Consider the following 70,845-nt stretch of genomic DNA (forward strand, 5'->3'; position numbering starts at 1 on the left):
CAAAAGCCTGCTTGACTTCATCTAGGAAGGCAGCATTTCTCTTTGAGTTTGGAGTAGAATCCAGAACCAATTCTGGCTACATTTTGTCTGACTCCCATGCTCTTCCCTGCTATGGCTGCCGCCCTTAGCATGGACCCACTTGCCGGCCTTCCTGTCCCACCACCCTGATTCCACCACCTGCTCGCTTCTGCCCACAGCAGCAGGGCCAGGAGCTGACAGAGGTTCAAGACCAAATGCCAGGTCCTTTACTTTGGTCACAATAACCCCATGGAGTGCTACAGGCTGTGGGCACAGTGACTAGAAAGCTGCCCAGCAGAAAAGGACCTGGGGATGCTGATCGACAGAGACTGAACACGAGGCAGCAGTGTGGCCAGGTGGGCAAGAAGGCCAATGGCACCCTGGCTTGTATCAGAAAGAGTGTGACCAGCAAAACCAGGGCAGTGATTCTTCCCCCGTACTAGGCACTGACGGGGCTGCACCTCGAATGCTGCGTCCAGTTCTGGGGCCTTCAATTCAAGAAGGAGGTTGAGGTGCTGGAGCAGGTCTGGAAAAGGGCAACGAAGCTGGTGAAGGATCTGGAGCGCAATTCTGATGAGGGGCAGCTGAGGGAACTGGGGTTGTTTAGCCTGGAGAAGAGGAGGCTCAGGGGTGGGGGGACCTTATTGCTCTCTAAACTCCCTGAAAGGAGGTTGTAGCCAGGTGGGGGTCGGCCTCTTCTCCCAGGCAACAAGCAACAGGATGAGAGCACATAGTCTTAAGCTGTGTCAGGGGAGGTTCAGGTTGGACATTAGGAAGAATGTCTTCACAGTAACAGTGAGTAGACATTGGGGTGGGCTGCCTAGGGAGGTGGTGGAGTCACCGACCCTGGAGCTGTTTAAGGAAAGACTGGACGTGGCACACGGAGACATGGTCTAGTTGACAAGGTGGTGTTCGGTCATCGTTCGTTCTCGATGATCTCAGAGGTCTTTTCCAACCTAATTGACTCTGTGATTCTGTGATTCAGAGCGGGGCAGTCCCGCGGTGACGGGGCTGCCCGAGGTCCGGTGTGGCCCGGCCCGGCCCCGCTCCCGGGCCTCCCGTTGTCCCCGCGGCCGGCAGGGGGTGCGCGCGGCGGGCGGGCGCGGCGCTCTGTCTCCACCGGCGCCGCCGGTCCGTCCGCTCCGCGCGCGGCCCCGCCCCCCGCGCTCACACCACCCGCCCGCCCGGCGCTGCGTCAGCCCGGCAAGATGGAGACCGCCGAGGAAGGTACCGCGATCGCTCGATGTCGCGACCCCCCGGGCGGGGGCTCTGCCGGGGCAGCGTCCCTCCAAGGGCGGAGGGTCGGGGCAGGGAGGGCGTCGCTGGGCCCGCTGGGCGGGCGGGGGGCTGTCAGCGCCCGGGGGGGTTTCCGCGTCCCGGGGCTGCAGGTGCCCGGGCTCCGCTCCCCGCTGGCCGGGCCCGCGGGGTTCGAGCCGGGCCGGGCCGGGCCAGGGGGACCAGTGCATGAGGCGGCGCGCGCGTCGCCCCTTACATAACACCGGGGATCGCGGGGGGAGGGAAGGGGAGGCGGTGCTGTGGGAACACCGGGAGCGGGGCTGGGTTGGGCCGCACCGGGGCACCTGGACATCGGGGGCCGCCGGAGGCTGCGGCTTTGCTCGGGGAAAGTGGGGGCTCGGGGACGTAAAGCGGCGGTAGGCGGGGTGCGCACGCTGGGGCGGGAAGAGCACTGCCCCGAGCCCCCTCCGGGCCGCCGAGCCTGTCCCACCCTGCCTGTAACCCAGCGGAGCTTAAATGTACGCTCTCGGCTGCATAGTGATAGCAGCTGCTGCTCCTTGTGCAAGGTTAACTTTGTTGTGTGTGCTGGAAAATCTGTTCGAAAAAATTGAAATATGCGGGAGCTGGCGTGTTTCTCTGTCTCTTTTACGGTAGACTGATACATAGTAAGTTCTTCTTAAAAAAGAAGCTGTCAAAGAGATGTTTTTTGGGGGGTTGGGGTGGTTTTTTTTTGGATGTGCAGTTTCTATTTTTAAGGGGTTTTCCACTTTTAAGGGCTTTACTTGAGATCAAATGTGGATATGTTTTGTCAGCACTTTTGCTCTGCTCGGATAATCACAGAAATCGTTAGGGTTGGAAGAGACCTCTGGAAATAATCTACTTCAAGTCCCCTGCCAAGGCAGGGTCACCTAGAGCAGGTTACAGAGGAACACCTCCAGGTGCGTCTTGAATGTCTCCAGAGAGGGAGAGGGAGTACAATGAGGGACTACTTAGTTCAGGATGATACTGGAGAACTTCCATAAAGCAGGACCTCATATTGTAGCACAAACCAAAATAAATAAAGGATGTGTGTTGTGCTGTGTTTATTGCAGTATTAGAGCTTTGTTTGTCATCTTAAGCAATAGGGACAAACACATATTGCAGTAGCAAGGCAGTTCCAAGGAAAGCGTTTTGTGTCTTGGCTTTTGTTGCTTTGGCATCATTTTGAATGTAGCTTTTTGTCTGGTGTCACTTGATTTTCCAGCTTGAGAGGATTAAAAAGAAAAAAAAAAAGGTAGAAAAACATGAAACGCTGGATGGAATAAGACAGCACCTTTGTAGTAATGTCCCTTGGAATGTGCTGTAGACATCTTTAATACTCATGAACACTGATGGTTTATCAAAATATTAGTGGCTTTAAAATCTAATATTTAAAACTGCTTGCTGGAACTCTGTAGGGCAATAGTCACACTGATGTAATTAACAAAGTGAAACTGATCCCTTGGCCAGAAAACTTGGATTTCTTCAATCTGGGAAGTGGATACTGAGAAACAACCAGCCGATTTTCCACCACTCCAGCAGTTGGTAAATCTGTCTCGGTGGACTTAATTCAAACAGCATAGTTGATAATTTGTTGGAGGCTGTTACCAGTGGTAGACTTTGATCATACCTGACTTAAGTAGGTGAACAGCAAGACCAGGAAGAGAAAGAAAAGGGGGTTGTTAGTTACATCTTAAGGCATTGTCTTCTTTAACTAAACCTTTGTGTTAAACTCTACAGTTAGAATTTGGGTTTTTCTGAGGTTTTTTTATGTATAAACACACATATATATGCAGGCTTAGATATTATATTGTGGTCTTACCAATGTTACCTTCAAAAGCTCTGTGTAGTAGTGTGAAAGTAACTCGTCTATATACTCACTTTCCATAAATACCACTAGAATGTTACAACTTCTTCTACAGTTTCAAACCTCAGTTCCCGCTATTAGACCTTCATGACGCTTGCCAGAACACCAAAGAGGCTTCCCAAGGTTAGAAAGCTTTAAACACCACCAGCAGCAGCAAACACTGTGTTAGTGCCTTACGGAAGAGAAAATCCATGCTCCAATATTGTGTACCTGAGCTTCTGCTGCACGGTGTCAAATGGACTTACCTAGCTATTGATAGTCTGATAACAGTGTTATGGTCATTGTGGTACTGATGGGTTTCATGTTTGACTGAATTGTCTTGTGAAGTTAGCAAACTGATCTGGATGGTGAGAGCTCAGATAAGAGAGGCAGTTTAGGGTCATAATGATCAGACCTAACTGGGAGCTACTTCACCTCAGGATGAATCTAAGAGTTGCTTCTCTGTAGCGCTCGAAAGCACCAGATACCGTGTTTTGCTGATGAGAGGTAATTCTGATTCTTTCTAATTAAATCAATTTGTTGCTATATAAAATAATTTTCACTTTTCGGTATTGCAGTGTTGAAATTCAGAGAGGTGATAGGCACAGACTCATTCTCAGGGGGAACAGGAAGGAACTGTATTATTCAAGGTCATTTTTTCCAAGACACGTGCATGAAGAACAGGATGCAAAGTGTGTGTACACATAGAAAAATAGTGACTATTGCACGGTGGAATTCCCTCTGAACACAGCAGAGGTCATAAGGTGCATAGCTTTACATGTTGACCCTCAGTGGGGTTTACTGATTTGAAGCTATCAGCTGCTTAACAGCCCAGACCAATACATTCATCATATTTTAATTTGGATTTATAAAACAAGTAGAAATATCTAGAAATTCTCATAGCCTTTGAAAAAATAAAATTTAGGTTTAACTGACAAAGGCAATCCTTTCTCAAATACAGAATTCGTTTGCTTTCAGTAATGCAAATTATGTTTTTTTCCCCAACAGTTTTCAGAATAAGTGAACAGTTGGCTGTGAGAGTCAACAGGCCATTAATGAGCAGATTCAGAGAGCAATGGGCATCTTTCAGGGAACAGTGTGCTTTTAACTTGCTTTCATACCAGAGAGTATCCTTAAAGCATTGGTTTCACGTTCTGTCTCCTGTGATGGTCGTAGCGCTGCTCGTCTGACCCCTTTGTAAGGCCAATCTAGTGTACAAAGTTGTCAACTTGCTGTAATGGAACAGCTCTGTTGGAAAGAATGCTGGAGGAGGTGGGCATGCCACAGCGAGTGGGTAGAGCCTGCCTGTCAGCTGAAGAGACCTGTCCTGTGCAGCCATCTGGAATTGCTCTCTGTGGTAAAAGAATCATTTGTTAGGTGAAGTAGTAGTTCTGGTCGTTCTTATCAGCAGAGAAACCAGGGACTCTTGATGTTTGCAGTGATAAGTCGTTGCTCAGTAAGGCTGTGACAGAAGTGCTCTTTCTGTCTCTTTGTGGCATCACTGATGTGATATTGAATACCTTTCTGTTAGTTGTAGGTTTTTGTGCTGCATGAATGAATTAAATCAAATATCACTTTTATAGATAGGTAATTGTTTGGGGATTTTTCCTTTTGAATCACTTGAATTCTTATGCTTTATGTGTAGAAACTGTTCTAATACTGTGTAAACTATGTTGATGGTCATATTGTGACCTCTTTATTAGAAAAAATAATTTAATTTTTGTATCTTTTGGAACTTTATGTAGAAAAGCATAAACTTTTGAAGATTTCGACCAAGAACAAAGATAGGTGACTTAGACTTGAAATTGCATATTTGCAATATTCCTACATGAGTACTTTCAGTTGGTATTTTTCTGACTATGATCTCTGGTATGTATGTGTTATACTCTTGCAGGTTTGCGGGATGATGGTTGATACAGAAATAATTAACAAAAGAGAAAATCCTAAGCTCACATATTCTATAAAAATGGGCATTTTATGTTCATTTCCTGAATAGAAATAAAAGGAGGAGTAAAGGGAAGATACCATGAATCTATCAATAAGCAGATGAAATACTTGATTTTTATTTCTATTTAATCATGTGGCTGACTGAATGGTATTAAAATAGACATCTGTTCTTTAGAGGGAGGGATTTATGCTCACTTCTTTGTCCACAAAACATCTTGCAACCTTTAGTTGTAAAAAAAACCCATCAAAAATAGGGAATAAAGAAGTGCAGGACCTATTGAAATGTTACAGTAATTATGAAATAGAAAATGTCTTTTCTCTCATGACTAGACAGTAGACTGCTAAATGGTTGGCTTTATTCAACTTGGGTAGCAAACTCACAAAATACCTATGTCATTATGATGGGTTTTTTTCCTTTTAATCAAGAGCACCAAAGAAACATCCATGTTAGGTTCAGTAGTAGCAAATGACTTGTATAAGTCATTGTTGGACATTATTAAATCTCTTCTGCTAAGCCTATGTTTAACTTGTTCAAAATTCAGATTGAACTTTTCCATTTCCAAGTCTCCACTTTCAGGAAGATTATCCTTAACAGTTTGTATGTTGTTTTAGCAGTAACTTTTTAGGCAAAAAACACCTGTAGTTTAACTGTGTCTATTCTCTAGAAATCTTGAAAATATTGTAAGACGTGTCTTGAGTTTTTATAACGTGATCAAGCAGGTAACATTCTTGTTGCTTTTTCTGTTCATCTCTTGATCTTTGTCTTGCATCCGATGAAATCTGTCTTTCATCCTCTTTCAGTTTATTCTGGCTTCATTTTGCTACATGGCAAAATTTCTAGAATGTAATTGTATAATTTGTCTTGTACATTTGAGTTCTTTAAGCAGTAGTGTAATAAGCTTTTTGTCCTTGTCAGCAGATATATGCAGAGTCTGTCGGTCTGAAGGAACACCTGAGAAACCCCTCTATCATCCATGTGTGTGTACTGGCAGTATTAAATTTATTCATCAGGAATGGTGAGTTCTGTGCCTGTAGCTTTCTTAACTTTTTTTTTTTTCCAATTAAAATACAATAACATGTTTCTAAAAACACTACCTGCAGAGTCTTTAGGTTAACTAGTAAGAAAAATCCAATTTTCAATGGAAATGTGTTAGGGCTTTTGATGTTTTTTACATAATGATTCATTACAATTCACAAAAAATTATTAATTATATATGGAAAGAAACTAGTGATAATCATTGTGTTTGGGACTACAGTTCTGATCATATGTCAACTTTATGAAAACTGAGCAGAAAAATTAGTATGTTGGGTGGGTGTCCATGCCAGGATACCTGCTTTGATCAATAATGTACTTAAAGAATTTACTTTATCAATTATGTAAATGATGTATGTCAGCTTACCTTTTTTTACTTTTTAAAACTTGCTTGATGGCCTAAATGGATTTAATGAACATGCTAATTTAAGTCCTGCTTGACAGTACCAATATCCTGACTTATGTTTGAAAACAGAATTGGTGTTTTCCTTAGTGAAGGGATAGGGCAGAAAGATATATAACGTGTTAATATGATCACTTTTTATTGCAGCTTAGTTCAGTGGCTTAAACACAGCAGAAAAGAATACTGTGAATTATGTAAGCACAGATTTGCTTTCACACCAAGTAAGTATGTTTTACTGCTCCTATTTTTTCAGAATTTCTTTTTCTTTTAGTATGTATGAAGTGATTACTTTTTCATTCAGCATGATAGATCCAAACTTGTGTTTTAACTTCTATATTCTTGTTTGAATTGCAGTTCTTATGCATATTATTGCAGACTGTGTGAAATGTTTAAATAATGGATAATTTGGTTCTTTCATAATCTTGTGTGAGACATAAAAGAAGTATTATTCTGTACCTTTTCTGACAGCCTCAGTCCCATTCTTTTGTTGCCAGCATTACAGAGTATGGCATGTTTTCAGCTTCATTGATAAATTTGAGTGTTTGCAAGCCTGAATGGTAAAGTGAAACCACAGCAAAATTTGCTTTTGAACACCAGTTTTCAGCTACCTTTGAATGATCTACCTGCAGCACTACCACTTGACTTCTGTCAGTTTCAGGTCAAATGACGTTGACAGATAATGCAAAGTATGATTATTCCTCTTACCTTTCAGTCAAGATACGGTAACTACCCAGTATTACATTGCCTTTTATGTTAGATACAACTAAATAGGTTAGGCAACTTATGATAGACAATTACTGTATCTTTACATAGTTCCCAGAGGCTTCTTAATTACATTTTAACTGATTGTAGTAGAAATAGGTGAGGTCCTTTGGCTTGGTGGCAGGCTAGGCTTGTTATTTAGTATTGCCAACTTACTGCCTGTTGAGCAGGTAGTGGGTTTTATGCTACATTTTTCTCTTTACTTGTGCTGATTTATTCCTTACAACTGCTGAACTCAGTTCTTCATGTTGAAGATAAGTAATTTATTTTTTTTTTAAACTGATGAGTATCCTCACTGTAGAAGCTGTCTCGAGTTGGGAAGGATGATGGTTTGACTGTTTCAAGTGTGTACTACAATAAAAATCAAAGCTCCTTTTCAGGGTAGCTGGTCACTCATCCCATCTCCTGCTTCTCTCTCATCTTTTTTTATGGTTTTGTGGTTTTTGTTTTTTGGTTTTTTCCCTACTAGTTTTGTACTTTGGTAGAGAAAACTGAGGCTAGGGTGGTTTGGTTCATGTATCTTCTTTTCCAAAAATCCCATGGTCTACCATCCTTCTATATGTCGAAACTCAATATTTTGCATTTCTGCCAACAATTAATTAAACACATTAGACCAGCAGTGAAATGTACAATGTTAAGTCTGTCTTATGAGGATAATAGCATATTTTATGTTGAAATGCTTCAGGTTATTATTTTTAAATACTACAGAGACCTGTATAAGGAATGTAAGACAGAGATCATCTGGTTGAAGGTTTTATTTGTTAAACATTTTTATAAAGGTATTACATTGGTTCTTTCTGGAAGCTTTGCAAATTAAGAGTGATCCCCAGTTATTAGCCATTTTCAAAATTGCATTCTGCTACCAGGTTCTCTACAGAATTTAGTGTGCAAGACCAGAAAATGGCATTTCGGTGATTTATTAGTTGTTAAGAAGAAAGAAGACTTTCTAGTTTTGTATAGAAAAACCAAAACAAACCACAAAGGTGTATAGTGTTTTCCTTGGGATATAGGAAAAAAGCAGAAGAGACATTCTAATGAAATACACTTTATACGCGTGTTGCTATTGATAAGAGGAAGCTTAGTCACTGCCCTTATCAACGGAGGTGTTCCTGCAGAAGCTAATCCTTGACTGACACAACTGTTAGCAGCACAGCCTGTAATGTAATTGTAGGTTACAGACATGAGAAAACATAGTTGAGTTACTGTGGCTTAACAAGTTACCATTTGTCATAGGAGCTTTGACGTTGGTAGTAAGTGAACCTCTTTCTTCCTCATGCGATAGAGTACTTCCTCCACATTCAGCCTCTAGGAAAGGTCTCCTTATCCTCCTGTCACACACTTGCCACTGCCCTGACTGAGCAGCCTGAGCTGATAATGTGTTCTTCTTGGCTTTCCATGTTGCAGTGTGCTTTTTTTCATACCAGGCTGCACACAGTGGTAGCAATATGTCAGGTCCTCTGCACAGATTCCTCCTGCCCTCTCCACCCAGGGTGTCTTGTTTCATTGTTTCCTTGCACCTAAGGCTTGTGCAGTTACAGTTTCCTTAGTTTGTCTTACCCCTTTCTTTGAAACTTAATACGGCTTTCCAGTCTGGAAGCTGGATCTGCCTGTGGGAGCTGGGAAAGAGTCACAGGTGCTGGAGAGATTGATAAGGCAGAAAGGGGATTGATGTATATGCCAGTCAGAGCAAGCAGAGTTGGATCTGGCCTATAACCATGCCAGGTGTAATACACTTTCAGATAAGTTAATTCACCATGGGATGTGGTCAAACAAATGCATGTATGTAGTTAATATCTGTGCTTCAACAGACAGGCACTAAGTTGAGAATAATAGTGCAGGAATAGCAGCAACTCCTCTCTTATTGAGCTTGGTTTGCTTGTTAAGGCTGTTGTTGTCATTCTGTCAAAAATGATCCCTTGCTAAGTGTAACTTTTAGTGTATGAAGTATTCATAAGCTATTTCTAGTGCATTTATTCTTTAAGTTGTGTAACATCTTGTGATTTCTTTAGTACCTGAACTGCTAGTTTAGTTACTGTTTGGAAGGAAGGAAAGAGGAGAAGGTTCAACTTGCATCTTGGCAGGACTACAAAGGAATGGATTTTTCTTTTGAATAATAGCATCATTCTCGAAATGTGTTTAGTCATGTAGGCAAATGACTTGATTTTCAAATGAATGTTTTAACGCAAAGTTTTTTATGTTTTAAATTTAATTCCTTTTCTGCAGTTCTTCAACTTATGAATTAATACAACTATTAAAAATAAAAAAAAGCTTTGGACATTTTTTAATTATGTCAAGGTGCTTGTTCATTTTTAAATCTTAAGTTTTCTTTCTGAGTTTTTAAAGGGCAACTGCTGTGTATTCTTTCCCTCCCTGCATGTGCTGTCCGTTGTCATGTGCAAGGATGCACTTTTATTGATGTCACACTAAGCATTCATAAGCACTGACCCATGAAAGAAGGTGCAGCTGTATTTCCCAAGAAAATACACTTTTCAAAACTTCTCCTTTCTGTAGAAGGTAACCTTAGCATAAATATTGTCAAAAACACAAATATGGAAGCAGACTAACCTGATCTTTGGCTGGAGATTGGGATGGGTTCATTTCTCTGCTTCCTGTGCAGCTTCATTGCTGGTAAGTGATTGATACAATGTCACAAGCTTAGTTAATACAAAGATTGTAAAAATGAAGTAAGTCCTATGGGCAGGGTGTTCTTTCATTTATGAATTGTTATACTCTGACATAAGCTTTTGATTTGTGCATGCAAAGTTACTAATTGAAGGCTTGAATGCACTAGGACCTCACTATTTTTATTGTTCCAGTCCTGGTTTGTTACTGTTCTTCCTTTCTTGTTGTTTGCTGCCTTTGTTCACCTGTAGCTGTTAATATGAAAATTTGTTGGATCAGGAACACAAATGATTCATGGTTCCTGTGAATCATTTGGATTGATTGAGCTCCTAAGCTAGCCTATAGCACATTCAGATTCTCCACATTCTTCTTAGGGTTGGGGTTTTTTCAATTAACTCATTAATTTTCAATTAATCCAAGCCTTGATATTTTCTGATCATCTTAAAACCTTCCAGATGAGACTAGCATAGCTATCTTAATGGGAAAGACTTCATGGTTCGTAAATTTTAAGGTAAAGAAAAAGGAGTATCACTGCGACATAATTCAATATTCAATTATATATTCGTATTTGTAAGCAACTTGTGCAAAAAACATCACTTAGTAATTGCATGTTTTCGTAGGAACACTTCGAAACTTTTTGATCTTCAATTTTTTTCTTAATCCTTAAGAAGCTTTGTAATTATGCTGAGTGACCCATTTTGTTGGGTTTATCCATTATCATGTAATTAGGATTTTATTGAAGGATATAATGGGCAGATTTTTTTACCTGTTCATTTTGGCAAACTTTAACACAGTAGTCCATAGCTTCAGCTTTTCTGGAAAGTCTAATTTGGAAAAACAAACTTCTGAAACAAAGTACTTCATTCCGGCACAGAATTCAGTGTGTCTTCTGCCAGTTCCAGAGTGCAGAATATATGCACAGTGGAAATTTATATGAATCAATTTGTGTGTTTGTTAGACCTGTGGCTTGCATGAGAAGGGGTGGAGTTTTTCTCCTTTTACCTTAGCAATCCAGAGCAAAGTCTGCATGTGTCTGAAGGGTGTAAAACACACAAACAGAATAGTTTGGGTTGGAAGGGTCTCTTGAAGATTATCTAGTCCACCTTAAAGAATAACTCACAAGCCCTGTTTTACCAAACCCGTGCTTTAACCCATGAGCTATTAAATAAATGATTCTTACTTATGAGTTATATGGTGTTTTTTCATGGTCAGTGCTCAAGAATGACTGTGGTGGCATATAAATTGCTTGCAAGTGTAATAGGAAATAGAAAATCTATGGGTAAGAGAACTGCAAGTGTGGAGATTCTGTGAAGCAGGCTAAATGGCAGTTTCTAAAGGTAACCATGTGTTTTTTCTACCTCATTTGTGTCAGTGCAATAGCAGATTTTTGTGATGCTATCTGCTTTGGAGAAATAAAATCAATATTTGTATTCCTGGAAAAGTTAGGCTTACAGGAGGGGAAGGAAGGGTGGAACAAAACCCCACCTACTGAAAGTAGGCAGATACCCAAATTTAGTATTCACAACTTCAATAACAGCTGCATAGGTGCTACCTGAGTATCCAAAAAGCTTTCTAGTAGTTTTTCTGTGGTCTGTACAGTTCAAAGAAGTTGAACTAGACCTATGAAAAACTCAGCCAAAGTCTGTTTGAATTTCGTGCTGTAATAAAAAAACCTCTATTGTTTTAATTGGTCTCTAGTAGAAAGATTTTTATTTGGAGAAACTCTGGTAAATAATGCAGGAAATTGGTTTCCCAAACTGAGTTAGGAAAGATTAGTGGGATAGGAATTAAGGGATGGAGGAAGGGTGAGGAGGACAAGTTGAAAGGGAGTGAAGAGGATGTATGCTGTGGGTCAAAGTCTCAGGCCTCAAAGTAGTAGTGTGGAGTGGATAAAAGGAATGTGGAGAGAAAATGGCAGTAGATGACAGATACAAGTGGGGGGATTAGCTATGAAAATCACTGACAGCAGGCTTCAGTGCTGCAGTGTGCTTGCACACCAGAGTTCCTGTCATGCTAGGAATTCTTGCGTTTCACCCACCAGAATGTTGTAGGACGTAGAAGGGCTTTATCTTATCATCATAGTCTAAAGCTTCTAGTGGTAGAAGCTTTATATATTTTGAGGTGTGATGCACAGGAAAAACATTCTTCCCCATCAAATTGTTAAAATGTGGGTGATATAGCTTGTTTTCTGAGTAGTAGCTACATGGTGCTTTTATTTGAATGCTCAATTGTAATCCTAGAGCCATTAGAAAAGTGAGTATGTAGAACTGCTAACATTTATAGCCACTTTAACTTTACTGAGTTAGGATGACCATCCTTTTTTACAAGTGTGAGTGATCAGTAATTCCTGAAAGAGGCTTTTTTTTTTTAAATTTCAAGCCCAAGTTAATGTTTTCCATGTAGTCCTTGTTGCAGTTCCAAAGGGTTGATCAAAATACATTTTTTGAAAATCAAAAAGATTTCAAAGTATCTGGTTAGTTGTCTTGATTGGTACCATAAATATGTAACAGATACACTGTAAGTAAATATTCTTTTCCACCCTTAACAAAGGTTTCTTGTCTCCTCTGACAGATATTTTCCAGAATGTTTGTTCAGTGTGAACTGAAAGATCATTAGTAAGAGTTCAGTTGGCATTTTCTATGGTACCAAATTGTGCACTAAATCTGTTTCAGTAACAAGAAAATTGTAAATTGGTAGACAGTGTCAAAATATGTTTGTGTCCTGCTTTCTATTTCCTGCTAAGTTGTCACAGGTACACTTCCCTAGTGTTATATTTTTAGTCCTTTCTTTCATGAATCCCAGTTCCTTGCCAGCTACCTGGTGAATAAGGAGCTTTGAAATTTAAAACCAGTTATTATTTGTCTAAGGGTTACTCTTTTATTGTTACTTTGTGTCAAATACAATCCACATCTTGTTGAAATGCACCACTCTCCCCGTTCTTTGAGTACTTCTACCAGTTGATACTGCTTTTCTCTGTTCTTGAGTTCTCTTTACAATACAGAAACTTAGGGGTAGCCCTGGAGAGAAAAGAAGAATTTCTTTCTCCTGTAGAGGCTTCTTCACTGAGACTAGTAAAAGGATGATTAGGAATGTAGGAAAAGAGGATGCAGGTAGATAGCAGAAAGCAGTATTTCTTAGACTCTTAAAGGATTGCCCATGAGAGGGAAGGAAAACTTTTTTTCTATTTGTTCTTATAAAAATCGAGTTTCCATATGTAGTTAGAAGTTTATGAGGTTTTAAAAAATAGTCCATTATGTTAAAGTCTTCAAGCACAGGTGTTTCCAACATAACAGACATCCAGGCAGCAATGTCTGTGCAACTCCCAACTGTAGTTTATCTTTTTTTTATTCAGATCTGTTACTGATAGTGTGCATTACCAATTCTTGGTATACATATGTGTGTAGAAACTAAGAAAATGTAATTAAATTGTTAGGTGTTTTCTAATTGTTTGCAAAAGAAGAAACCTCATCACTGTTTTTCTTGGCTTTCAAGTAGGGATGGGCTTATGCAATATATAAGTGTTGAATTTAAAAAGTCAAGACAATTTACTATTATTAAAATATCTATACAGCATGAGAGATTTGCATTTTGCTCTGTAATAGGAATGTTCTTAGAAGAAATCTTGCATGGTATGAAATAGATACCTGTTGAAAGTAAAAGTCATTATGTGTAAATTTCAATCTATGTAGATACTTAATCAGCTCCCTTCAGTTTTCCTCTCTGTGTTCTGCTTTTATTTTGCAGGGGTTTTTTTGTGTGTGTGCTGTTGGATAGCAAATGGAATCTAAATTATCTAGCACAAACAAATGGACAGCTTGCAAAATTGCAAATTGCTCTTGTTCCTTGTGCTCTTTCCATGAACTAAGTTTATAAATAATAGACAGAGGTATCTTTGAAGTAGTGTTGGGTGGGAGGGCTACTGCATTTAGAATCTGCTTTTTCATAAGCTTATTTTGAGGTAGTCGGAGTTTACAGCTGATAAATGGAGCTATTAAGAAAACTTTTCTTAAGTCAAAAACTAGCATGGAGTTTATTAATTTTCCCATTCCAGTAAACTGTAACAAATATGAAATTATTTTGTTTTTCATATGGAGTAATCTCTTGAGAATCTGTAAAATATGCTTATTCCTCTGGTAAGCTTTTGTCAGATACAAATACTTTGTAGTTGGCAGCACTTTTACATAAATGCTTCCTTAAAGGACAAATGGTTTCATAAGTGCCTTTTCTACACAGTTTATTCCCCAGATATGCCTTCACGGCTTCCAATCCAAGACATCTTTGCTGGACTGGTTACAAGTATTGGCACAGCAATACGATACTGGTTTCATTATACACTTGTGGCCTTTGCATGGTTGGGAGTAGTACCTCTTACTGCATGTAAGTATTAATTTTTTGTACATAATACTCTTGTATACAGGGAAATAGACCACTTTCTGCAACAAAGTTTTGTGAGACCATTATTGGTATATAAAAAAAAAAAAATCGAAGACATTATTTCACTTATTTTCACTCAGTTCTACCTATTTGACTCTTAAGCCAGTAATGCAATGCAGGAAGGTGTTAAGGCACAGGAAAAAATGCATGAAAGGGCTATTAAATGTCTTATTCCAATAAAATGCCTCTTTTCAAGTATCTTTAAAATCTACATGGAAGTTTTTATTTGATGCCAATTATTAATAATAGGATAGAAGAATTGTCCTGTTCTTTCTAACCATCTATAAATGAAAGTGCAGTATTTATCTTTTTCTATGAAAAGTAAAATTTCTTAGCCCAATTACTTAATAAAACTCTTAAAAAATATAAACAAAGTCATTAAGTAGTAAAGGAATTTAACAGAAAGGAGAGTGCACATTTAAATTACTGTAGTATCCATTTTGAAATTCACTTTCCAAATATGGATGGAAGGAGAACTATTGATGTTTCAACAAGCTAAAAATATAGAGAAGATGGAGAAAGGTAAAAGGGATATAGTGTCCAGTAAAGGAAATGGTTGAAAGTGCATCTTTACAAACCATAATATACCCATTGAACAAAAGAGCAGGGAGTAGATGCATCTCCCCAGACAGCTTCTCAGTATTTTCTATGCTTTTATTTGTAGCTGGCACAGGCTTAGTTTGAGAACAGCACAATACTGGCATCACCTAATTTTCTGAAGCAGACTATATAGCCTGATAGCCTACTTCTTAATTTTATGTGACCAAAGAATCATGATAAAAAGCTGACATTAACTAGCATCAAGTATTAATCCATAAAACAGTTATTTAGAACAGATAATGAAATGGTGATGATTCTTGCTGTATGATGTAATACCAGAGGGTTATACAGGTTCAAAATATGATTGAACAAATTAAGGGGGGGAAAAAAGTCCACCATGGGTTAATTAGCAATGAGATATTATGGCACAGGAACTGAGCTGCTTTGCATGAATCATATGAGAATGTACTGAGGAAGTATCGCTGCAAGTATCTTTAACCTGTTTCCATATTCTTCCTTAGACTTCCCTTAGTGTGACCATACTGGAGACAGGTCTAGATGAATCTTGGGTCTAACCTAGTATAGCAATTCTTACACTTTGAATACACACTTTTCAAGAATATGCAGCTAAAATAAATACAGCTTTGTTCCACTGCTTGTATCTGGTCTTGGGTTCTGTTCATTCTCTGAAAGTTGACATTTTCTGCTTTGCCATAAATTTAGTTGGACATGAGGTGAAACAAGGGTACCTGTGATCCAAATGAGGCTATAACCAAAATCAAATTTATACCAAGCTTCTGTTTATTCATGCAGGTCGTATCTACAAGTGCTTGTTTACTGGCTCTGTGAGCTCACTACTGACACTGCCATTAGATATTCTGTCAACGTAAGTACCTAAACAGTTTGATGCAAAGAACTGTTTTTGTCAGATTGCCCTGAAAATGGTTGCTTTGGAACTTGGTGTCCCTTTCTTCCAGTTATGCTTGTTACCTTCTGCCATCTTACCTGAGCAACTGCCTGTTAGTTACCCTTTGCATAATGAAGTGTATGGCCAACAGCATTACAGTAGAAATCATTTCACTTTGAAGTTCCCTTATTCAGGATTTTTGGAGCTTGAAAGCTCACTTTACAAAGTGGGCCCTGGGTAATGGAGATTTGTATTTGATGTAAAGAAAACTTATGCTGCAAAATTACGCATAATTAAAAACATTTATGTTCTACAGTTTCAATCAGATGCCACGTAGTAGAATAGTAATAAGTGTGTTGCTAATAGTGTCACATTCTGTTTTCTTTATTGCATTTTTATACTTTGAATTTAATTTTATCCATTCTAAGTCTCTTACACGATAGGGATTATTTTTTTATCGGTTTTTCTTCTAGCTGATACTTGGATTTTTAGTGCTTCAGTGACCATCTGCTGTTACATATTGTCTTTGTCCTTTTAAAATCAATTTTACTTAAATAATCAGTAAACACCAAACAATAGAATTTCAGGCCGGTTCTTATTTTTTCGTTATCTTAAACATGAAGAACTGAAACTCAGTTCAAGTAGAGTTAGTTGCACATCAAGCAAATTTTGATTGAGTGTTCTATGCGGTTCAGCTAAGTCATCTCAGTTGAGCTATTTGATTTGAGATCTCAGGTCATGTTACATTTAATTTTTACTAGTGGAGAAAGACATGCGTGCTTTGGTCTAATAAGAGTATTTTTCCTGTTATGTCTGTGGTGTAGATTCTGTTTTTATTTTTCTGAGAAGAATCTGAAACAAATGAACTTGAGCACCTCTTCTTTTGTCTGTTACAGGCTAGAGAAAAAAATAAAGGCCTCAAGTATTTGTCAGATTTTAATGGCCTGTGAAATTGTGCTTTGACATTTATTTCTTTGACAGAGGCAATTACAGTAGCCTCTTTTCATTGTGAATTTCACGTCCCCATAGTATTCACTGTGCTGTGCAGGCACAAATGTGTGGCTGCAAGGAGAACCAGACTGATGCTTCTTTGGGCATGGCGGAGCACTAGTGTGGCATGTTTCTTACTTATTGTTAAAGAGTATACTGTAGTTTTCTGAGCAAATTCTCTGTAGTCAAGTAGTTCAAGGGTGGAAATAAGTGGGAGGAGGTACCTGAAATTAGGGATGAGGATTGCTTAAGATAGTTTAAGTACTTCTCATTGCATGAAACCCTAGTTTCAGTTGGCTGGCTGAACTTTGTTTTGCTGCTGCTTTACAGTTATGACCTGATAGATTAGGGTTTTTAAAGTATAAAGATGATATGTGGGGTAAAATACTACCTGAAATGTAGAAAAGTTGAAGGGAAACCCTGCAGTTCCATTTTTCTGGTTAGGGTAGCTCAGCAGATAAAACGCTTCAGTGGACTGGATATAATGCACCTAGCTATTTAAAAAATCCTTTTACTGTATCAAACCATTTACCTAGCGACTATTCTCACTATTTAGTACCTTTGCTATTCTTAAAGATTGGTTTTCCTGAGCTACTCTTTAAAATTTTCTTCATATTTGGTCAGATCCTGTTTTGCAAGAATATTTACTACAGTATTAATTTCACAAACCAAACCAGAGGGAAATAAAACCTTTTCCAAATTAGTGTGTATCCTGGCACTTTAAACCATTTGTACACAGGTACATACAGCCTTCCTAAAATAAGCCTTCTTTGAACAGATTTTTTAAAATTAAATTAAAATTATGTCTAGATACTTTCTTCACCTAGACACATAAATAAATTCAGGTTTTTGCACAAATGCCAGTTTATTTGTTAATTTGGACTAGTAGGATCTGTTTGTGATGGTAAACAATGACTGAGTTTAGTTTTACTAGCAAAATATTTTTGTCATTAATGCTTTTTTCTTTTCTTTAACAGGGAGAACTTACTGGCTGACTGTTTGCAGGGCTGTTTTGTGGTAACATGCACTCTATGTGCATTTATCAGCCTTGTTTGGTTACGTGAACAGATCGTCCATGGAGGAGCACCACAGTGGTTGGAACAAAATCAACAACAGCCACTCAATGGTGTTGGTCAACAAAATGAGGTAAAACTTAACTGCTCAGTAGTTCATGATAAATTTAGAAAATGTGATTTTGTGATTTAATAAATTACCAGAACCCAGTGATGTTGTTTTACTGGATGGTATCTTTATTTGTTTGTTAGCAGAAGTTGAACATGTGTTTCTGTATAAACATAGTGACACGACTGTTATGTTTTTGAAGTTGTTTGTTTTGTATAACATTGTTTATGGTCTTATGTCTCTATCTTCACCCTTTTTTTAGGATAATTTTGTACATATAAGACTGAATTCTCAGGCATAGTCAATGAAGAATCAGCTTGCTTTTATTTTGTCTTTTTCTTAAGTATTTCAGTAGTTTGTGAGTTAACAACTCACTCTTCTCAAACCATTTGGAAGTTTTGTTGAAACCGCTGAAGTTGGAGATTCTCTGCTCTCCCCTCAGCCCCAACACACACATGCACCTCTTTAGTTCTTACAGGAACCTCTTGATGGGAGAAGAGATGATATAAGCAATACGTGCATAGGAAGGAAGTAATTCTAAATTTTGTTTTCTTTTAATAAATGTCAGGTTTTTTAAAGACAGAGGCAGAAATTCTCATTTTGGTGAGTGGCTCGCTTGGCCTCAAATTATCACCTTCCAAATATAATGATAGTTTTCATAAGATGAAGAGAGTTCCCCTCTATTGAGCACTGATGAGACCATATCTGAAGTGCTGTATCCAATTCCAGGCTCCCCTGATACAAGAGAGCCATGGACATACTGGAGTGAGTGCAGTGAAGACCCAACAAAAATTGTGAAAGGACTGCAGCATCTGACATATGATGAGGGGCTGAGAGAGTTGGAATTGTTCAGCCTGGAGATGAGAAGGCTCAGGGACCTTACTAGTCTATCAGTATAAATGCCTGATGGGAGGGTGTAAAGAGGACAGAGTTGTTTTGGTAGTATTGAGTGACAGGACATTAGGCAGTAGGCTCAAATTCAAATACAGGAAATTCCATTCAGACAAAAAAAAAAAGTAGGTTTTTAACTGTGATCAACTGCAGGAAAAAGTTAGTCAAAGAGGTTGTTAAGTTTCCACCCTGAAGTTACTCAAAAGCCAAGAAGAAACAGCACTGCTCAGCCTGCTGTAGCTGACCCTGCTTTCAGTGTGTTGACTACATGATCTGTAGAGGTCCTTTCCTACCTCAGCTACTCTGTGAAGAAATGTGAATGTTTCTTTTCCTGTTTTTAAAGGTTTAGTGGTCCCAAATGTAATGCTTGTCTAAGACCTATATTATTGATGTTTATTAATACTATTCGGTTTCATATACATACAGGATAAAAGTATGGAGAGAGGATGATGAGTTTAACGGAATACTAAATCCTGTTTCTGCAGGCTCAGGCTGTTGTAAATGGAGGTGTTGAAAATGCTGTGCTTGACCAACCTGCTAACCCAGCTGCTGAGAATGTAGTTGTAGGAGAGAACCCTGAAATTCAAGAAGAACAAGTAGATGAAGAGGAGGAGGATAATGAAGATGAAGAAGATGCTGTAGTAGAAGATGCAGCAGATGCAAACAATGGAGCACAAGGTAACAGGTGACTCAAAACAGTAATGTTCTAGTTCTTATTAAATATAATTAGACCCTTGAATATAGAACTATCATAAGGAAGCTGTGTAAATTCCCACTCTTGCAAATTTCAAGTGCTAAAGCATTTTCTTGCTGAAAAGCTAGGAGCAGTTATAAGATGAATATTATGCACTCAAGTCTTTTTGTTCATTTAAAACATATCATGGAGTGGTTACATGTTATTTTGAGTGAGTCTAACAGCTGTAAAAATGGCCATTGTCTCCTCAGATGACATGAACTGGAATGCTTTGGAATGGGATCGAGCAGCAGAAGAGCTTACTTGGGAGCGAGTGAGTAAGAATAATTTTCTTGAATTTAATAATTCAGACTCATACTTGAAATTATTTGTAATGCTGTGTTAAAATGCATTTGGATATCATTCCCTCAGTAAGAGCCCTTAGTTACCTAGAAAAGTTATTATACTATAAACAAAATGTTATTATGTTACTTGTTAACTATCAAAAAAGGCATTTCTTTGATTTCAAATGTAGCAGCAGCTTAAAACATGTTTTAGCACAGACTTTTCTGAAGCCTTCAACTTGGCCAGGTTTAGAAATTAACTGCAGCTTGTTTTGAAGATGCTGGGCCAGATTAGGAATGCACAGGTGTTGTATTATGTATTGTTTAATACTTCATTTTTGTATTTGTGGAAACGATAGACTAAAGGAGTGAAATGGAAATTTTGGTTAATTTGCAAAAAACAAATATGTTTCTTTAAAAATGATGAAGCATTTTAATGTAACATGGCTTCTGTTTTGTTTATGGGTCACAAATTCCGTAATTAAAGCATGAGATGCATGTGCACTGTAGTCATAGAGTAGACTCAAGAACTAGGTTTGTGTGACTGGTTTAGAAGTAGCCAACATCTGAGTTCAAAGCTCACCACATGCAGCAAAATCTGCTTGAAGGTAGATACAGCAGCTTCATGATACTTACTAGTGTCACCACTAGTGTCACCTGAGGCAGAAGACATAAAACTACTCACTGTATTCCTAGGCTGTGGTATAGTTGTTGCCTCAACTGCAGAGTAGGATAAATACAGTTTTCATCACAAGTGACAGGTCTTGATCTTTGTTTTGTATCTACTGAAAGCTTCTTAATGTGTTTTAAGAAATATTTCATGATAAAGGACTTACGTAAATTCAGGTACCTGAATCATTCTATGGTTTATTTCAAGATGAAAGTGTTACATTTCTGATCCCAATTTATGCGCTGGGAAGTGTTGATGTACTCCTAATTGAAAATATTCTGTTGCCTCTCCAGGAATATAGAAATCAGTTTCCACATATTCTCATAACCATTTCCAGTATTATGTGCTGACATAGGCAATAGATGTGTGTTTGGCATTTAGTATCAAAATTGGGGTAGGCTTTTTTCTCTTATTTCATCTTGTGAAAACAGCATGCAGGTTGTCTGAATTTTCAAAAATATTTGCATCTTGGTTTACTTGTAAAATATGTGCAGCGCTCATATCTTGGAACTTAGTGCAAAATCCTCATACAAAAAAAGGGCCTTGAACCTGGAACTTGACAGCAGTAATTGTGGAGTAGGAGTGTCTGGATTGAAATAGTAAGATACCCTTGAAGTGGGGGGGAAAGGAGATTTCTTTTTTTTTTAATAGATGCTTTGGTTTTGGCTATTCTGTGGATGCTTCCCAAAGCAGCTGTGCAGAGTGATGAAGGATTTGTTTCCTGTTTTCCCAAGCCGTAGAACAACTCTGTTCTAAACTTAAAAAAATATAGTGTAGCAAATGTTCCCATTACTAGTTGCTTTTATACATAAAAAGTAAAATATTAACTTACTTTTCTCAGTGCAACATAAACTGACACTTTGCAACAAGGAAGCAACAAAAAATTTACTTTTGTGTTTTAATACTGAGTTGATTAAACATGTATTTAAATAGCAGTTCAATCACTAAAATATTTTGTAAATACAAAACCTTTGTCAGAGTTTTCAAAGTCTTGGAGAGAAGTAGCCTATAAATTATTTGATTCTGTATTTGCTTTGAAGTATTTAAATACATGTGTGTTAAGATGTTCCACATGTATATCACTGCCTTTGATCAACTGAGTTTGCTGTGTTGAATGAGAACTTAGTTTCTGTCTTTAAGAATTTGTGTCCTGGTTCTGTTGGTTGAGCAATAAAAAAAGCTTTTTACTGTATTGGACATTAAAGGTTGATATGAAAGAGGCTTGTTTTAGATGCGGGTTGCTTAATGTTTCTAATGAGTGAGTAAAATAAACTTTCTTATCTTCACAGATGCTTGGACTTGATGGATCTCTGGTTTTTTTAGTAAGTGCAATCCTGCATTTCAAGAATTTCTATAGAAGGCTTTTATAGTATCTTTTTATTTTTTTAAAGTACATCATTGTATTTGAGGTCCCTATTTTCATATCATATATTTCTTTAAAGAGGGTTTCATATGGTGTCATGATCGAGCAAACGGGGTTTTTAGGAGTTTCACAGAGTAGAGTTGCGAGTGTAATTTTTAAAAGACATAGATAACTTTGGATCACATACTCCACTGTAAATAAAAGCTAGACCCTTTTAAAGCATACTTTGAAAATACTTACCTGTTCTAACCTTACGTTTTGCTCTTTATGTTACAGTTAAAATAGTGTTCTCATTTAGATGTCTTTTATTTGCCCTAGTACCACCAGATTACCACGAGTGAATTTATAGTGTAGACTAAATTTTAAAATATAAGATCTTCAGTTATGTTTCTTGACTTTGTTTTTTCATCAAAGTCTCATAACTTTAATGGCTTAGGTTTACAATTATGTTATCAGTGATTGACCATAAAATTAATATCAAAAGAAGTAAAACTCCAGTGTGCTTATGGGTTAGGTCACATCTTAGCTAAAAGTAATATTAAAGAAATAGAGACATGCTGTCATTTCTAGAGTCAGAGCTGCCAGTTTTGTCAATGCATTTGTTGTGATAAAGACATGTATGAAACAAATATCTACACACATTTCATGTAATTCTTTTTAAAGGTGGAACTGTATTGATTTTAAAATAAAAGCTTATTTTTACAAAGTAAGAGTTTTGAAGCAAATGTAAGTGTGCATATCTAGGCAAATGTCCATGAATGTAAACAAGTGCTTTCATAGTCTGTCCTGCATGTTTTAGTCTTTCTATTAGAGCAAATTTCTTGGCTCTAACAGGAGATATGTAAGTTCTGATAATAATAGGCAGTTGAAATAAGTTTAGATATAAAAGTCAAGTCACTTATTTAAGTGCCTGATACTTATGTACTGTTTCCTTGTCATCTTCCTTCTTCTTTCTCCAATACTCCTTGCAGGAACATGTCTTTTGGGTGGTGTCTCTAAATACATTGTTCATACTCGTGTTTGGTAAGTATCATTTGCTCTTAGGTTTTAAAAAGATCCTTTGTGAAATGTAATGCAGGTTAATTTTAAGGCTGTTCTCTCAGAATAAATGAAGATGTGACGTCTAAAAATGGAACTGGGAATATGAATAATAAATATTTATTGTTTTCTAGCTTTTTAATTTTAAATTTCTTTAAGTGAATAGGTTTAAAATAGGAAATGTACTAAAAAATTAACTATGTCAACCAAAGCACAGAAAATAATATTTGTTTGTAATACTGTTAAATTAAAGGAGAAATCTCATGGAATTTAATTTATGAGCAAATGCAATACTTTGAGAAATGGCTAGGATATATTCTTCTCCTTATAGTTTTCACTAGATATAGTTACATCAAGAATCCATTTTTGGTGCTCAGTATTGCGAGGGAGGGAGGTGCACAAGAATGTAGCTGACTGTAGAGTTGTCAAATACGCTTCCATTTTGTGTCCGAAATTGCTACAGGACAACTTTCCTTAGTTCATACAACTTAGACTGACTTACGTTTTAGAAAATAATAAATTCTAATCAGTGGTACATTTTACTCCATTTTCCTTGCTCCTTCCTGTAGATGCTGAAGCTGAACTGTAACTTTAAATCTTTGCAAGACTCTTTCTATTTCTAGTACAAGATAGGAATATTTTTGTGTTCTGATTCCATGTATAGTTAGTGCTAGGAAAATTTCTTAGACATAAACTTCTCGCAGGTTTAAAAAAAAGTTAAAAGTGCCCAAACTGTAGGTATATACTTCTCAGTCATTTGAACCCTAAAAGGGTAAAATACCTGCCTTATTGATGTAAGCTCCTCTTGAGAATTTCTGAAATTTCTCTGCTTTTGGATTATGGTACTCAAACTCATTAGTGTTGTTAATTTGACACAACTGTGTGTAGAAGCAGCATCATTTTAGTGACAAGATGGGGCATTTTATACACTTGAAGAGATACCAGATAAAAATGCCACAAAATTTTACTTGCTCTGAATGATCAGTTTAGAAAGGAATTTATGTTTCTTTGGGTATTTTCAGTAGTCTTTCTTGGCAGAAGGGTTTGAGGTTGAAGAACTGAAGTCATACTGTAGATAAGAAATTTTTGCTGGCAAAGTAAAGCTCACCACACTGAACCAGTGATTTGAGCATCTAGATACTGAAACGAATCACCAGATCAAAAGAAAAGAAAAATGAGTGTCTTGTATGTTTAATTCACAAGAAACTATAACTGTTCTAATAAGAGTTGGAAAATACTTGAGTTATTTCTTTCTGAGAATTATTCTATTTTGATCTGTAGTTATCAGAAGTTAATTGAGGTTTTTTAGCTGCTATAAAATGTAGGCTTTTTTAGTAAGTAGATAATAACCATGAAACTTCTAAATCACAGATTAAGATGCAATAATAAGTGTGTAATAACTAATGGGGTTGTCATATAGATGTGTTTTCAGTAGCTCTAAGTGTGCTTTGCCAAGTGGGAAGCTAACAAATAGAGAAGGGAATGACTTTCCCAAGCAAGCTGCAGGTCTGGGAATTTAATATGTGCCTCTCAAGCCTATTTTTAGTATCTTTCCCATTAAGTAATACTGCTTGATTTACAACTGCCAAATCTCTGGTTATTTGTAATTACAGTACTGGTGAGTTCAAATGTCACAGGGGGTACTTTCTAGAAGATAGAAGAAAGCATTTGGAACCTTAATTACTGGTCCAGAAATTCTCCTTGGACAAATTAATTCATTTCAACTTAATTAATATTTTCTGTAGCTCATGTTAGTACTCACAGAGGAGTTTGTACTGCTTTATGCTTTTTGCTGTAAAGGGATCTATGAGAAATTCACTTTTAAATCAAGTTATTTAAAAAACAAGCTGTGCACTGTATTCTCTTAAAACACTGTCAAAAATGCAACTTTTAAGTCATTAGTCTGATATAGGAGTTGTGAGTGTGATCTTTTTCATCTCAGTTTTCTTTCACTTGTTCTTACTGACTGGGGAGAGCTCAACTCTTCCCTTTATCTTTTTACCTTATTTATCTTTTTTATCTTAACTTATTATGTTACTCTTCCCAGTAACTGCTTATTTCTCAAAAATGTTCTGATCATTGATTAGGGTAATACATGTCCTACTAAATCTTCTCCTGGTAGATTTTTGTTGTTGTTCTTGTTTGCTTTTTTTTTGTTTTTTTTTTTACATATTTGTTGTATGGAAATGAGGATGAGAGAGAAAATCATCAGACTTTTCATTTAAGGGAACATTTAGTCTACAGTAGTTCTCAGAGTGAAGATAAAAGGTGAAAGTACAAGATTACCATCACTGCAGCCCCTTTCCTTTATGTTGTTTCCCTCTACTCCTGAAAAAAAAATAGGCGTTGAATTCTGTAGTCATTCATAGCTTGGTTAGAAGACTACAAAGTGAGCTAAAACAACAACTTGATTTTGTTTCAAATACACAAGTGTCTAAAAATGGGGAAAGTGTTCTGGTTTTTAACGCATTCCCCCGGAAACCTCAGAATTGTCAAGAGAGTTCTCAGGAATTATGACAGTTCTCAGTACATTAATTCAAAGTAAAAGTTGCTCCTCATCCCTTCACTGGAGTGTCATCTTTCTCTGTTTCCTCTTCCCTTTGTAGGGCTTGCATTTTTCACAGTATTCTTAAGAACTAAAGCATTGGAACTGAAGCCTTGCTAAAGCAAGTCCCATCTGACCATGGAGATGTAAAATGGCTGCTTAAGTCTTTTAGTGCGTGGGATAGAATGAATATGCAGAACAGGTTCCTACAGCAGTCTGAGACAGATACCAACCTAGTGCATGAGACAGAGAAATTGAATTAATTTATGCACTGCAAGAGGAAGAAGGAAAAGACTGTCCTCTAATTCTGTGTAGTTTTATATTGTTTTTAGTCTTTCCATGTGAATTCTGATATGATTTTCAGTGTTTGTAAAATTATAAAAACCTAACACTTGCAAATATTTGCACAGAAAGTAATTTTTTTTAGGTGTTTTCATAAAGCTAGATGAGAAGTAGAATTATTACCATGTTACAATACACATCCTGCAAATAAGGCTCCATTTAGCAGTTTTCATGGCCTTTTTTTCTTCTTTCTGCTTACATTATACAGCATTTTGTCCATACCATATTGGTCACTTCTCCATTGTTGGCCTGGGCTTTGAGGAATATGTGAGTACTGTCCTTAATTTTCAAAATGAAAAAAACCTGCCACTGTTTATTTAATCACAATATTCTTGTAGCATTTTTCAACTGTTATTTGCAAAAGTAACTTGGACTATGTCTCATTTTCAGTCCTTAAATTATCAGTCCTTTTTGAATCTATGATTAAAAATGTTACTCATTCTTTCCCACTTCTTCCATTATTTACGTTTAAAGTGAGGTTTCCTACTTTACAAAAAATGCATAGGTATTGGGGGTTTTTAACAGCCTCTTCTTCCTTGTGTACATTTTTAATTTGTGTACTGAGTAATTTTCATAGTGGATGATAATAGGTAGGGAAAGCGAGGGGGTAGAGTGAGGTAGTGTAAGGTGACACTTCTTGTTTCATATGTTTATGAAACAAATATGTAAAAACTAGAGAAACTTGTCATTCTTAATGAATATTTTAAAAGTGAAATTTATCTTGATTACATAAAAGAGAGATGTAATCTTTTAAGAGACTGGTAAACTTTCCCCTTTTTCCCTCTTCCCTCCAGGTTCAAGCATCTCACTTCGAAGGCCTGATTACAACTATAGTCGGATATGTTCTGCTAGCAGTGACTCTAATTGTTTGTCATGTATCCTTTTGTCAGTAGTTACCTGGTTCAGATTTACATGTAAATGATTTTTCTGGCTGTGTTTTGAGGAGGCACAGACATGATGCAGGTGCAATTAATTTAACATTTTGCTCTGCTCTTTTGGTGAAATTAGAAGAAAAAAGTGTAATACACATCCAGCTTTTCTTAGAAAAGATGAGAATTTGTTTCAGACTGCATGGAAAAGAAAGTTACTATTTAAAGTAGGTCTTCAGTTTTGAAACTTGCTTATTCATGGCAGATGTTTTCAAAGGAAACAGTTTATTTCTTGAGAAAACTTTTGGATGCTTAATTTAAGAAGTGTGGTGTTATTATTATTTATTTATTTATGTTAGGTACATGTTTGGGGGTGTTACCTAGCACACCAGATCGTGACTTCCGGCGTCACAGCCAATTTTGAAAATACAACTCTGATAAATTATATACTTCCTATTTCACTTTTGTCTTTTATAAAATTTCCTGTTGCTAAAAGCCACGTGATACAGTGTTTCATATTAATTAGGCTGTTATAAAATATTTTTCAGTATTATTTTCTTGACAAAAGTATTCAGGGCTTGGCAGCACTTGTTAAGTTCCAGCGATCACGTCGTTTATTAGGAGTTTGCTATATTGTTGTCAAGGTAATCCTAATTTATTTTCTGTGGGGAAAAAAACCTCTCAATTTGAGCTTACATTATCATTTTCTTAGCAACTTTTGCTAAACTAGTGAGATGTTCTTTTCTCTATTTTCCTAAAGGTTTCCTTGTTAGTGGTGGTTGAAATTGGTGTGTTTCCTCTCATCTGTGGCTGGTGGCTGGATATATGTTCCTTGGTAAGAACAGAAGTAAATGGGATAATACCGTTTTTATAACACTGTTTATATTTGAAGCAAAAAAAAAAACGTTCTGATGAGAAGAGAGTTGTTAAATATGAGTTTGACAACACTCTTCTGTTTTTATAAACATCATTTCCACAGGGAAAGGGATTTTTAGGTACTGCCTAATGTTAATTTTGTTTTTCTTTATGTTCCTAAATACAAATTAACATGCTGTTACTAAAATAATAAGAATATAATCCTTTTTACTGCAGTTACAAGACCACTGTGGTAATTAGCTTACTTGCAGGCAAACTTGTGCAATGAATAAATACCTTTATGTAGCCACCTTGTGTGAAATGGTAATGATTTCATATTTTAGGTTATCCAGTCCCTTTTTGTTTTGAACAAGATACATGGTGTGTTTGCTTGGAATTGAGAAGGACAGTCAGTTTTTCTGTCCTGAAAAAAAAATGAGTGCTTAATTTCAAATGGAGAAAAATAATTTCTTGCAGCCTTAATAGAAGTAGAATTTTACTTAAGGGAGTAAGTATTTGCTTCCATGACACTACCACTTTGTTTGAACTGATTTATAACTTATGTAGGGTCTGTTAGAGTTGACTTCTTTCTTCTTTCTGTCAGAAGAAATAAATTGATCAGAAATTGATCTTTTTTTACTGTTCTTATTGTAAATTTCCTTTTTTTTCTCTAATTAAATGCTATAGTTAGTTATTTGTTAACACCAGGCAGACATTTAAATTTGTTTGGTACTATATAGGAACTAGGGTAAACAAAATGAGTAATTCTGGATGTTTGCCAAACTTCATTCATATTTGTTTACTACTTACCTTCTAGGAGATGTTTGATGCCACTCTGAAAGACAGAGAATTGAGCTTTCAGTCTGCTCCAGGTACCACAATGTTTCTGCACTGGTTAGTTGGAATGGTTTATGTCTTCTATTTTGCATCCTTCATTCTTTTACTGAGAGAGGTAAGTCTGTAAGAACAAGATTGATATGTAGCATATTTAGAGGCTTGCATGTTGAACAGTTAAATCTGTCACGTGTGGGTATTGTTGCTACTGTGTTTTGTGTGTATATTGATTTTCAACCTTTGGTTAAAAGGGTCATGTTGGTACTTTACTGCAGTGGAAAATTATGATTTAAAGTATATTTTGCTTAGAGATTTTTAGTTTACAAAGAGTCCTTAAACCTGGGCGTTGCCTTCAAATTAATCTAAATATGTTGTAATTGTTTAAGATTGATCAGTACTTGAAATTTAAACTTGTATTTGGTTATTTCTTTTCTTCTCTATGATGATACTTCCTTTGTTCTATTTCTGTGCCACTTGGTTGAATCTTATTCAACAAATATCCCTATTGTGTTAAAACTTATTTGCTGCAGCAGTGTTATTCAAAATGAAAAACAAAGGATTTTCAAGAATTTCTCTTTGTATATTGTTTTCTTTTTCCTACTTTAGGTATTGAGACCTGGTGTCCTATGGTTTCTCAGGAATTTGAATGATCCAGACTTCAATCCCGTGCAGGAAATGATTCACTTGCCCATCTATAGACATCTCAGGAGGTTTATCTTATCAGTGGTAAGGACTTTTGTCAAGATTTCTTTATTTGGAAAGAAAATTTCCTATGTTGGCTCCCATATACGGTACTGTGTATTTAAGGAAAAAAGACTTTCACCATGAAGGTGAATTGATACTGGAACAGGTTGCCAACAGAATCTACATCTTTTGATACTCAAAACTGAACTGGATAAAGTTCTGAGCAACCTGATGTAACTGGGTCTGCTCCGAGCAGAGTTCTGAGGGATTAGGGAGGGTTGATTGAACTCTAAAGGTCCCTTACAAAACAAATCTGTCTGTGATATCTTCTCCTTATGCAAAATCACAGAAAATGTTTGTATATTCAGACAACAAATGTTTATTATCATGGTATTGTAAGTCATGTAACGCTTTCCTGATGCCTTCAGTTATTGTGTGTCTAGCTCAGCTAAAATAGTGCAGCAGGGGAAAGTAACTTTCAAGTTTTATTTTACATTGGATTCTGCTGATCTAGCCAATGGTGTCTGTTTCCAGATTATCATTGTAAGATATTGAAAGCAATGAAAATTTTTTCCCCTCTGCTTGTTTGGTTGAAGTTTGCCAAGCATGCAGTAAAGAAAGGGTCTCAGGCCATCTTTGACATATATATCACATCAACTGTGAAAACTGACACACCAGAAACATTCTTTGATGTACTGTACACCGGAGGTGCTTGGAGCAGTGAAAGCTCAGAGAGAGAGTTTCTGTTTAAGAACCCTTCAGTACGTGAGAGGAGCTGACCTGTCCACCTTTCAGAGCATTTTCTTCTTGGATAATCATAATTTTTCATCTGCCTAAAACTTCATGTCACAGCAGGTGGCCCAAATACAAGCAAAGATCTGCTTGTTACTAATGATCTGAGATATGTTCTCACACTGTGTTGGAACAGACAGTTACTTGAACTTCACCTTTTGATTTGCTTAGCTAATGAATTCAGAACTTCTACTAGCCTCATATTAGAATATGAGACCCAGAACGGTAATTGTTTACACTTTTCATTTCAAAGAATAAGTCACACCTTTCACCTTTTGTTTATTTTTCAATATTTTTAAGAAATGTCTTGTGTAGAACATTAAATATTAATTTTCAAGAAGAAGGAGATTCGATTTTTCTGTTCTACATAGTTAAACACGTATTTTTAATTTTTTTTACATTTTTAGTCTCTAGTGGTGCATTTATATGAAATGTAAGAATGTGTTTAAAATGTACCTAATTTTTCATCTGGTTCCTTAAGGAAATGTGATTTATAAAAGTGCATGGTCTTCATGCACCTGATCTCACCTACTTAAGTTTTGGTCTTTCAGTCAACTTAAAATGTGAGAAAATAGAAACTGAAACATCTTTTGATGCTTCAACGAGTTGCTTGAAAAGTCAGCTGCTTAGAAAAGAGAGGAATACAAAATTAGTAATCCTTGTGTTGGGGAACAGCGAAGAAAGAAGAACTGTCTGACATTGCTCTGTCAGCAGGCCAGTCAGTGCTTATTCAGTCACAGTCCTCTTTGGCGAGAGCATTGTAGCGTATGGGCAAATGTTCTTCTGCACTTTGAATTAGCAGCTGAAACAGTGGTGCCAATACAGGCCTGTTGGCTACAGCTGGACAGTGCTTGCATGACATCAAGGCAGGCCTTTTCTCTTTCCTGCTCTGCCCCACTCCCTCACCCCTCCAGTGAATAAGCTGTGGTTCCAGGGTATACCTGGAATAGTTGACCCAAACTGACCAAAGGAATATCATATGACATCGTGCTCAGCAGTAAAAGCTGTGGGAAAGGAGGAAGGGGAGGGATTCATGGTTATGGTGTTTATCTTCATGAGTTCCCAGGAACTTGCTAATTGCCTGTCTACTGGTGAGAAATAGAGACTGAATTCCTCTTATTGTTTTGCTTGTGGGCACAGCTTTTGCTTTCTCTATTAAACAGTCATTATCTCAGTCCTGCCTTCCTTCTGTTTTGCCTTCCCTTTCAGCAGGAAAGGGCAATGAGCAAGCAACTGAGTAGGTATTGGGCTGTTAGCCAGGACTAACCCACTACACAGGGAACATGTCACAGAGATGGGTGGGGAGCTAGATTTGGTTGTTTCTACTATGTGGAGTAACTTGTTTACTTTCTTGTTGCAGATTGTCTTTGGATCAATTGTACTGTTAATGCTCTGGCTTCCTATACGCATTATTAAATATCTCCTGCCTAACTTTCTCCCATATAACGTTATGCTCTACAGGTAAGCATTTATTTTTTAAAAGTTGTGTTTCTTCAGTCTTCCTATAACTAGAAGTAGTGTATTTGTGCTCTTTGAGCATTAATGGGACTTTTTTTTGCTATGTTATTTTGTTTTCATATAATCTAATCTTCATTGTTCTAGGGAAGTTAAAAGGTAAAGGACATGGCTACATCATACAGTGAAAAGCTACTAACAAAAATAAAAGGCATTTTGAATTACTTCCATAATGATAACTCTTTGGGGTTTTATGTCCTCAAAACGCTTACCGTTTCAACTTTTTGATAGTGAAGTTGCTTTCATGTTTGTTTTTTTTAACACGCTCATTCCTGATTATCATTACTACAGGAATGAAAGAATATCTGTAACTGGATTTGTTTTTAATGATAGCAGGATTTTTCTGCTTCTAAATAATAATTGAAACAGTGATGATAGAAGCAAATAAAAGAGCAAATTGTATTCTCAGATATAATCTTTCTCAATGTTTTTTCTTAAATTTCTTATACACCTAAATGCCTAAATACTCATGAACACCTAATCTCTGCCTAGGGTAGTATATAAGGAAAAATGTCTGCAAAAAACTAAGAATTCTTCCTGTTGGCATCCAGTATATTTTTGTATTGTGGTGCTGTTAATATGATTCAGTGTAAAAGATTGCTATCAGAATGTTCCTTATGTTTGACTTTCTATTCTTCCCATTGTTTCTAGTGATGCTCCAGTAAGTGAACTTTCCTTAGAGCTCCTTTTGCTTCAGGTGGTGCTTCCAGCTTTGCTAGAGCAAGGACATACAAGACAGTGGTTGAAAGGTCTTGTACGAGCATGGACTGTTACTGCTGGATACTTGCTGTAAGTACAGAGATCCAGAATCAACTACAACCATGTGCCAGTTTGGCCTTCAAACATGAAAGCACCCTGCTTTCAGGAAAGTTATCCCAACAGGTAGCTTTAATAGCTCTTTTACAGATAACGATGTGATGGAAAACTTCTATAGTGATTTCTTCTAATCAGTATTTGTACCTACTTCTGGACTTGTCTTTGACAAGTAATTCTTTTAGTACACTATTACAGTATTTGCTTAGTGAAAAAAGTCTGTAGAAGTATGACTAATATCTTGTTAACTTTCTATTACATGAAAAGAATAAAGAGATAAGTGTCAGCAGGGCATTTCCATGAGTCATGTAAAATTCACGTGCACTTCTTGCACTTCTTACTATAAGAAGGAAAAAAATAAAGAAAAATTATTTAGAACATTAAGCTGAAAAAGTGAACAACTTTAAATTGGGGATTTTAAAGTTAAAAGCTCAGTCTCTAAAAAAGGAGAAAGGAGAAAACTGTATCTTCATCAGATAAAGTGGACTATTATACTGCCAGGCAGAGTTCTAGCACTTGAAATTATTTTTTAGTTCATCTGTTGTTTGCCAAATTAGTCAAGAAAAAAATAAAGTTGATTTTCTTTTTTCCTGTATACCTTTTGGTTTTACTTCAAAGTATATTGGCATTCTCCCACTATGTCTTGCTGATTGTTGCACTACTAGGATCAAGGTTTATTCTTTGCGAAATTATGTCTGAGAAACTGAGTGAATGAATGAAAGACTTTTTTCTTCACTCCAATCCAAAATATTTATTTTAGCTTTTCATAAAGAAACTCTCCTCACCCCCTGTTTTCTTTGCATTTTGCAGGGTTTGGTTTTTTTCTATTAATTTTTCCAGATTTTGATGGTGTTTAAGTATGATGCAACAAGAGAATTTTGGAGACAATGATTAAAAATGGCTTTTCTTTCTCCACTGTTGCAGCTTATTAGAACAGTTGTGAATTATCTCTTCAGCAATTTTAGCTGAGCAAAGATGAAAATCTTCTTCTCTGTTTTTCTCAAAAAGCAATGTGCTGTGAAAATGTTTTCACTGCTAATAGCATATCTGTGCACATCTCACTCTGCTAAAGCTGAGGAAAATTAACTTCTAAATGTTCATATTGGGTTTGGGTCTTTTTTAATCGGATTCAAATTTTGCTAATGATATATGTGGGAAACATCAACAGAAAGTTTTTTAAATAGATTGACTCTTTTAGGATTGATGTTCTTAGAAAGTTGTGACCAGGTTTTGAGCCATTTAGAATCTTTTTGAAAGACTCTGCCTGCCTCTGTACTTTTGAAAGCTACTTTTGTAGCAATGCTCTGCTGTTCTTGTACAGTTTAGTTTCGAAGGCAATTGTTTCCAATAGAGCTTAGTAACAGTAAAATAAAAGCTGTCAGTAGAGCTGTGTGCTTTCATGAACTGAAATAGCAATGCAATTTTCCTTTCATAAACACAGCCACTGCAATACCAGGTGATGTTTTTAAAGCAATCAAACAGATAAGTGATCTTTTCTTGTCACTGTATTCCAACTGTTCTAATCTGCATCCCCTGGCATTTTCCTTCTAAATTCTGTATGATGACATCGAGTACATTATCAGAAAAAGGCTTATTTTACTTTATGAAAATCCTGTATAAGTTTTGTACAGCTTGTACACATTCTGAGTAGGCCTATGTTTCTATAAGTTCCTCATTCGTATCAAACAGGACAAAACTGAAATTTTGATTGTTACAGGGATCTTCATTCTTACTTACTTGGTGACCAGGAAGAGAATGAAAACAATGCAAATCAGCAACCTAACAACCAGCATGCTCGCAATAATAATGCCATTCCAGTTGTGGGAGAAGGTCTTCATGCAGCCCATCAAGCCATACTTCAACAAGGAGGACCTGTGGGTTTCCAGCCTTATCGTAGGCCTTTAAAATTCCCACTCAGGGTAGGTATATCAAACACATAAAGAGGATAGAAAATGAAATTGGAAGAATATGGTGAGTATTTTTTTTGTAAGAAAGACTTGGCCCATGTTATCAGAAGTCAATGGTGGGTCATGTTGTGTTTTGTATGGTTTGTATCTTTCTAAAAAGTAGACTTACAGTTATTCTCACATAAAGCTTTTTTCAGCTTGCAATTTTTATGATTTTACTTATAGATCCCATATATGTTGTCTATTATCTGTTAGTTTGCATCTTGTTTTCTTCATGATTAGTAATGGAGAGAAATACAATAAACCCCCATCAAACAGGTAGTTCGGGAGTGCCTCTAACAAGGCATGGCTTTCGAGGGGGCATACTTTGGTCTTGTAGCTGAAGTGTATTTTAAACTATTTGGCTTTACTAAGAAATTAAATGGAGAATTTCTGTTTCATTTGCATCTATATTAAACATAGAAGTGTTATAATACTTAAAAGTTCTAAATCCCTAAAATTAGAAAGGAAATGTTTTTGGCAAATACTTAAATTTTTAGAATAATATACAGGTCAAACTAGATAATTATTTTGTTGTTACTGGAACTCCGAATTAATCAAATATAAACTTCCAACACAGCTCACTTACTGTGAGAATGGAAGCAATGGCCAACATCATGACACTGTGGTAGTGCTTCTGAAGTTTCCTTCCTTTATACCCAAAAGTCTCATCAAGGAAAATATATGTTGCAGATTTAACTTTCTCACAGTTGTCTGTTAGGATAAGGTGTTAGCTTTCCCATAGTAGACTTGCTTGTTGTGTGTCTTTGATGATTAATGAAGCAGAGCCACATAGCACATGGTGCTTGAGACATATTTAAAGAAGTCAAGTACATGATAATTCTCCGATAAGATGTAAACCTGACTAAGGAGCGACCAGCTTCACTGTCATCTTCTGGTCACATAAACCTGAGGACATCTGGAAGAACTTTCACAGGAAGGTTTTTCATAGAAAACCGCTGTCTTGCTCATCTGGCATACAGAGCTAGAAACCTTTCAGGATTAATTGAGAGTTGTGCTGGTCAGTGCAGAAATGAAGAGATGATTTTTTAATGTAACCTAATGGAGAACTTCAGTCATTCTGGATTCAAATGTTAATTTTTACTCTTGGGACAGCTGATGCAAACTCTTAGAAAGAAATGCACAACACTGTAGGTGCTCTGCATGTACTGTGGGTAGGTTTCTCACTGCTGATTTATTTATACAGTAAATATCAGTTGATATTTGAATATTTTAGTTCTGCTGCCTTTCTAGGATGATGTATCTTTTATGTGGATTTTTTTTGCTTTGGTTAAGTAACTTTCTTATAAACTTTTTCTCCTTTTTGTTTTTTCCCTCTTTCAGATATTTCTTTTGATTGTTTTCATGTGCATAACATTACTGATTGCTAGTCTTATCTGCCTTACCTTACCAGGTGAGTCTATTCCTGTAAAACTGTGATTAAAAGCAACTCTGCATGTTGCTGTGCTCAGCAATGGCAGATGTTTTGAAACCATTGTTTAAAGTTAAAAGGAGAAAACGTGGAAAATTGTCTCATTTTTAATGTTACATCATCAAGTTGTAATAATCTAAAAACCTAAATTATTGTGATAGTACTTGTATTTTAGTGACAGAAATTGCCATTCCCATTGTTTTCTTGTAGAATAATTTTCCTTTAACGACATAGCTCCAAGTGCTAAGACAATCTCATTAGTATTGAGAGAAAAAAGGAATTTAAACTCTTGCACCTGCTTTACTGTTCAGAGAAGGAAAATATGTCATTTGTTACCAGGTCTTCTAGTTTCTTTACTTAAATATTCTGAAGGTGTCATTATTGAGTCCTGCAAGGAGCAGAGAGTTGATGATCGTTATGGGTCCCTTCCAACTTCAGATATTCTGACCTTGACAGGTCACTAGGAGATTTTGGGAAGTGGCATGTATATCACTTTAAAAATGTATGAATAAGTACTTTAATCAAATCAAAAGGACAAGACATGTAAACTCATTTGAATTTTATAACCTGGCTGCTGTAATACCATGTGATTTATACCTCCTTGTATTAATGATGCTAAAGTCAATAATGTATTGAGATCAGAGTTACAAATTTTGTGATTATTTTAATAGTAGTACATAAAATAGTTCCTCTGAAATACTGGTAAATGGAGACACTATTAAGAAATTAATAGTAGCAAATGAGTCTCCCATTTTTGTCATAAAGCTTCAGAAGCCTCATCAATAAGTCTTAAAACATTATGTGAGGCAGTGAAATAATCCAAATATAGCTCATACGATTTAAATTCAAGCTTATGCACTAATGCCTTTGCAGTTCTGAAGATTAGTGTTTAGGCTCTGAATAGTGCTGTATTCAGTGCTTTGTTTTGCTGTAGTTCGGCTCACATTGCTGTCATAACGAAATTTTAGGGGGGAAAAATTTCTACATACGTATTTGGCATAATTCCTGAAACTATTTACATAATGCTTCACACATTTCTGCATTATGGATATAGTACCAAAATACTGTTTTATGATTAACAATATTTGTGCATTCATATTTAACAATAAATTTGATAATCCTTCCCTAATACATCAGAAAGCATTACTCTATTTAACAGTGCTTGTGTTTTCAGTGTTTGCTGGCCGATGGTTAATGTCATTTTGGACGGGGACTGCCAAAATCCATGAACTGTACACAGCTGCTTGTGGTCTTTATGTCTGTTGGCTAACTATCCGAGCAGTGACAGTACTGGTTGCCTGGATGCCACAAGGTCGGAGAGTGATTTTTCAGAAGGTCAGAGAATGGTCTCTCATGGTGAGTCTCAAGAAAAATTTCTACTGAGTGATTGAAAAAGTAGGTAATGAAACTTGTTGTTTCATTTTTGCTTACAAATTTTGCTCTATAATGTTCCCTGCATTTTTCTTTTCAGATGATTTCAAAGCTTTTGCAGCTTCCCTTCCTGTTGCACAGGCTAACTATTTTTGAAAGCCATTTAGCTCAATGTTAAGCAATCAGTGTAAATAAGTGTGTGTGTATATATATGTTTATATATATGTGTATATTTTTCTGTTTTCCTTTAAAAGGAAGTATGTGGCATTATATTATTCCGAATGTTATGTGTTCTCAGAGACATTTACATGTTCACATATACCTTGAAGCTTAATTATTTTTTGTTTAGTAGTATGACATTATCAAATGGAAAAAAAAAAACTAGTAAAGCTGATAGATGATGATAAACGTCTCTACAAAGTTGCTTGATGCGTATTTTCAGAAAGATCTTCATAATTTTTCGAATCTTATGTTGTTCAGCTTAATATTTTTTAAAGAAAATATCTATTATTAGGAGGAGTTCTGATTCTCACCATGAAAGGAAATTTATACCCCAAATTTTTATCTTGGTTTTGATTTTAAGGATTTCTATTGTACATTTCTCGCCTAAGCGAAGTATAGTTAGTTTAAACATTCATAGCATAAATGATTTCTTGTTATGGACATGTTTATGTGCTTATTGAACTATTACAGACAGAAGAGCAGTGTGTGTGTATTTCATGTACTACCACATCTCCCAGATATCCGTCATTTTGATTTAGGAAATCCTAAGCTTCTTTAAGAAAATTCAGAGCCAAAATACAGTGCTTTACTTGTTCTTTGTCCTTTCTTCTTATCATGCTAATTAAGTCAGATTAGTTTTATATGATGCACATAAAGTAAGAGAATTCTAGAATAAAAAAAGATTCAAGCATGGTATTCTGCGTTTTTCATTTTTAAGTCAAATATTCCATAATGACTGAATTTTTAATGTTTGGTTTTCTCTGGAGAAAAAAAAATGGCAGTTTTGGAAAAATTGTTCTCCGGTTTTCCAACATACTAGAATATGTGATACGATGAAGTGCCATTGGGTGGTGTTCCCTACTGATAACAGTCAAAGGTTATTTTATGCTTTAGAACTATATGGACACTAGTAGGCACAGTCATGGGGGTTTTTTTGGAGGGGGTATGGAATAGGACCCAATCTTGAAAAATTACATTGCAAAACTACGTATGTAATAAAAATTATTTCTAGGTCTGTGTAGGTTTGGGGTTTTTCTGCCAGAGCTATGTGTTTATGTAGCTTATGTTACATTTTAATCTTAAACAAAGAATCCTCTGGTAATATATTAATTAAATGTCTTGGGGCTTTTTAGATAATGAAGACATTAATAGTGGCTATACTGCTAGCTGGTGTGGTTCCACTTTTGCTTGGACTTCTGTTTGAACTGGTCATTGTTGCACCTTTGAGAGTTCCTTTGGATCAAACACCTCTCTTCTATCCTTGTCAGGTCAGTTGCTCCCATTCTTTTGCTGCTCTTGATGTAAGGAGTTATGGGTGTTCTTGTTTCATGTTAATTCGGTGCTTCAGAGCATTTTCTATAAATATGTTTCTGTGTGGCAGAGAAAAGGCAGCCAAGTCTGGATATGAGGATTATTTGAACCAAAAGGATATGCTGAGGAATTTAAAGTATGAAAAGCTAAACTGTTGTGAGATGACATCAGAGGATCTTTGCATTTCAGTGGCCAGCTAGCCAGTAGCATCATTGTAAAGTTATGTAGGAAGTTAGTATAGCTGTATGTATGTATGCACATACTCTGTCTGATCTTTCTGGATAGCTTTCTGCATACAGTTATGCAGCAGGAGGTCCAGCTGATCATTTTTTCCTTACAAGGCTTTAATTCAGTAATGATGCCCACTATAAATGGAATTTTGATATGCTTTAGGGTCATGCTGGTTTTGGGTTGAGATGTCAAATCGTTAATACAAGATTTTGAGGTAGTCATGCTTTGATATTCTTCAGTCAAGTCTCACAGGCAGTGCAAATTTCTTTTTCTTCAATCCAGAAGACAGGATTGAGTGATGAATGCTTCCATCACATAGGCTGAATTATGAAAGAACTCATCACTCAGACACCCAACTGAGGGAACCATAACTCAAGACGTCTAGAATGCATTTACTAAATAACAAGGAAGTGTTCAGGGATAGTGACTTTGTAAGCTGCCCACAGACAAGCTTTTGTTTACTTTCGGTATCCAAATGTTTGAAAGCCATAATACAGAGAAGAATTTGACTGCTAATTTAATTATTTCATTATTTTAAAATACAGGTATATTTTTGAGGTATCTGAGTAGATGACTAATAAATCAGGACATCATATAATTGCAGTGATAGATGATCATGGTTTCCAAACAGTTTTGGAAAGAATTTGCAATGCTAGATATTCTAAAAATTCTTGACTTTTGCATGTTAGTTCTTTAAAAGTTTTAAATACAGTATATTGAAAAATTTTATTTTCATGTGGCAGAGCTCCTCAAAGTACTGGATTAGAGGGATTTGAGACTTGTTCTAAATTAACAAGAAGCTATTGAAATTGAGAATAATTTCCATTTTTCACAAAAGAGAACAGAGTTATACAAAGGTTACAGCCTTAAGTAAACGTGAATCAACTTTAATACTGACTTTTTTTGTAACAATTTTTTAAATTTTTGAAAATAGATGTGAACAAAAGCACTCTTTAAATAATTGGTTAAAGAAAATGTATTTTCTGAGCAGCTTAAGAAAAGGATGATTAGTCTATGATATCTTAAGTCTTACCAGTTCTGTAGCTGTTTATTATACCTTTTCAGCCTATATTTTGCATTTTATTTTTGGTGGCTCTTATTGAAAATCTTACACATACCTGTAATCCAGAAGGGATTGACTCATGATTTAAAGTTTAGTAGAAGCCAGTAGTTATATTATGTTCTTTTAATTCCATGCCATAATAATTGCAGTTTATGTTAAAATATAAATTTTCTTCTAAGTAGTATGATGTTTTCTCATGAAGAGTGTTGCCTTGCTTTGTTTAGCTTTTCTCACATCAGGGAGGGTTTTGTGAATGACTAAAATTTAAAAGAATGGAAAAAACTTGTTTCCTGAAGTGTGTGAACATCTTTGCGTCTTGTTTCTATTCTTTTTTTAGAGGAATCAAAATAACATCCTTCTAGGTAAATGTTACCAGTGTTAGTTTAACTATTCTGTACCAGAATGATAGTCTGTTGCTTTATGTAAGTGTAATGCTTTTGTTTTGTATTTGCTTTTGGTTTAATAGTAGAACTGATTTTCCTCGTTCCAGGGAGCTAATTTGACAGATGTCAGTTAAGCTTGAGAGCATCCTGTTTTCCATAGGAGTTTGCAGATGATGTCACCCCTATTAAGCAATGTCCTATGTAAATAGAAAAGTAATTATATTGTCATTTATAAGTAAGATTAACAAGATGCTTGAAAAGCTTTTGGTTGTCTAACTTTTTAAAGATATGTTAATGCTAACAGTCCATTTTTACAAAATTAGGACTGGGCTCTTGGAGTTCTGCATGCCAAAATAATTGCTGCCATAACGCTGATGGGTCCTCAGTGGTGGCTGAAAACTGTTATTGAACAGGTAGGGAAAATCTGTCCATGTGAATTTTTCTGTATAATACATTTTCAATGTTTTTTGAATGTGTGCATCAGAAAACAGAATTACTTTTGTAGTAATGGAGTAATTGAGTAAAATTCGATTAGTCTTGTAGAAACCTTTTAAATTGTATAGCCTAATCCATTAAGGTGCACTTAAAAGCAAACCTCAGAAAGCTGAAATCAAGAAAAGCTGCATATACATATATGCATTTTTATCAAATTTGTATTAAAGTGAGAAAGAAATGTGATTACATTTTTAGATGAAGTCAATGTGTCCAAATACTGAACATTATTTACATCCACGTCTCAAGAACAGAGAATTTTGCTTTCTCTGGAGCTGTAGATATTACCCCATTCACAGATTAGTACATGTGAAAGACACTATTCCCATTCCCCTTTGGTTATTAAGCAAGATGGAACAGTTCCTGTTAGCAGTTCCAAGTTGCATGGCCTGTTCTTTTCTGTGTCAGAAGTATTTTTTTTCTTGGTTATAACCTTTAAGTTCTGTGCTTGTCATCTCAGTGAAGTATCTCAGTTGTTTACCAGAAGGTAACTTTTCATCCCTGCACAGTATGGGATGGCTATGGTGCATGTCCCAACCTCTGTACACAAGGTGCCTCTTGAGTAAGTCTAGCACATAGTCCCAGTTATTAAATTACTTTAGCTGTCACACTGCAAAAACGTAGTCTTAGTTCTGAGAGTACCTTTTGATGCATACCACGGCTCTTCCTTCCATTTTGAATGCTCTCCATGGGCCATCAGGCACTCTTCTGAGCCATCCTTACAAATGGTTTCATCCAGGCTGTGAGACAGAGGCCATAGTCTGGCTGTAGGTGGTAGCCATTCAAAACTAGTCTTTTGCTGTGCTTAATCTAGTTACATTTTGACCTTTAGTTTCTGGTAGTAACTGGAGAAACTTAACAATTATGCAGGCCCTTTCTTCCGGCACAGACTCTACATGCAGAGGCTCTACTCTGCCCCACCAAAATACAAAATAAGATCCTATTTTCTGCCTGTTACCAAATTTAATAGATTAATTCTGTTAGCGTACACAAGATTCTCTTCCAGCAGACAGTTAACAGCACAAAGTGATCCCAGGTCACCCACAAAAACACTGTCCATAGCTCTATTAAATGATCTTTCAACTGGTTTCTTGCATTCCTGCAACTGAATCACAACACTACTCCTGATTAAGTTGGTCTCTTGGGCACTGTTTAAATGATTTCCTGAAACACTCATGATGCAGATTGGCAGAGAGCTTTTCCTTGTTCAGCTGTGGCCATCACTGCTTTCTTCAAGTTGGGAACACCCATGTCCTTTCATAAGGAGAATTGTGCAAACCCTTTTGATTTTTAGTGTAAGTGCAAAGCAAGGCTTTCACGATTGATCCCTTCTACTTCTGACTTGTTCCTTTTTAGGTATACGCAAACGGGATTCGTAACATTGACTTACACTTCATCATCCGTAAACTGGCAGCACCCGTAATCTCTGTTCTGTTACTCTCGCTGTGTGTGCCGTACATCATAGCTTCTGGTGTTGTACCTTTACTAGGTATGTATACATTCAGAACACCTGTTTATCATCTGGTGGTTTATAGCAGTGTAAATGTATTTGTGTAAATAACACTCCAAGCTCTATGTTATTTAAAAAAACCCAAACAAGCAAGCAAACAAGCAAACAAAAATACTTACCAAAAAAACCCCTCTATTCTGCCAACAAATGTAAATGCTAAAGGATTGCTGTGTCCTCTTAAAAGTGTGGCATTTTTTTGAGAAATGCAAGACATTATTCTGATTAGCTACACCAGGAGTATGAGACATAATAATATCTAACAGCAAAAATATAGGTATCTAGCTAGCTTGAGAAAGGAATGATTAATTCATTTTTTCTTTGGACAATCAACCTTTAATTTTAGTCTCTCTGGGAGCTATACTGAGCTGAGGCCATCTTTTTCTGACTTGTCAGATTCTAAACAAAGCTTAGAACAGGTGAAAATACTGGGTTTGTTTTGAGATTTTGATAGTATTAGAATAAAATGTAAATTTTAAACATAGAGGTTTTGTTTTTGTTTTTTTAGACTTTCCTGTCTCAGCTTTTCCACCAACAGTTGTCTTTTGGTAGTTAGTTTTGATGTTAACAATATGTTAAAGAAGTCCCATTTTATTCTCCGATCTCTCACTTGAACTTGTATTGCACCAACTTTTTCCTGATACGAGGTATACAGAAGTCAATAAGCAAAAAGAACTTATAAGCCCTTTTCTTTTTTTACTGTGGATTTTCACTGTGCTAATGGAAAACTTTCCACTTCAGTGCTTCAGATTAAAAAGAACAGCAGCTGTCATGTTGGATCTGTGGGATAAATGGACGTGTAATTTATTTCACAGCCGTTCTACTGAAGTTACAGTATAACAAAAAGTCTAGAAGCAGGTAGAGAGGCAGAAATATGTGACTTACTTCAGCAGTGTTAGATCACGTAGGGGTTTTGTCTTGTTTTGTAGGAGTTACCGCTGAAATGCAAAACCTAGTCCAGCGACGGATTTACCCTTTCCTGCTTATGGTGGTGGTTTTGATGGGAATTCTATCCTTCCAAGTCCGCCAGTTCAAGCGCCTTTATGAACATATTAAAAATGACAAGTGAGTATATAGTGTGGGTTTTTTAATTTTTCCACTTTAAATTGTGATAACTTCAGATTGAATTCAGGTATTGTAGATACTTGTGACTAAAAGGGATTTTAGGAAGTTTTCTAGACAAATGGCCCATTGAGACAGACCTAAACTGTTCTTGGCAAATGTTTTATTTACGGTTCAGGTAGTCAAACACAGGAATAGACTGTCTTTATAAATGGAAGACACTCCCCCATGTCTAACATGAATGCGTTTTACCACAAATGAAGCTGATTGCTTGTTTGTCTCCTCCTCTGTAGTCTTGAAGAACTAGTAAATGTTATGATTATGATACACCTGGAAGTAAAATCATGTCACAATCTGCTTCTTATAAAACCATTTCTTCAACCTTTTCTGCATAACTGTTTTTCGTACTCATTAGTCAAATTAACCTATTTAAGAATGTTCAGTTGATTTGATAGAGTTTGTCCTTACCAAATTTTGTTTTTTTGGTTTTTTTTCAGTAATTATTACTCTGTATTACTCAGATGCCTGATAAAATTATATTTTTCTCATTTTTTTCTGGTTGTCTTGCTTAGTTTTTAAGGTTTTCTTTTGTGTTATCTTTATTATCTTATTTTTTTGTGTTACCCTAATTACTTTATGTGTTAGTTATTTAGAAAATTAGCAACTAGTCTTCCTAGACTTCTTTTGTATTGAAAAGGAATAAACAAGTTTGTTGTGTTCATGTCCTGAGTTATCCTGTAACAGTTTTGCTTTTCAGTGGCTATAAAAGGAGTCAAACCTAAAATAAACTTCTTTGAGTCTTAAATATTAAGTGACTGATATGTCAGGTGTTTGGAATAAATGTGAAATTAATAGCATCTAGAAATATCAGGAGAGTTGTAACTAAAATTAAACTCTCAGCAGATGAATTTATATTTTAGCACCTCTTATTTCATCGGCTGATTTAAATCCCCAACTGCCTTCGTAGCATGTTCTGTAATATTTGGCCTCCTGTAGTATGTATAGCCAGTGTTTGTATTTACAAATGGGTTTAAAGTTAAATGTTAGTGTCTTTCAGGCAGAAAGAGTATTGAATTGCAACATGCATTAATGTTACAAATTACTTTCTTGTGTAAATAAGACACGTAAATGGTATACAAAGCTGTAAATATATATCTGAGTGAAAATTACTTTGGTATTACGTGAGCTTAATAAATATTATACTCATCCTTGTAGATTACAAGTTTGTACAACAGGGAGTAAGCAAACATAGTCATGCCAGTCAGTAGAGATTTGTGGTTTAGAAATACACTTAATTAAATCTTTCATATAACAAATTTTAAAAGCATATACAAGTTTTTATGAAATTCTAGAATGTACAAAAAATATATGATGGTTGTTGTTTATGGTTCCTTGACAAAAGGAGCGATGGTGAAAAAGTTTCTAAAGGAAATGACGGGTTTTAGGGGAAGAATTCATAGGTGCGTATGGCTCTTCTACATGTAGAACCAGCAAGTAAATATGAAGCATGGAAAGGAATTTAGGTGGCAAAAAGTAGGAGTGTGAATCAATGACCTACAGAAGTAAGGAATAATGTAAAAAGTACAAAAACTGCTAAGCTGATGAGATGGTGTGATGTTGAAACAGAATTTAAATAAAGGAATCTCGCACCCCTTAAGCTTGACATGGAATAGCATTAGGATATTTTCTTTCCCTTTAAGAAAGATAAAGCTGCAGCAAAAATTCTTTCTTTGCAATATTTACTTTTTTACCAGGGTATTTTTCATTGGATATAGGAGCTGAGCCTTGCTTAGCTTTACTCAGTGCATTGTGACAGGTTCCTTTTTGAACTTAGAAGAACCTCATTGGCCCTTTCATTTCGTTTTATATCAGAGTTGTTTTTCCAGATGTTCAAGTGAAAGAACTCAGACACTGCAAAAATGCTCTCAAAAGTATCCAGCAAAGGGCCTGGGTATATAAATACTGCAAACACACTCCTTATATTTCATATCTTCATTCAGTTTGTATATGTCTGAATTGTATGACTACCAAAGTCAGGGCTGTAAATGCAAACCTGTAATGCCTGTATTCCATTACAAGGTGCCTGAATGTTGAGAAAAAAGATGAGGGTGGTTGAAGTCCATTAAGGAGGGGGAGGGATCACTTATAGAATAATGTTTACTGAAATGAGAAAGCTACTTCTGCAGAAAAGGAGATAGAGTGGATTGTGTTACAAAATGCTATTAATTTGTGTTAATTTCTCACTGTTTTTCCTGTAATCCCAGGTACCTTGTTGGACAACGACTTGTGAATTATGAACGGAAGTCTGGTAAACCAGGCACATCAACAACTCCACCTCAATCTTCACAAGAATAGATGGTCATATTAAACATCTTGACCTTCCCTTTGCCTTTACATGTCCTTTTTTCATAGACTCTTCTCATCTTTGGATATCTCTCCCAATAATACTCTCAGCAGTGTTTTGGCTTCTGTTAGCAGCATCCAGATAGCAGTTAAGGCTTTGTTCCTTATCTGCGTTTTCTGATGTTATAAATGCTGTCTGAGATCTGTATATGTGTAAATAGAAGTATCCTGACACCCTAAAACCTTGGATTAAAAAGAATGTGCATTGTACATCTTTAAAAAGTATATTAATTTATTAAATCTAGTTGTCACTTTATTTTGGACTGCTGTTCTGTTGACAATGTGCCACAAAGCAATAGTGCAAAGAGGCAAGATGTTTTTATAAAATTTGGAGCTTACTTTATGGTGTTCATAACAGATCCTATTGTAGTAATACAGTATGATTTTTCATGAGTGGAAAGGCCACAGAGAATATCAAAAGTAAATAACTGTCTTACAGTCAGCAATGAAGTGGCTGTGGTGAGAACATAATGAACTATGTATCTTGCTGTCCAGTCTTTTTTATTATTTTGTATAACACCAAAGCTGTTGTACATTTTTCTATTGCCTGATTGTTTTTCATGTGTCAGAGTTTGTAATATTGTACAGTTGCTGTTAAATCAAGAAAATATTTCCTCTTCTGAGAATTCAGATGTACTTGTTGAGGCTCAGCTGGATTTTTCTGTTTGGTTGAAGGGGGTGGGTGGGTATTGGCTTTGGGATCAGGATTTTGTGAATTGAAACAGTAAGTAAAAATTTACTAAGTCTAGGTGATGGAAGCATTTAAAGGTATCAAGGAAAATTAGATAGGTTCACAACTTAAATTGTAGCCAATTTCTTATCAACAATAGAATTTTTCAGGACCTCAAGAAAAGGGATGAACATTAACTGATGTGCTTGCACAGCACAAGGAGCATAGTGTAAGCAACATCCTGACCTGGTCCTTAGTTAAAGAGCTTGAAATCTTTTCTGTAAGTTACCAAAGTTGAAAATTGTAGTATGAATTTTATATTGCACAATTACTTTAAAAAAAAACAAACCCAACCAAAAAAAAAATTCTCTCAGAATTGGTCACTGTGAATTTTTATGGGAATGATTTTGAAGGAAGTGATTTATCACGTACCATTTATTTCCTGAGGGGCAGGGAAATACATATGCTATTAAGCAGGCAAGGAAAAGTTAGCAGATGTCTTTGCAAGAGCACAGTCAAACAAGAGCCACCAAATCAAGTCTGTGTTATTTCTATATGTAGATAGAGTTCTTTTACAGTAATGTTTAGGGGAGCTTCTGTAGATAAAGAAAATACGTAACAGTATCACAAAGCTTTAAGTAGCATCAAATCACATGCTTGGATTGCAGTATCTTTCCTAGACCAATGTGGGAAATGTGAATATCCATTGCAGTAAGAAGAACATCAATGGAACATTTTAATTGCTACTCAGTACACTCTCCTTCAGTATTCTGTACTTAACCATGTGTGTATATAATTAATACTTGAGAATCTGGCAAGTGCTTTGAAAGTGTCATCTCCTTTTATTGATGTTGCATCTCTGATCTGACACTGTTTTGAGCTAATATGGTCCAGGCTGTGATGGTGGAAGTTCATTTTTTTGGTGTCTGGACTCGTGTTCTAAGGCAGCGAGAACAAGCCAAATGCATCTGAATCTAGTGGCAGGAGGACTGGGCTGTCACTATCAGATTCATACTATTTTACAGAATTACTGTTGTACTGATGGTTTTGAACCACAAATATTACCTTTTGGAGTGATTTATTAGGAAATTTCCAGTGAAATGAAATCAGAAAAATAGCTGAAATATTTTTCTTTCATTCACTGTTGCTGACTTAATGCTAAATTGAGTATATATTCGCCCCATATATTTTTGATGTGCATAAATATTGCATTTGACTATTTACAGTGGTGTACATTGTGGGACAAATATATTTTCACAATAATAAATTCACTGATAACATACATTCTTACTTATGCCAAGATTCTGTCTATGACATACCTTTCACAAACAGTTCCAAAATGGGCTTGTCACTCAAATATTGTGAGCACTACTGTGCATCATGGAGAATTTACAGTAGTGTGGTACTTGTAACTTTGTGTTTTTATCCAGACAAATTGGTCTTAATATTAAAATTTATTAAGAAAAAGCCTTTGTGCTGTTTCTTATCACTGTTATTTTACAAGTCATTAAAGAAAAAAGAGAATTGGGCCAGTCATGCAATGTGATCTGTAGCTATTTTGATGTAGCTTACATTATTTGTATTCTCTCTTTGTTACAGAGAACTGGTTTCAAATGCAACTGTTATGCAGGCATGAAGTTTGTTTCCAAAACTGTCCATTGTGGACTTTAGAAAAATCTCGTCTCCTTACCTCCTTATTTTTACACGTTTTGGGAAAGAATATGGAGGTTGTATAGAACAAGAATTAAATAACAGTACTTTTTTATTGTTTTAAATTTCAATGGTTTGCCTTATTGTGCCCTGAGTAGTCCTCTGACGTAGAAACATGATAGTAAGCATGTAAGTTAAGTGGCTGTTACTGAGACAGCTGATGAGAGCTGTACCTGTGGCTTCCATCTGTGCTAGAGTAATACAGCATGCTGTGGGCTTATATTACTCTTCAAGTGGAAAAGACTCTGTGTGTGTGTGTGTGTATGTGTGTGCGCGTGCTCTTTTACCCCAGTTCGAGTTGACCTTGGATCTTGAATGGAGGGGTTGGAGGTATGTACTGGCTTAATTGTATCCCCTTTGTGGTGTTGAGAATCTAATGCTGTTGTTAGTTCCACAGGCCTTCATCCAAGAACTGTCAAGATGGCTCTGTAGCTATCTTTTGCTTTCTGAAAGAATTTTTTTGCAGCACGGCTTTGACTGTTTTTACACAGATTATTTTATATTGATTAAAAATAGTTAAAACTCTGCATCCCTTCTCTGTCTCCCCCTTTTCTGCTGGGTGAAGCTGAAGTTACTTGGTTTTGTTTGAGGGCCCTCTGGTACCTGTAACTGCTTTCAGTCCATAATTTCCTTGGCAAGATGCCAGCTCCAACATAATTACAGTATTCACATCACTTTTCAGCTGAGTGTATTAATTCTTTCCTTGCCTCTCCCTAAGACTGAGTCAAGATCATCATAAAAGTCTGCACAGCAGCCCCACTATTCTGCAGAGAACTCTGTAAAAAATACCTTACAGTGCACAAATGGGTGGTTTGTTGATTTCACTGCCTGCCATGCTGATCAGTGTCATTTTATTTCCTTGGACTTCACTGTCAGTTTGTTTACATATAGATTGGAAATTCTTTGTGGCAGGGTCAGTGTTCTTGTTCTGCTTGCCTTGGGAATGGCAATGGAATTGCCTGGGCAATGAGTGAGGCTCTTAGCAGAAATGATTATGCAGATAATAAAAACATTAAACAAGGAACTGAATCTTGGTAGTATAATGAAGTTCAGGATGCAAAATAAAGGAAGCTGTCTTCTGAAACAGAGAAGGAAAAAACTTTTACAAAGTATAATAGTAAGTTAGAGCTGTCTTACTCTGGTATTTCTTAATTAGATTAATTGAAACTAAAGAATTTCATAGCTAGCAACAATTTTTTTTTATGGTTATTCCACAAGCTATGCTTCTGGTATTAATTTCTTCATTTAGAAGTCACCATAAATTGAGAAATGATATGCTGAAATCAAAGTTACTCAGTAATGGAAAATTTTAAAAGATTGTATTTCCAAAGGTCAAATGCCGATCCAAAATAAACTAAATGTTTTAAATTCAGGATAGTACTGAGGGATGGGGGAAGGGCAAGATTATTTCACAACTCTGAACATCAGTTTTTCTGCTTATCTACTTACCTGCAGTTATCTCTTGCCTATTGAGTAGTGGCCAATGCCAAAGCTGCATAGGCATTTCCCACCCACCCCCCATGAAGAGATATCAAACATCTGGAGTTGTCTGATATCCGGTGGGGGAGAAGGGGGTGGTACTTAACATTACTTGTCTGATTCATCACAAAATCACTTGGCTTTCAAGGGCCATTTGTGTTCCTGGAAAGTAAGACTAGAGAGAACAGAATTCCTTGTTGCTTTTAAAAGTAGAGAACACTGCAAAGCTAATTTATTTATACTGGATAGAATTTCTGTATTAGAACCCAAATAGGGCCGAGCAGCACTGGTTTGCCATGTTCAGCAGATGCAAATTGCATAAGTGGCTTGCTGAAGTCCAATAAGGAATCTGCTGAATCTAAAAATACTGCTGGATTAGAATGGAGTGTACATGGGTGTCGTGGTTTAGGAATGGTATTCTCCAACCACTCCGAGCAGAGCGAGCAGTGCTCGCTCATTCCCCCCTCCACCTTCTCTCCTGCAACCGGCTGGAGGGGAGAGTTGGAGGCACAAAAGGTAAACCTCCCGGGTCCTAGCCGTGCCCTCTCCTGGCTACTGCAAAAATTAACCCTGTCTTGGCCAGAACCAGGACAATGGGATATTTTGACTAGTTGTGAGCAGGAGGCACGGAAGCAGGAAGCAGCAGCAGGATTTCTAAGCCAAAATTAGGCAATGCTGCTGTAAAAGAACAATTACGTCCATGGATATACTTTTAAATGCTCTTTGTGTAAGAGTAATGGGTAAAATGCATGGGAGGGAAGTACTCAGTGTATAGCAAGAATCTGAGTTTCTCCTTTCACTGAAGTTACACTTATGTTTTTATTGCCTATATCTTCATGGAGTTTGATCAACTTTTTCTTAACAGAAACTAGGCCTTACTTCCTTTATAGCTTTGTGCCAAGATTCTCAACCGGACCCATCAGTGTCCTTCTCACTGTGCCTTTGAGATTTATTTTTTTTTGTTCCTTGTTGAAAGGGTTTTGTTGACCCCACAGCCATGGTACTGATCTTTGTAATCCTCAGTTTCCTTAAACAACCTTGCATTAATCTGCAGATAATTAACATCTCTTGTCACACCACTAACCCTCAAAACTGAAGATGAAGCATCCCTCCCTCACCTACCTCTTGATCTTGTTTTTACTTACCAATTATCTTGGAGGTTATTCCACTCTTTGTTATGCTGGTTTAGTCTTCTTCCTTTTACATCCACAAGTTACAATGATCTTTAGATGTTTTAGTGTAATTACATGTGAAAAGCATGCTACCTTTAGCTAAAAATGAGTTCCCAAAAGTATAAATGACTTCTTAAAAGGAATACCATCCCAGTATGCCAAACTTAAGCCAACGTGTATAATTATGCATTCTTTCTGCACCATTAACACAGGACTAATGAGTAGAAAATCTGCAGTATATCTGGTACTGCTTATAAGTCAGGAGGCTGCATGGTAAGGATGGTCATAACTCATGTAACTCCAGGGGTTTTTTGCAGTCCCCTCCATCCCATCCTGTTTTATCCCATCCATCCTCCCCCTGTAGTTAAATATATGATGGTTGGGGTCAAGGAAGAGAGGAGAGCAGTGCCCATGCTCCTCTTTCTGCAAAGAGCAAGGACTGTATTGCCTAGAGTTTTGCTTGTTACTTGATGCAGTATGTCTTGTTAATTTTTGTTACATGTAAGCATTTATACAAAGATTAATTTGGCCATGCCTTTATAGATGAAGCATGTTCTGGAGCAGCATGTGATTAATTGGTAACCTATTTTCCAGTTATTTTTTCACTTTTATATGGAAGTTTTAGCCTTTGGCTTTTTCCACTGGTTTGCAATTCATATAAAATAACATGTTTGAAAAATACAGAGTTTTTCTTTAAATACTCACAGGAAAATTTCCACCTACATGCTACTGTTTCCCATAATACAGTATGGCAGCTTTATGCATGATTTCACTGCACTGGACCAAATCACTGGAAGAACTGAGGATATGACATTTACTTTTTGAGCATTTTTAGGATAGTTCCAAGTGTGTCCAAGAACTGCAGATGACAGAGAATATGAAATTTTTGCTGTTTATCTGTTATCCCTAGATACCTTTGAAAAACTGCATTGTGCAATGAGCTTAATTTAATTCCACTCTGTAAACTCCTGCAGGATAATGTTTGCTGCATGTTTTTCTTTGTCCTGCATGGCCTTACATGTTCATCAGTGGGGACATAATGTGGATTAAAAAGGACTTGCTTCAAATAAGATTGTGTGCTTCTGCAGTAACTGTTTGGCCTGTTTCAAGCACGGAGCACCCAAGTCTCTTTAGAGCAATGGCTTCTGAAGGCTTTCTGAAGTGAATAATCCTATTACCAAGTTAATTTGAGTGCTCAGGCTACTTACAGCCCACGTTAAAAGGAACAGGAGGGGCATTGCTTTATAACCAAGAGATGCACTAGTGTCTTTACAGAGGATGCCACTCAGGTTACCTCCGGTGCTGTCTTTTTGTGCAGTGGAAATAGGTCTTGTAGCTGGCAACCAAGACTTGGAGGCAGAGAGGGCACTGAATCCTTGGAGTTCTGAAGTGGTGGGAGAACCCATGCTGCCTTGTGGTGCCATATTTGGAGCAGCGGGTGCTGAGAAGCCACTGGCACTGGACATGCTGCTCTCTGTGGTGGCAGACCTTCTGCAGTGCTGCTGTCTGGAATGTCTGGGACCGCGGAGGCTGCCCAGCAGCAGAGGTTGCTTGTGGCTGAGCTGCCCTTGAAAGTAGCAGCTACTGCAAGTAACGGGAATTTTAGGGGATTCATTGCTCTAAGTCTACTTTTCAGCTCATTCAGCATTTGTTCACATCTCATCCAAGCTGGGAAAGGAAGTATAAGAGTGCTAAAGGCAGGATGGACATGCCACCCTAACTGCTCACCTGGCAGTGCATCCTCATGGCCATGGGTCATGCATCAGTGGGCTGCAGGGAGCCCAGGCACCCAGGAACCAGCCATCCCACTGTGGGCTCTGCTGGTGATGCAGACTCCACCACCTCCCTGGGCAGCCCATTCCAACATCTAATCACCAATTCTCTGAAGACATTCTTCCTAATGTCCAACCTGAACGTCCCCTGGCACAGCTTTAAGACCATGTCCTCTCATCCTGTCGCAGGTTGCCTGGGAGAAGAGACCAACCCCCACCTGGCTACAACCCTGTTGCGGGTAGTTTTTAGAGAGCAATAATGTCACCCCAGGCTAAACAACCACTCCTCCTAGGACATGCACTCCAGACCCATCACCCGCTTCATTGCCCCTCTCCAGACTAACTCCTGACTTGAGGGCCCAGAACTGAACACTATTCAAGCTGTGGCCTAACTAGTGCTGAGTACAGGGGAAGAATCACTTCCTTGGTCCTGCTGGCCACGCTATTTCTGATACAGGCCAGGATGCCACTGGCCTTCTTGCCCACCTGGGCACACTGCTGCCTCGAGTTCAGTCGCTGTTGAGAAGCACCTCCACGTCCTTTTCTGCTGGGCAGCTTTCCAGTCACTGTGCCCCCACCCCAGCCCGTAGCACTGCATGGGGTTTTTGTGGCCAAAGCGTAGGACCTGGCACTTGGTCTTGTTGAACATCATGGCATTGTTCTTGGCCCACTGATCCAGCCTGCCCAGGTCCCTCTGCAGAGCCTTCCTACCCTCCAGCAGATCAACACTCCGACCCAACTCGGTGTCATCCGCGAATTTGCTAATGGTAGACATCATCCATGTCTCGTGTCTTTTCACAAGTTTGAACAAAACGGGATGGTCTTGCACTTTAAACCGCGGAGGCACCAACCCTCTCTCCCCGCCCGGCCCCCGCCTTCCCCTGCTCAGCTCCCCGGCCTCCCGCCCGCCCCGGCCGCTACCCCCGCGTTGCCCGGGCAGCGGGGCCGCGGAGCGGGGCAGGTGAGGGGCCGTGCCCGGCTCTCCCCCGAGCCTCGGGGCAGCACCGGCGGGGCGGGGGGAGCCGTCCCGGACGGCTCGGCCGGGGCCGCCAATGCCGCGGCGGTGCCCGGGGACGGGGTTGGGCTCCCAGAGCTCTCCGAGCGCCTCCTCCGGCGCTCCCTCCCCACAGCTCGGGGCTGGGGGGCGGCGGGCCCCGCGGCGCGGCAAGGCCGGCCTGTTTGCGGCTGCTTGTCGGCCTTGAACTCCTGGGGCTGGTTTTGAGTTCGTGAAAGGAAAAAAAAATAGAAAATAAGAGCTAATAGGGGGTGAAAGACATGAGCTGAGCTTTGTGTTTAGCGAGAGTAACCCCCTGCCGTGCACCGATGGTGAAGGGGTGTAGAGACTGCCTGACCTGGCTGTGTGTGTATGTACAGGAGGTTCCTTCTGAACATCAAGAAACCCTTTTTCACTGTAAGGATGACTGAGCACTGGCACAGGTTGCCCAGGGAGGGGTGGAGTCTCCATCCATAGCGATGTTCAAAACCCACCTGGACATGGTTCTTGGCAGTCTCTTCGTAGGTGGCCCAACTTGAGCAGGGGGTCTGACCAGGTAACTTCTAAGAGGTCCCTACCAACCTCAACCCTTCTGTGAGACTCTATGATTAATGGCTTACTGTAGAAAAGCAGCCTTTGCACTCCTTCCTTTTTTTGTTTCCTGATTTTGTTTTTACTCTTTTATTTGACTGTTTCCCAAGGGGGCATACACACACACGTGTATTCCTTCCTCTAGATTTTTCTGTTATCCTGAAATCCTCAAATTTTTGCGTTCAGCTTCAATTCCTTGGCTAGAGCTGTGGTTTTGAATCATTACTAAACGTGTGTGACCAATAAGGTAATTAAATGCACTCTCTGAAGTCTATCCCTGATACAAATTTGCTGCGTTGGAGTGATGAAGATGCTGTGCTCTGTCTGCATTTCTCCAGAAATAAGGTTCTAAGTATGGTTTGATCCTCAAAGGAGCCTTGGGTCACAGCAGTCCCATTCCTCTATCACTGACTTTTAATTTTTTTTTTTCCAATGCAGGAAAATTCACATGATAGGGAGAGAAAGCCACATGTCAGGTATTTTTATCTAAAAAATTAAAATAATGTAAAGGGATAGAGGATGCTGTTATGTCGATTCCTTTCTTGATGCTGTTGCTTTCATTGCTCTTCTCCTCTGCAAATAACCAATATGTTTTCAGTTCTTGTTGCCAAATCAACTTGAATGGGGTATAGTTTGTTCTTGAAATGATGAGGAGAGTACTCAGATTTCCCACCAAATGTGCTCCATTTCAATGGGAGAAGTACCACACAATAACCTATCTCTTTCCCTTCTTTTGGATCCTGGGCAACAGAATTCCTTGCAACAAATGAGTTACATCCTGAATGAGACAAACATAGCTGTAGAACTGTATAAGCAAAGTGCAGTGTGTTGTTGCAGCGCACGTGAATGTTTTGTTCATTGCTGCAGTTTTTTTGTGTGAAGTCTGCCAGAAGCACGAATTAGTAGCTTTTCGCTACAACATTTTTGGAGTACATAAACACAGTAGAAACTTGGTCATCTGCATACTCTGGCTTCTGTACAAAAATGACAAGATTCTCCTCGGTGCGCAGTAGTGAGTTGTCAGCATAGCTAGCTTTCACACTGGCATGTGTGGTGTGACTTGTCTGCACTGCCTGTTTTACAAATTTGTATTGTGGTAGGTTTGGGGAGAAACTACCTAAAGATACCCGTTAAAGTAGTAGTTCTCCTCATCCAGAGCTGTTGTTGGTGTCCAAGCTCCAGTGTTTTACTTGGTGTTGCCACCAAATTAAAGTGTTTTAGAGAAATGCAGTGCTCCTCTGACAGACGCAGACCCTTCTAAGTCTGTCACCTCTCCAGTAACCCCAGCTGTCAGGTAGGACAGGAGGGAGTTTGGGGATAAGCACTGTTCACCCACAAGTGCACACACGGTTTTTCATTCACGTTCTGTGTCTGTGAACTGCTGTTTTATTTCTTTCAGGTCCTTGTGACTGAACAGAAACCGACCATGCCTCTTCCAGAAACCATGTTTTGTGCTCAGCAGATCAAAATCCCCCCGGAGCTACCTGACATTCTGAAGCAATTTACTAAAGCTGCTATTAGGACTCAACCTCGTGATGTTTTGCAGTGGGCAGCTGCGTAAGTATGATGTTCAAAGAACAACAGGGGACCCACAAAGTCTCACTGCTCCTGTTTACTGTACAGGGGAGCTGACTTTGAATATTACATCAACATGTATATTCCATACACGCTGCTTTGTATTAATGTGGTATGAGAGCCTTTTAAACATAGTGTAGTACTTGATTTATTTTCTGCTTCTTTGAGGCTTAGGACTGGCTTATTCCTGGAATAGTTTGATTTCCATCCAGGAAAATGCATCTTATTTTGGTTTTGTTATTATTATTGGTTTTTTCCCTCTCATGTGAGATTTAATTCTTGACATTTAAAGGCAACCTAGAAAATAACTTTCTAATTCTTACACTTGTTAGGTTTCTTCTTTTCCTTTCAGGGAAAAGTGCCTCTGTGGTGAGCAGAGCAAGATCCGTGCCTGGGAGCCACACAAGGCAGAGCAAGGCTGTGGGTTCACATGTGCTGCCAGTGTTGTAGGCTTGTCCTTGTGAATAATCAGATGGGGAAATGGATCAGGCTGAAAAGTAGCCCAAGTGTTGTATCTACGCACATACCATGCATCTATTTCTACACAGTCACACCAATGCAGTGCTGCTTGCTGTGCATTTTGGCAAGTATTTGCACAGCATGGGGTAGCCTGGTGGGTGACCAGGGCAGATGAGGCAGGATGAGTGGAGAAACTCCTAAATTAGACCCATCACTGCCTGAATGAAAACTGAGTTTTCCTTGCACAGTTCAGATTGCTGGCCAGTTATGGCAGAGGTGGCTGCTGTTGAGGATGTGTCAGCCTTATAATCAAAAGAATGTGCATCTAATGCCCTTTCTGCTCTATTCCTAAATTTTATTTTGGAGTGGACAGAAATAGTAGAAATATTGATGAGAGAGCTGCAGCATTTTGGGTAGTGTTTGAGGGGAATGTTAAACAGCTGAGCAGTCAAGTGCTCCTCAGTCAAATGGGAAAAGCCTGCGTTTGGTTTGGAAGCACACTGTGATGTTAATAAATCACTCTCTGCCTTTGCCAAGAAGAACTGGGTGTATCATGCACAAAATAAGTTAAATGCTTTAAGAATTATTAGAATGTCATAAAAAGGAGCATGTAAAAATCGAAAGATTGTGGTTTCTGCTAGAAAGAAAGATGCTATCTGAGCTTGGGGAGATGGGAATTGTGTGTGGGGGCAGCTTGCTGAGCTGCTGCTCCTGCTCAGGAGCTTGTGGGTTCTTTCACTGACCTGTAAGAGCATTTACTTCTATGGAGTTTGTAATGGCCTTTAGCATTGAGGTGTGTTGCTCTTCCCATTCACTTAGGTATTTTTCAGCCTTGTCAAAGGGGGAGCCCCTTCCTGTGAAGGAGAGGATTGAAATTCCTTCAGCAACAGGGGAAATAGAAGGTGGTTTGACTCCTGGACTCCTCAAAGTCTTGCACAAAAAGGTACAAACTGGCCTCTATCAAATGCACAATGCTACTGAGGAATGCTGATGTGTTGAAGGTGATTGGGTAGACTGACCTTCAAGTGTTTGATGTATTTTGGGGAACTACTCTGTTCTTTGATTCATTCTGGTTTTCAGAGTTCTTATTGTGGTACCATGATTTCGTTTAAAGCTTTCTCCCAAAGGCATGGTAACTGTTACAGAACTAAAGGAAAAATGGAAGCACTTGTGTTTGCCAGAAGAGCAGCTGAAATCTATCCTGCAACTGGACAATTTTGGCGAGGAGGTGGAATGGATGAAGATTCTGGCACTTGGGTGCAGCGTGCTCGGTGGGGTATGTTGACAACAGGAGCTCTTGTATCTAAACACAGATGGTTGTCTGTGATCATATATAAGGTCATAGAACAATTACTGCAAATGGATTTGGGAAATTGTGATTGCTGTTGCAGCAGCTGGCAAAGTGGCTTGCATGTTTACTTCTGTTCTCTGTCAGATTTTAATCGGGGGAATTTAAACAGAAAGATGGCTAAGTCCTCAGTTGACTGGGATGGCAGTAGAACAGCAAGAATGTCTGCGGGGAGCTTGTACCATGAGAGAGAGGATGATAGAGGAATGATGCTGATGGCATCAGTATAAATGTCCATGGAGGAGAACTGGAGTGAGAAATTAAAGCACCAATTTTTAATTGATTGTGTAGTCAATTAAATTTTCACAGCAGCAGTTAATGTTACTAAATTTACATTTAGTTCTTTTAATGTCAGTAATAATATCTCAGCAGAGCATTTCAACAGAATGGAAGACTATAAAATGCACTAAGCTGATGTTCTTATAAACTATAATACTTTTAGTGATTTCTACAGTAGGGAAGAAGAGGTATTAAAAAGAAAATACATACAAAATAATATTTTGAGATTGTTGCAATATCTGGAAACCCTGAATGTTGACCTGGCCTGGCAATGCAATTGTGTATGTATATATCTATTTATATTTACTTATTTCAACTGTGTATTTCTTCATTCCAATCTCCTTCCTGACATGATCTTGTAGTTTTACTTTTTATAAAGTAAACACTGATGTGTTTTTACAGCCTTGAGGAAATGACCACACAGGTAGCCTGTTAAATAGTCTTTCAAAGGTGCCTAAATGGATGTGAATAATTTTGCTGTGTTGTGTGAGAGAGAGACAGTGGCAGGAAGGGCAGTAGCGAGGTAGCAAAATGCAGAAGGTAAACTCTGCCATCATAGAAGCAGCTGCCTCTCCTTCCACAGAGAGGCCTCCTAGGGGATGAAATACATTAAGTGAAACTGTTAAAGGATTATAAAATTACACTTCTCTGGCCTCGGTTCTAGATCTTAAACAGATATTGCATTTATTTTAAGTATTGCTAGTCTAGTGTTAGAAAATACTATCTTTTTACATAGTCATTGCTTGCTTGTTAATGGAAAGGTAAGGGTGAGTTTTGAAAATGTTACAGCAAAGAATATTACCACTTGTGTTAAAAAAGGCCTGAGTGGTTTTGAGGGGTTTTTTGGTGTTTTTTTTTGGTTTGGTGTGTGTTTGTTTATTTCTTTCTTTAATGGCATCCAACCAGTCAACTGAATGTGTGCTTAATTTTTCCACATTTTTCCCCATATAGCTCAGCATGTATAGGGCACTGGATTATCAACACCATATTAAATAAAGGATTTTTTTCAAAGTGTATTTGGAAAATAATTTGTGGCATGGGGTTTTTTTAAGGTAACTCGGATGTTATTGCCCTTTGACTGAACTGAAATGTTCTTTAAATGCTTTTTGCCTCAATGTTTTTTCTACTAACTATTAAAGTAGAACTTGCATACAGGTAGAGGAAACAGTAAATATCAGCTAAAATATTATCTAAAAATTATATGATATAATGTCAGAATAAAAATCACCAAACCCATGTTCATTTTCTGGGGTTTGTAGATTTATCTGTCTTAACTTCTGCTGAAAACTCATTTAGAACCATTGAGATAATAAATATACACACACACACACATGTCTATCCCTAGATATAGTGATGTTCGAGCTCTTACAGTAGCAGAACAGAGCAATTTGGCCACGTTGGAGATAGGGATCATATTACCTCATGCAATCTTTAAACATCACAGGATTCTGGTATTTTTTGCTACTGTCCCTAGTAGAACTTCATGATTGTTTCTACCATTTGACCTGCACTGGAGGGTAACTTTGGGGTTTAAAGCTAGATAATGATGATAACACCTTCATCTCATTTACCCTCACTTTTAGTGGCTAACAGTGTGGATTTTGTCGTAGTATGCAAAGGGTGTTCATGGCTCTGATACTTTTCCTCTCGCTTCTTGACTTAACCCCCTGCAGTCCTTACTGAGTTCGATGAAACATGCCTGCGAAATCTTAACAAGTGAGCCAGAAGGTGGAGCAGCTCCAATTCCCTTTGAAACATTCTCGTTCCTTTATTTGTATTTGGCCAGTATTGACGGAGAGATACCAGAGGATGAAACTGAAGCATTCCTCCACAAAATTAAAGAAGAAGCGTAAGTAGAAATCTGTGCATGGAATTTTAATGTATTGGTCACCTCTGGGTTCTCCATAAACCTTTAATTTCAAGTGAATACTCTGTCTTCAGACAGACATAGCATAGCCATGATGACAAAAATAACTGTTGACTAAGATTATATCAAAAGTGTACACAGTTATTTTTTGTCAGCTTCATTGTTTGAACTGCTAAAAGATAAATTGTTATTTATCCATCTTTCTCTGAAATACTGAAGTCGCTGTCTGGTGGTATAATTTTCCCTGTAGGATGCAATTAGATACAGGCATGTATCAGCTGTATAGTACTGGTTCTGGAACCAGCAGCATCTTATGGGCTGCTCTTTTGATTTAATATAGGTCATAAACCAGAGAGAGAGAGAGATTGGCAGTTCTCTTATTTTATCTATAGTCACACGTGGGTCACACAAAATGCACTTTAACCAATTTAAAAAGACCCATAGTGGGCTTGTCCTCCAAGTGCTGCCTACGTAGCATGTTTGCGTACAGACGCTTACTCTTCCTACCGTCTATCTGGAACTGGTCTTTCTGTGCCTGGTGGGCTGACTCTGGATGAATGCCAGCTGCCCTCCAAAGCTGCTTTGTCACTCCCCTCCTCAGCTGGACAGAGAAAATATATGGAAGGCTTCTGGGTCGAGGTACAGGCAGGGAGACATCACTCACCAGTTATTGTCACAGGCAAAACAGACTTAACTTGGAGAATTCAGTTTCATTTATTACCAATCAAATCAGAGCAGGATAATAAGACATAAAAATGAGTCTTAAAACACCTTCCCCCAACCCTTCCCTTTTTCCTCCTCAAATTCACTCCCCATTTTCTCTCCCACCCACCACTTCAGTGGCACAGGGGGATGGAGAATGGGGACTGTGGTCAGTTCATTACACATTGTCTCTGCTCCTTCCTCCTCAGAGGAGGGACTTCTCACACACCTCCCCTGCTCCAGTGTGGGGTCCTCCCATGGGAAACAGTCCTCCAGGAACTTCTCCAACTTGAATCCTTCCCATGGGATGCAGGTCTTCACAAACTGCTCTAGCATAGGGTCCCTTTCATGGGGTGCAGTCCTTCAGGAACAGGCTGCTCTAGTGTGGGTCCGTCATGGGGTCACAAGTCTGGCAAACCTTCTCCAGTATGAGCTCTTCTCTCCACAGTGACACAGATCCTGCCAGGAGCCCTCTCCAGTGTGAGCTTCCCACGGGGTCACAGTCTCCCTCAGGCATCCACCTGCTCTGGTGTGTCCTCTGTGGGCAGCAGGTGGATTTCTGCTCCCCCATGGACCTCCAGGGCTGCAGGGACAGAGTTGCCTCACCATGATCTGAGCCACGGGCTGCAGGGGAATCTCTGCTCTAGTGCCTGGACCACCTCCTTCTCCTTCCTCACTGGCCTTGGTGTCTACAGTGCTGTTGCTCTTGCATTCCCACTCCTCTCTTCTCCAGATGCAGTTGCAGTTTTTTTCCTCCCCTTCTTAAACACGTTCCCCCAGATGCACTACCACCATTGCTGTTGAGCTTGGCCTTGGCCAGCAGCAGGTCCATCTTGGAGCCAGCTGGCATTGGCTCGAACAGGGGAGAAGCCTCTGTTAGAAGCTCACAGAAGCCACCACTGTAGTCCCTGCCTCCACCCCCCCCAAAAAACCCCCTTGCCACACAGACCCAGTACACTTAAGATTGCTATCAGCTCCGAGTACATAGGAGCTCCAAAACACGAGCATACAAATGGCCTGTTTCATCATTAGTTACCAGACTGACAATTTTTAGGAAGAACCACTTTTTAATCACACCACTTTTGTTTGCAATTCATATAACCCTAAACTGTATCTTGTCCAACACACTAGGATTTACCATGTTAAAGTGCCGTTCTAAAACATTTGGTTTATTCCTTTTCAGGGACAAACAATCTGGCATGGTGCTGATCAGACACTTTCTGCCACCGACCTTCATATTTTATTAATCAACCCTACTGTTCAGTATGAGGTGAGAGGGAAAAAAAAAAGGAATAAATAAGTTCAAGAAAATAATTTGTGTTCAAAGTACCATAATTTGCACATTTCAGTACAACACGATCCTCTTTGTTGGCATTTCCTTTTCTTTGTCCCACTCTTGAAATGGCCCCTCAGGGGATGTTAATTGACTACATGGTTATACTGTTCTCCTGCCTCTCAAATACTGATGCTTACACCTAGGGACCATCCTTTCACTTACATGCTTATATTGAGTAAAAGTTATTTTGTTATGGATCTTCTTACCAATACTTTGTAAGCAATTGTAAGAAAAGAAGTAAAATACAAGAATTAAATTTAGAGAAGACTGGACAGCTATAATTGAAGTGTTTCTCATTATGCTTCTGGTAGCACTGACTTTGACTCTTACATAAATACAGCTTTTTTTTGACTACCTTGTTTGCCTGAACAGCCTTTATTTAAATAAACTGTTTTACCAAGCCCTACTGAAAGAGAACCTAATGAGAACCCCATGGCTGAGCTGCTAAACAAAACCACCTCAAAATCTGCAATTGTTCTGTATTGTTTTCCTTCTAATTAGGACCCTTTCAGAACTTAGATATCTTTTTTCATTCTCAGATAAATTTGTCTAATTAAGAATCTGTTTTAGAATATGTCCTATTCTCTAACATGAAAAGCTACTGCATTTGTCATGTAGGCAAGGAATACCTGACACAGGGTTGTTTGGTTTTGAGTTGAACTGCTGTATAGAAGCCTAAATCCATTAGAACTAGACCATGTATTTAGTGCCAGATAATTACACTTAATTGCAGAAATAGCTGAGGTATGAAACAGGATACTAGTGGCTACAATAAAACCGGAGATATTCCTTTTGATTGAGAAGGCCAAAACCAGGAGCACATGGACTGCCCTCTCCCAGCACCTTGATCAAACAGAAAAAAAATTGTAGGAAAGATGGATCTGCAAGCTTGTTCTTTTATAGTTGCTGACTTCCTTGAGGCAAGAAGCTTGGCTCCTGGTGACTGACCTTGCTGGAGTGTGTGAGGAATTAACAGAACTGCACATCCTTAATACATATGTTAATACATGTATGCACGGCTTAAGTCTGTTTTATCGACTTCTATCACTACCATTTGTAGAGTCCACAGGATGGGAATACCTCCTAGTTATTGCTGGAAGGAAATGGATATGCCCCTGGTGTTTGAATATGGTACTCAGCAATATTTCAAGTGTCCTTGGTGCCTCCCCACTAGTTTCTGTGGAGAGCTATATTCTCATCATCTTTGCCAGATGACATTGATCCAAAATTTCTTTGAGTTTGAGCTTGGGAACAGTAACTTTCATGTTATTGTCAGTTTACCACTAGCTGCAGTTGAAGATGTTTTAGCCTGTTGAAGAACTCTGAAATACGCCCTCTGGTACATGCTGTAGTTAGGCATAAGTGCTGTCTGTCTGGAACAGTGTTCCCAGAGTGTTAGGTAGGAGGGGAGCTCTTTTCATGCTTTTTCTGTTTGTAACTGATCCTGGACTCCAGGGATTAGCTCTGTTCTGTATCCACTATGGGCCAGGAAGGCCAATTAGTACAGCCTCTCACAGATTTTATTTTTCAGTCTTGTCAGGCTAAACTCAAATACACGAAAAGTCAACATAATTTATTAAAAGATGCGTGAATGTTACAGATTTACACATTTTCTGCTATATACTGCTTCCACTCTGGCAAACCTTAACACTTTTTTGTCTCAAAGCACAGCTATGATGCAATACCAGTATCATGTACACAGCGTTACTGTCCTCAGCACAACAGCAGTAGCAACAGTTCTCGTGCAAGTAATTTTTTGAACAGCTGACAAACAAAATAATCACGTTCTTGTTTCTACTTTCTTCTTTTATGCCTGTGATACTTGTCTTCATCCCTGAAACAAAAACACAAACATTGTGGGGCTGTTAGTCTCAGAGTCTGAAGGGGAAAAAAAACAACTTGTAAAATGGTAAGCTCTCATTAAATGTAGTCATGTCCTCTGCTAATGAAAGAAAGTAAGCTACTTTAAGACAGTTTATTTCCCATGTTGCTTTAATCAAAGCCTTGTCATGCAGTGCAGAGAGGCAGTTAGTTTAGGGTGAACGACATCACAGCGTAATGAAGCCAGCTTTGATAGAAGCAATCATAGCAATCCATGCACTTATCTATAAGCATTTACCCGTACATGCTAGGGACAGTACAGCATTTCTTCTGCACAACAGCCCGAGTCTTTGCTTAAACACAGATCCTACACACCTATGGTCCTGTAGATGTAAATATATCCTTGTTGATGGTATTAGAAGATGTGGCCTAGATTTGTTTTCTTTTGCTTAAAAATATGTCCAGAAATACTGAAGAACAACAGCAGTTTTGAAACACCTACCACAGAAAAGCTAGTCAACTCACTGTGTTTGTATGTGTATGTGTATGTGAAACAAATAATCCTACTTACTAAGTTCCAGTGCGAACTAGAGCAGTAATTAGCATTAGACATGACAAGCACACTTAGCTGTGGATGAGGGACATACTGTCCATTTAACCGTGTTGATGGAGTAAAATAGTCTGTGACAGTACTGTATTAGTCCTGCAACACGTTGTTGGAAGTGCCACCTTTCAAATGTGAGATTTCAGATTCTGAAGTCTGGATCACAGTTTGTGGTCTCACAGCATGTTTTGTTTAGTGTTAGTAGCCTCATGCACTGACTTGACATACGGCACGTGAGGTTAACCTAGCTTGTTTACTGGACTAGATATTCTTGTTCTCTGCACAAAATTCTCACAGACAGTGGTTGTGGCTGCCTGATTCAGAAGCAGGAGTCAGCTGTCCCTATTTATGCTCACCTCTCTCTTTTTCTCCGAGAGTCTTTGCCTCTTTCGCGACTCCTTCTTCGTTTACTTGGACTCCTGCTGGTGTCTCTCCTGTGCCTTGTGCATTCAGTATCCTTACTGCTTTCCCCAGATTGCCGTGAGTCCACCGAAGCTGACCGCCTGTCTTCCCTTCTGAAAAAAGGCTATCGATTTTAGTCAATAAAATAGTTTCAGAGTTGCTTTTGGTTTCAGTACCAGTTTTGTTATATAATGACCTACTAACGATGTAAGACAGAGGACATATGTTTTATGAAGCCTCTCTCTCTCCCTTGGATATACCATACCTCCCAAAAGAAGCCCTAAGTCTATGCTTTTATATGTCCACATCTCAGCACATGATTTAATTCAGGTATTTTCTTACAAACACTGCCCCTCAGTCTTAACACGAGGCAGTTGAAGGAGTTCACTCTGTTTTGCTTTAAATCCTGAACTATTCAACTACCTGCCTTAAGCTGCTACCTACAGCTGGAGAACCCAGCAGGCCCAATCTTAGAGAGTCACAGAATCGTTAGTGTTGGAAGGGACCTCTGGAGATCATCCAGTCCAACCACCCTGCCAAGGCAGGGTCAGCTAGAGCAAGTTATGCAGGAACACATCTAGGTGGGTTTTGAGTGTCTCAGAGAAGGAGACTCCATAACTTCCCTGGGCAGCCTGTTCCAGTGCTCTGGCCACCCATTAACCTTCACTTTAATGCTGGAAACAGTGTCACCTTTTAGTTTGTTTCAAAAACATTCTCATCTCAAAGATCTGCTGAAGAGGCACAAACAAATACGCTATCACTAGGCCATAATTTCATTTTTATTTCAGTGACGAATGTCTGAAAGAGTGTGCAGTGTTGCTTGACACAGGAAGAAATACGAATAGATAAAACTCTCCCAGTTAGCACAGCAGCATTCACAGTGATAAGAACTGTAAAGGTTTCTCATATTTAGTATGTTATGGAAACCTTTACTCTGAGGTATAATATGTCTACCACAGCATTTCCTGTCATGTGGTAGGGAAAGGGAAGAAATTGTGTACTTTTATTTCCAAGTGTCCTTCTGTACTCACCTACTACACATATACACACTTGAATACGGAGGGAGCATTATTCATTTCCCAGCTCCACCTGTTCACCTGAATCACTTACCACTAACCTACTTACCCCTGAAAGAAAAATGCTTATTAATTTTTCCCCATCCTTCCTGCAGGCAGAGCTTCTCAAGCAAGACTTACTAGAATTAGTATAAAATAAACTCTGTGTGTCTCAGACAAGGCTGGTATGTGCTATTAGAAGAAGGTGATAAGATAAAATTACAGGCTTTGGTCTGCTGACATGCCTGAAGAATCTGTCAGCTGTGGCATACCTTCCTGAAGATATCAACTTCCCTCCTTCACATATCTCTGCATTATCCAACCTGTTCTCCTCCTGCCACTGATTGCTGAGTTCTTCCATATGCACACCAATCACATCCCGAATCACCTGGAGATTAAGATACATTAAAAACAAACATGTCATTGTAGTGGTCTCAACTAGCAACTAGACAGAAAGTGAACATCTCAAAAAAAAAAACCAACACCCAAAAATCTTACCCAAACCCTGTATGTCAAATGTCTGAATGGAAAGTCTTATTTGCAGAAACATGTTTCTGTATAAATTTAAATAGCATCATTTTATAATAGTCAACTATATCTTGCTGCCATTTTCACATTCAAAACTTGGCAGTTAGGAATGCTCCTGTTATTTGTAGCTTGCTGCAGCAAACCAAAATCCAAAAATATTCCTCTATATTTGCAACAATAATAAAGCAGTGGACAAGAAGTGGAGAGAGACACATATTCTTTGTCTTTAAAAGAGTATATAATTGTTTATGCTGATATATAATAAGCACTTTTGTGCAAAAAAGCCTTTATTTTCAGATCTCACCTCAGTGTAAGACTTCTTTGTTATATGAACATTCTTAGCCCTGTATGACTGCCGCCGCCTTTTGTAATCTCGCATTTCAGCCAGAATTTCAAGATGGGACTTTGGACCTTTCTGACTATCATCTAGCAAAAAATTGGAAGTAAAACAAATGGTCATTAGCAGGACATTAGCAGGTCTGATACCTTCAGGAACATAAAATATCTTGTGTTCTTTCTGAAGTTTCTCCAGCATTTAGTAACTATTGTGAATTTAGCACAAGCTTCCTCTCCAACCTTCACGCTAGGTGTTTACATGACTAAAAAGCCACCAAGCAAATACTGTTATGTGATCTCAATCTCCTAACCATGATCCAAACCAATATATGGGCTTGCAATGTGGTCAAACACCTACTAAATAAGGGTCATATTTTCCAACCCAGTATTACAATAAAAGCCAAAGACTGCAAAAGCCAGACTCTGAAAAACATTTACCCGTGTAGAGGACAAGCACTGTCTCCTACCTCCCAGGCACAGAAGGGCCCACAAGGTGACATAGATGCTTATGCTGCATAGGTAGTTACAAACTGGCATGACTCAACAGGGATGAGAGGCCTCGGTCCAATACACCCATTTGCGTACTGCTCAAGAGCTCCACTTGGATGACTGCCAACCTTTCCCATTCAGCTTTTACTCTTAAGTGATCTTTAATTTCGTCATCTGTTATAACAAATACTGTTCTGAGCTGCACAGTAAGCTGGCAACATTAAACGACCCAAAGTCTGTTGCAGCAAGGACAGAAGATCCATCCCCTGAGAGACACGTGTGCCAAGAGCAGAGCAATGAGGCCTTCCCAGAAGGAAAATATCATAAAGGACACCAAACTAGTGTTTTCTGATGCCAGGTCTTTGCTGTGGCTTTTAAGAACAGCATGCTTTCCACAAGAAAAACAGCACAGCCAATTTTGTTTGGCTTTCAACAAAACTCATCTAACTAAACAAACTGAAAATCATAAATTCAACAACAGATTGTTCTTCAAACCTTGGGTGATTTTCGCTGCTAAATCCACAAAGAGATCACTATCATTTTCCATTATTTGGGATCTAGACCTCTGTTTCTTTGTTTCCTCAACAACATAATCATAAAGAGCAAGGCGATCAGCTTGAGTGAGGTCACAGGTGAACCGCTTGTGATTTTGAGGAACTTCTACAGGCAGCAATGAGTAAGATCCTGGAAGTTGAACAGAGAGCTGTTATTAGTAAAATAGCATAATTATACAGGAAAACACTGAGAAGCTCAACAAACAACGCCATGATCACCCATGCTGTTTTCATCCTTCCCCTATGATCTGTAAGAAATTTCAACCTTCTTAATTTGAAAGGATAAAAAATTGCTCAAAGGAAAAAGAGAGGCCCAAATCTCTCACAAGGCCCACACAAGCTGTATAACCCCTCTTGACTGCTAACACGCATACATATACCATGAAGGAATCATAGTAGATCAGATCAAATTGATACTCTGTATTGTCCCAGCTCTTGGCTTACAAGCTAAAGCAAGAGAGGCTGCAGCTCTAACTTGTGGGCTTATTTTACTCCTAAAATGTTGTGTAAAGTACTAGCTGCAAAATACCTGTTCTGACAACAAGGATGAAAGGTTCTAGGAGACTAGATAACTGACCACTGGGCAAATCAGTCTCATTCACACTGTCACCTTCTCTACAGAGCTTTTATAATAGACTGCCACAGGGATTTATAGCTAAAAGGGCAACAAAGGCACTTTCAAAGTGCTCCATATTGGTTCAGATACCTAACTTTAAAGTTATGGAAACAAATGCACTGCCCGCACACTCATCTTTCCCCGAATGATCAGCCCAGTACTGACTTTTCCCATTCCCCAGTTAAAACACATATCCCTCCAAACAAATAAATCCATTCTCAATCCGTCGCAACAGCAGCAAAGTGACTTCCCTAAAGATATAGCATGCAATATTCTAGGATATTGCCTGCAAAAAGCATTTTATTTGAAAACATTCAAATTTCCAGCAACCACTGACCTGACCTCCATAATCCTGCTCCCCACAACACAACTTTCTCCCTGCAAGGCACAATCCCATACCTCCAGGCAGACAGAAAGAGCCAACACATAAGACAGGATGTTTGCAGGAGCCTTTACAACAGCAAAGCTAGTGCTTCTCTAGATTATTCAGGTCTTAAGGGAAGCTGGGCAATCTTTCACATCCTGCTTTCACTAAAGACACCAAAGAAGAGGAAGAGGAGCCACAATAACTCTACAAACAAACCTAAAATACAAGATTTCATCATTACTACACTTGGAGCCTAAACCAGAACTGTTCTAATATGAAAAAATGGATTTGAACACAAAAAAACTAGAATTCTGTTCTTAAAATGCACTCTTCTTACAGAGTCACAGAAGTCCATAAAAATGCCCCAACAGTTACATGCTTGTAATTTTACAAGAATTTCATGACTTTTGATTAGGACCAGTTTTTCTGTTCTACAATATAGCTATGCTAATATTCTAATTAGGGTTAGAATTAAAAAAAAAAAAACAAAGAAAGATAATTACTTTCTTTGATCCAGTTGGTCAAAAGGAAATTTACAATAAAAAATTATTTTAATTTGTTTTCATTGCCAAAGACTTTAAATTGAGCAAACAATTCCAAGTCAGGAATCGTATAGCACATCAAGATGCCACAATGAAAACCAACCCAACACAGTTTTAGTGTTACTCTTGGAGAAAGGTAAGGGAAAACTGGACAGTGAACACTGGCATCTAGTGGCTCACTGGTGTATTTTGCAATGAACTACTTCACAGAGGGCCTATCTGTTCTCTACTTGGATGCACTTGCGTCAAATTAATGAGCTACCATTTCCCTCCAAAATGCACCTAGTGTGCTCCAAATACAGTGCCCATCCCATGAAAGCTCCTTCCCAAGCAGCTGTCCATTAAGCCTCCATTTGCTCTGCCAGAGAAACGAAGACAAGATGAAAAACTACGCCCGAGCAAGCGCTGCTGTATTTCACTGTCAAGAAAGTTGAACAAATGCACTTTTCCTTCTGCACATATATGTTTAACAAACTAACGTCTACAGCGAGTAAATGCTATATCTTTCAGGTGTTGCAGTTATTTCTCAACCATACACTGCAGCTCCACAGTTTCTGTAGACAGCCTTACTTCTCTACTTTGTCTTGGTCTGAACTCTTGAAGACTCTCTCAGCCTTAAACTGGTCCCCAGTTGGTCACAAAACCCACCAATAAATAAAACATAAAGGAACTAATGAGCTTGGAGAGGTGGCAAAGGACAACATCACATTTGCAGATGTGTCAGTGTAGTTCTTATACAACTTCTTAGGACAGTCTTGAAACAGTCCAACATAGTAATACACATGTTGTTTCCTTTTTGATCTGAGGAGCAGTCAGATCTGTGGACAAGCCCACACGGCTCACATCTACCAATTAATCCCTAAACAAAATGTTACATGAAGAATGAGGCTGGAGACACCATTAAAAGAGTTTGGGCCACAAGGAACAGAAGGAAAGGCAGGTAGAAAGTAAAGTGTAGGTAGTGGGATGGGAGGAAAGGACTAATCCTTTAAGAAACTCCTGAATTTTGCAGTGTTGATTTTACAGTCCTGAAGACAGCTAGAGGTGTGAGCACAACAGACTCAAATTCTCTTTATCTAGGTGCCCAAGTATAGGAAGCAGTTATGCTCCAAGGTGTACAAGGGAAGGAGTATTAAAATTAAATAAAATGAAATTCCTCACAGCAGTTCATAGTGGAATGAAGGAAGCTGCAAGGAGGGACACAAGAGCAGCTCTCATTGTCTCAGTATCTGCTTACTACTTACCTTCACTGTAGCCTGTGCCTTCCTTGGTGCTTTGAGCTCTAGCCTGCTTAACAATGTGAAACTGTAGATCTTTATCTGCAGGTAGAGAAAAAAAAAAGCATAGAGCTTTTACATCAAGTTCTTCAGTCCTTGGATCACATCAGTCTCTATTCCCCATAACCTCTATCATGAGAGCTATAGTATAGTACAGAATATCATAGTTTTACTGATGTATATATAAGGGAATATCTGAACTAAAAATACAATTTTAATGTATTCCATATTTGAAATGAGGAGAGGAAAAAAAAGGGGGAAAAAAGAAGCATTTCTGAGCTACAGGGATATAGAGTAAAATTACACAGTGATAGAAGCATAAAAAGGATAAATTAAGGCAAATAACAAATTACAATTTGAGAAAATAAACCTACTGATGGGAACACTCAGGGTTTTCAGGAGACCTTGGAGAGCTTACAGCAGACAAGGCAGTGGGATGTGCTACCGTGAGGGCCTCTGCCCCATGGGGTTTCCCTGGCCCCCATGCTCATTGCCCTCCCAGGATCCCCCCTCACCCCTAGCTGTGTGTGACGCCCCGCCAGGCGAAGCCCCCGCGGGCGCTCACCCATGGCGACGGTGGGAACCTTCGCGTTTTCGTAGAAAAAGCTGGAGTCGTACATCTCGGCCTGCGGGACCAAAGGGCTCGGTCAAGTCCAGCCGGGCAGGCGGCACTCCAGGGCAGCAGCGCCAGCCCCGCGTCCGCCTTCCCAAGCCGGGCTCCCACCTCCTCCTCGGCGGAGTATCCCATCTTGCGGAGCCGGCAGGACGCCG

The 70,845-nt window shown here is 38.2% G+C and overlaps 3 protein-coding genes across 13 annotated transcripts in view; 2 read left to right on the top strand and 1 right to left on the bottom strand.

Annotated features, from left to right (window-relative positions):
- Window positions 1-1,142: 1,142 nt before the first annotated feature.
- Window positions 1,143-48,436, top strand: MARCH6 (membrane associated ring-CH-type finger 6). Of its 2 annotated transcripts, none has more exons than XM_027681269.1 (26): window positions 1,143-1,245; window positions 5,985-6,081; window positions 6,649-6,722; window positions 14,119-14,262; window positions 15,673-15,745; window positions 17,734-17,902; window positions 19,255-19,447; window positions 19,715-19,776; window positions 21,746-21,778; window positions 22,791-22,842; window positions 25,953-26,011; window positions 26,539-26,619; window positions 27,189-27,257; window positions 27,374-27,448; window positions 28,286-28,420; window positions 28,909-29,028; window positions 31,139-31,239; window positions 31,945-32,082; window positions 33,824-34,025; window positions 35,397-35,466; window positions 36,659-36,840; window positions 38,211-38,345; window positions 40,389-40,478; window positions 41,914-42,046; window positions 42,994-43,129; window positions 45,391-48,436. In XM_027681269.1, exons 1-26 carry the CDS (start codon window positions 1,227-1,229, stop codon window positions 45,479-45,481), a joined length of 2,733 nt encoding a protein of 910 aa, XP_027537070.1. In that variant the 5' UTR covers window positions 1,143-1,226; the 3' UTR covers window positions 45,482-48,436. The 2 variants fall into 2 exon arrangements, with proteins under 2 accessions (XP_027537070.1, XP_027537060.1); XM_027681259.1 differs by having other exon boundaries at window positions 1,153-1,245; window positions 5,982-6,081.
- Window positions 48,437-53,029: 4,593 nt separating this feature from the next.
- On the top strand, window positions 53,030-65,606 carry ROPN1L (rhophilin associated tail protein 1 like). Of its 9 annotated transcripts, none has more exons than XM_027681339.1 (7): window positions 53,030-53,099; window positions 54,356-54,393; window positions 55,317-55,474; window positions 56,771-56,894; window positions 57,066-57,227; window positions 59,252-59,427; window positions 60,047-60,273. In XM_027681339.1, the coding sequence occupies exons 3-7, from the start codon at window positions 55,344-55,346 to the stop codon at window positions 60,186-60,188; spliced, it is 735 nt and encodes a 244-aa protein (XP_027537140.1). In that variant the 5' UTR covers window positions 53,030-53,099; window positions 54,356-54,393; window positions 55,317-55,343; the 3' UTR covers window positions 60,189-60,273. The 9 variants fall into 9 exon arrangements, with proteins under 9 accessions (XP_027537140.1, XP_027537107.1, XP_027537177.1 ...); XM_027681315.1 differs by lacking the exon at window positions 53,030-53,099 and adding an exon at window positions 53,204-53,293 and having other exon boundaries at window positions 60,047-60,261; XM_027681330.1 differs by lacking the exon at window positions 53,030-53,099 and adding an exon at window positions 53,466-53,554 and having other exon boundaries at window positions 60,047-60,272.
- SNRNP48 (small nuclear ribonucleoprotein U11/U12 subunit 48) overlaps window positions 63,036-70,845 on the bottom strand; it is an 8,049-nt gene continuing 239 nt past the window's right edge. The window contains exons 2-9 of one of the 2 annotated variants that reach the window (XM_027681292.1): window positions 70,799-70,845; window positions 70,640-70,700; window positions 70,042-70,116; window positions 67,214-67,402; window positions 66,198-66,319; window positions 65,638-65,753; window positions 64,265-64,420; window positions 63,036-63,317 (exon numbers count right to left, since the gene is read on the bottom strand). The exon at window positions 70,799-70,845 is cut by the window's right edge and continues 67 nt beyond it. In XM_027681292.1, the coding sequence (XP_027537093.1) occupies window positions 63,278-63,317; window positions 64,265-64,420; window positions 65,638-65,753; window positions 66,198-66,319; window positions 67,214-67,402; window positions 70,042-70,116; window positions 70,640-70,700; window positions 70,799-70,845 (806 nt within the window). In that variant the 3' untranslated portion in view covers window positions 63,036-63,277. Of the gene's footprint in view, window positions 63,318-64,264; window positions 64,424-65,637; window positions 65,754-66,197; window positions 66,320-67,213; window positions 67,403-70,041; window positions 70,117-70,639; window positions 70,701-70,798 lie in introns of both variants that reach the window. The other variant, XM_027681282.1, reaches the window with a different exon arrangement.

This window comes from Neopelma chrysocephalum, unplaced genomic scaffold (assembly GCF_003984885.1).
Source record: "Neopelma chrysocephalum unplaced genomic scaffold, ASM398488v2 Primary Assembly neopelma1_22b, whole genome shotgun sequence".
In the NCBI taxonomy this organism is placed as follows: domain Eukaryota; kingdom Metazoa; phylum Chordata; class Aves; order Passeriformes; family Pipridae; genus Neopelma; species Neopelma chrysocephalum.

Excerpts from the sequence above, each read along its gene's own strand:
- MARCH6 (XM_027681259.1), top strand. Across the intron at positions 21,779-22,790 it reads ATGGATCTCTGGTTTTTTTA|GAACATGTCTTTTGGGTGGT; the intron begins GTAAGTGCAATC and ends TACTCCTTGCAG. Across the intron at positions 26,012-26,538 it reads GCCTGGGCTTTGAGGAATAT|GTTCAAGCATCTCACTTCGA; the intron begins GTGAGTACTGTC and ends TCTTCCCTCCAG.
- ROPN1L (XM_027681306.1), top strand. Across the intron at positions 55,475-56,770 it reads GTTTTGCAGTGGGCAGCTGC|GTATTTTTCAGCCTTGTCAA; the intron begins GTAAGTATGATG and ends CCATTCACTTAG. Across the intron at positions 59,428-60,046 it reads CACAAAATTAAAGAAGAAGC|CTGGACAGAGAAAATATATG; the intron begins GTAAGTAGAAAT and ends TCCCCTCCTCAG.